General features: G+C 45.9%; 1 long non-coding RNA gene across 1 annotated transcript; it reads left to right on the top strand.

The window, feature by feature from the left end:
- Window positions 1-271: 271 nt before the first annotated feature.
- On the top strand, window positions 272-43,609 carry LOC115099476. The gene is made up of 6 exons (XR_003858788.1): window positions 272-394; window positions 472-605; window positions 17,996-18,116; window positions 32,698-32,818; window positions 40,421-40,498; window positions 43,255-43,609. It is a non-coding gene; the product is annotated as an uncharacterized LOC115099476 (long non-coding RNA).
- Window positions 43,610-60,652: the final 17,043 nt, after the last annotated feature.

Raw genomic sequence — 60,652 nt, 5'->3', positions numbered from 1 at the left:
CCTTCTTAAATAAATAAAAATGATTTGGAAATTTATAAAACGATTTCTCTTATTAAGTATCACATCGGAACCTTACGTAGGGGCCTACTTTTCTTAGCTGGCATGGGCCTAACTCCTGCTCTCTCCGACCCTGGGTAGAAACTTCAGGAGAAGGCCGTCTGGGATGCACAAATTACTTTTGCTTTCCATCTAAAGTGTGTTTTGCTGTGGGTTTGACTGTGCTGTGTGTACTTGTGTTTCCCCGGAAAGGACCGGGGGGGGGGGGGGGGGGGGGGGGGGAGGAAACGCAAGCCTTGTACACCTTGTTATCAAAGCTGAGTTATATTTCCTGTACTCTTTCGAAGATAGCGGTGGAAGGCTGCCTTCCCCATCCAGCCCAAAACGCAGCACAGAAGTAAGTACTTGTGAAAACGGATGTGTTTGCTAGTTAGAAAAAAAAAAAAAAGACTAAGTTGTAATTCTTTGATGCAGCTCGACAGGGAAGGAGACACAGTGAGTCTGCTCGTTGGGAACTGGAACCATGAAGCTCAGTCTAAGGGGCACCGTCAGCAAGGTGACGCTGGCCATTCTCATTGTCGGATGGGTTGCTGTGCTCGGGGACTCCTGTAAGTAACATTTCTCCTCTTTCAAGGGGGCTTCTGTGTAAACGTAATCACAGGTCATGGACCTGCAGAGATTTACTATCACCGATGGAAACAGGGACCCTGCTCAGGGCTTTCTACTGAGGTGCTTAACAACACCCCTTAAAGCTATCGGAGATACTGAGAGACCTATATTGTCAGGTTTTGTTTTGGTTTTTCATGAGAATTTATATGTATTTATTTTATAAGAACAAAAATGGGTGGAAATTAGTCAGAAAAAAAATGGCGCATTTTTTCAGGGTAAATATCAGAGTTTCTTTAGATTAGCCAGAAACTGGGCCAATAAAAATAATAACACATTAAGCATTTCAGCAAAAGGGAAGTGAGGTTTAATGGAAGGAGGTTAGGATCCCAAAGCAGGGGTTCCCAGACATTTTAAAAGAAAAGCCGCACAACATTTCAAAATCATTGACAGGATTAGATGAAAACTGTGATATCCCTCTCCCCCCCCCCCCCCAACACACAGACAATATTTTGTTTCCCCAAGAATTTGCCCTCCGCTTAGTGCTGTCTTCTATTTTCAGTCCTTCCCCAATCCCAGCATCTTCCTTCTTCTCCGTTCTCCCCATAATCTCCCCTCTCTCTTTCTCCATTGTCTCCATTCTCTCGCTCTCTACATCTCCCTTCTCCTTCCTATCTTCCCTCAGTGTCTCTGCATTTAATTCTTGGTGTTCATTTGCAAGGTGTCGAGATTATTTTGTGTGCAAAATATACACATGCATATGTTTATAAAATGGGTAGAGAAAGCATGCGGCTTCTTGCATGGAAATATATGCATGTGCTGAAACATATGCACGTACGTTCGGAGCAGAAATACATGGTATTTTATAAACAGTGCAGATCCCGCCACGCAGTTTATAAAATGCTAGCATTAATTTGCACATATCCACTTACATGCACAAATGCTGTACACAGATAGGTATGAAAGTTGGGCTCTGTAGGTTTAAACTTGAATAAATAAAAGGCACTCAGTCAATAAAAAGGTCACTTGAGGTACTCAGTGCCAGGCTATAAGCCAATAGATAAACTCGCTGTCATCAATCACAGCCTCCTGAATAAACATTTCCACTACATGAATATCAGCCACGTTGAAATTATATACTCCATCATGGACGCCACGATCTTCCAATCAAGGACCTTCTGGAAGTTCCTTCTGCAAGGCTTGTCCATCTCAATGAGACCAGGAGCATTCTGTCTCTAAAGTTGGACCCCTGTTGAGGAACTCCCTTCCACTTGAAATAAGATCAATTTCTGAGCAAAAATTCTTTAAGAAGGCATTAAAAACTTTCCTCTTTCAAAAGGCATCTGCCTAGGCTAACTGACACCCAAGCTATTGACTTCGGACTTGGTAATTGTCTCCCTTTGCTATTTTGCCTTAAGATTGTTCAGTCGTTATTGTTGTAAGAACATTTGTCATTGTACATATCTGTTTTAATTTAAAAGTTCTTATGTACCCCTCCCTGAACTATGGAAGGGCAGTTAACAAATGTTTTCTATAAAAAAATTAAAAATGAAATATAAAGGAGACAGTCATGAGTTTGGCCTTCAAAGGTTTGGCACAAAAGCCAGGCTTTCACCTGTTTCCTGCAATCGAGATGAGTTTGTTGGAGGTCTTCTGGAAGAGATTTCCAGAGAGCAGATGCTGCTCCTGAGAAGACTTGTTGACCAATGTCTGTTCTTTTGATTTCTTTTGTTGACGGTGTAATTATGGAGATTTTAAAGGAGCACCATTGAGGTCTGGAAGGTGTGTGGAAAAATAATTTGTATATCAGATAGCTAGGTCCTTGAAGATCATAGTCAGGGTTTTGAATTTGGCCCTGTAGGATATTGGTAGCTAGTGCAGTATTTGTAGGATGGATATGATGTGGTCCTGCTACTGGCATGCATCTAGCATTTGGGCTGCAGCATTCTGGATTAGCTGCAGTTGGTGCAGATCCTTTGCTGTGAGGCCGTTTTAAAAAGCATTATAATAATCCAGCCATGAAGTTATCATGGCATGGACTATTGAGACATGGTTTCTGAGTGGGATTTTGAGGTCTGGGACCTGCCTGCTCATATTTTGTATGTACAGAATCTCTGTTTTTTATTTGGGGTTAGATGGAGTTTGTTGCTGAGTTTCAGAGTGTGAGTGCCATCCTCCCACAGCACCTTTCTGGCCTGGTAAAGCCTGCTGGACACATTTCATTCAATAAGGCTCCCCCTGACTCATCCAGGCTTTTTTCACTTATAATGTCATGGCTCATTCAGGATTCCTTATTAACTGATTTGGCATTCTCCAGGCTTGTGTATCATCAAAGCCAGCTTAAGGAATGGCAGGGTTGGCGCTGTCAAGCAGGTTATTTCCTTCCTTATCTTTTGCTTTCTCTGTCATCTAGCGAAGCCATGTTTTTTCAAACAGGCATACTTTTCTATTTAAATGATATTTATTTATTTATGGTTATTCAGTTCCGTGGTCTGTTGTGGACGAAGAATGTGTATTTGTTGGCTTTTATGTTATTTTATGCGTGTTAATATGCATGTAAGTGATTTATATATTGTAATAAATCTAAATCTCCCTTTTACCACTGGAATCCTAGATGTCTGTTGGTCCTGTAGGTCAAGGCGCATTTTTTTTTACATTGAGGTAGATGCTATGCCACAGGAGCTCTTAAAGGTTTCGGGGAAATTAGGGTCCAGAGAAGTAATTTATACTTAGACTGATTGGTAGGGTTTGCTAGGATTTTTGTTATCTGCTGAGTTCTCCATTGAGCAATGTTTGAAGTATCAGGTACAAAGGCGCATATAAAGGAGGATGCCCTTTGGCACGGTCCCTCAGCCCTGGGCCTGCCTGGTACAAGCTTGTGGCAGCGTTGGCCACTGATGAGGCAGGTCCCCATCAGAGGGAAGTGACAGATGGAGTGCTGGTGGCAGGGGTTTTAGGAGAGTGGGCTATCGAAGAGTCCTTTCCTCTCTGCTGTCTTCAGCTTGCTCTGACAGGTGCCCCTAGGGGCAGGGCCATATGCACAGTTTGTAGGATGCTGGAAAAGCCAGAATCTCTGTATGCTTCATGCAATGCTGTAATCCACACAAGTTATTGGTACGTTGATGAGTGAAGATAATTACAGAACCTTTATTCAGGTTTTAGTTTTGTCTTTTCTTGTTTGTTCTGAAAAATACATGCACATATATTGGACTCATGGTAGCAGAAACCAAAAGGGGTTGATAAGGATGAGCATAAAACTTGTGAGCAGTAGCATCAAATTTACGTACCACAGGATTGAATCAGAAATGACAAGGCACTCAGGTTCTCAAGAAATTTCCTTGGGAAATTAAATATCAATAGAGAGACAGGTTTGTAAGTATGTGTTCCTCCTTGGACAATTGCATCCACCTGTAAACTTGTTCCCATATTGATATTTACATTTCCTAAGGAAACTCCTTAAAAGCCTGAATGTCCAGCCATTTCTGATTCTAGAATGATATAAATGTGAGATATCCACTTTACATGTTTTAAAATGATTGAATTATGAATGCATATGAAAGATGCATGAATAGACAGTAGCCAGGGGTGATGTCCTGATGATTGCTTCTACAGCTTACAAGTTTCAAATCTGTGCTAATTCAACCCCTTTTGGAGGGTAATTTTCCTAGGGACATCTGAGGGCAAAGGAGTGTTTCACCCATAGAAATAGCCCTTTAGAAAACTATGCAGCCGATAGACACATAAAATTGTAAGCATATACACTGTACGCGTGTTCTTTTACATGCACATAGGAGAGGCATTCCAGGGGGTAGAGTCTTATGCACATGTAAATTCTCTCCTGAAAACTATGTGTACCAAATAGCAGATTTAATTGTGTGCATGTAGTTTTGCCAAGAGAATTTGCAAAAAAATAGACTTACGTGCATAAGTCCACTTTGAAAATGAGTGCAACTTGTGTGCATAGGTACTGGCTAACTTACGCGCAGCGTTATAAAATTGCCCCTTTGTGTCTTGTTTGTTTTGAAAGAGACTCATGTATGCAGCGCCTAATGATGATTTTCTTAGGCTTCGCTTTGCATCTGTTAGACACAGTGAAAGCAGCAAGTTTACCTCACTGCTGCAGCCCCTGAATCTGCAGCGCGGTGGAGGCTGAGGAAAGAAGGAACTATAAAGCATTTCCCCTTGCATTGCTTAAAAACCAATTGGAACACCTGTGACAGCTTGAAATGGGCTCTGAGAAGATGAATGGAGCTGTGGTGCAGTGGGGAGAATGTTAAATTTAGAATAAGATGGTCATGAGCTTCAACCTTTTACAGGGAAAAAGAATTCAAGAAAGCAAAGGATCCATACCGAAGTAGGGTCTATGGTATTGCAATGGGTGGGGAACATGGTGGATGGGATGGGCCAGGAGGTCTCTTGTATCCCATGTTTCAATTTCCTTTCGCTTTTCAGCTCCTTTTACACAGAGGCTAAAATCATCAATCAGCTGCAGGTTTTCCCTTTATCAGTCTGTTTTTTACAACATGGAAAAGGAATTATCATTATTTAACACAGGTATCAAGCTAAGGGCTAGATTCATCAAACGCGATAGGAAGAAGGGCATGTTTTATGGTAATAGCATAGGTATTACCACAGAGTGTAATGACGTTTTTTGCACTAATACCACAATTGTTGCAATTCCTACCTACAACCACAGGGGGGGGGGGGAGGAGGGAGGGAGGGAGGGAGGGAGAGAGAGAGAGAGAGACTAGCTATTAAGCCCTTCTAGTAGGTAGGTATTTATACCTCTATGGGAGGCCCACCTAGTAACTCGAGGTGAGGTTTAAGTAGTAGTGCAGGGGTTAGGGGCCACTTTTACATGCAGAGTGAGACGTACAAACAGAACAGTGCTCTCATGAAGATTTGATGTCTTTCGGAGTGAGGAAACTCACACAACGATGAGATTTGTACAATGTTCTCTCAACGTAGCTTGATGGACTCTCTACCTGGGTAACATCAGGCTAGGCTGAGAGAAAAAAGTGGCCCCCTAACCCCTACACTACTACCTAAATCTCACCTCGAGTTACTAGGTGGGCCTCCTAACTACTAGAAGGGCCTTATAGCTAGTCTGTCTCTCTCCCCCCCCCCAAAATGCTATTGGTGAAAGGATTGCAAAGTGTGATCCCCTAAATTCAGTATGGAGAATGCTCAATGATGGATCGTGTATGACGTGGATATTTGTCAAAGCAGACTTCCTCAAAACACAATCACATTTCAGTAAATATTAAGAAAATGATGTTGTTGAGAAAGCATTGACTCATCAGTTTCCTTAGATTCTCAGTCGAGGTTGCTGATGTCACTGCCCTTCTTGTCTTTTATCAGAAGTGGTTGCTAAGAGACAAAAATTCTTTCTAGTGAAAACTCTTGAAACACAATTTTTTGCTGCATCATGGAGGAGAGTGTGAGGAAGACAAGAAGAAGAAATGATGACAAGGAGGAGGAGGAAGCTGGGAAGAGGAGGGAAAGATGGAGGCATGAAGTAGAGAGATGAGAAGGCTATGGGGTCAGTCAGAAAGGCAGAGCAGGTGAATGGTGAATTAGCGACATTGATTACTATAGGAGATTGAGATTTCGAGCACATTGTGCAGGGTGCACCTAGTTTTAGTTCTGTTCCAAGGCAGCTGGCTTTCCATGGTGACTGCAAAATGGAAAGTTCAAGCTCTATGATAGAGTCTAATCAATGCAATTGTCAGCAGATTGAAGGGAAGTGTTTTGCACTCTCTGGATTTGTAGCTAATGGGCAGAAAAGATTCAAACTTATCTTAACAGAAAGCTCCAGCAGTCCCGTCAGTTTTGTCAAGATCTTTGTATAAAATTGTTGGATATTTGTTGACACAAACTGGAGTTTTCACAAAATGTGTCCCAGAAGAAAGCATTAAAATAGAGGAAACAGGAAGTGTGAATATGGAGCCTGGAAGACAGGCCCCAGTGAACTCTTGTACTTGTAACACAGACAATGGTTTGATAAAGTGACTTAGCAGAGTATGAAGATACAGATATGGGATTGATGGATGCAGTGATGTATTTCAGCACTGAGATATGGCTTTCAGCATGGGTTCAGAAAGATGAGTTATTAACTCAAAAATCCAACCCATATGCCAGGAGTGGTAGTGGAGAGGCTGGTGTGTTACAGCTCTGAGATACAGAAAGAGTATTCGTAAGGAACCTGGTGTAGTTCAGTACTGAGGTACAGAAACAGTATTAGTGAGGACGATGCCTAGTACAGCACTGATATACAGAAAGGGTATTATTGAGGAGGATGGCTTAGTACAGCACTGAAGTATAGAAGGGGTATTAGTGGGGAAGCTAGAGTATAGCACTGAGGTATAGGAAGGGTATTACTAGGGAGGCTGGAGTATAGCACTAAGGTATAGAAGAGGTATTAGCAGGGAGGCTGGAGTATAGCACTAAGGTATAGAAGAGGTATTAGCAGGGAGGCTGCAGTATAGCACAAAGGTATACAAGAGGTATTAGTAGGGAGGCTGAAATATAGCACAAAGGTATAGAAGGAGTATTAGTAGGGAGGCTGAAGTATAGAAGGGGTATTAGTAGGGAAGCTGGAATATAGCACTGAAATATAGAAGGGGTATTAGTGGGGAGGTTGGAGTACAGCACTGAAGTATAGAAGGGGTATTAGTGGGGAGGTTGGAGTACAGCACTGAGGTATAGAAGGGGTAGTAGTAAGGAGGCCAGAGTATGGCACTGCAGTATAGAAGGGGTATTAGTGGGGAGGCTGGAGTACAGCACTGAGGTTCAGAAGGATATTAGTGGGGAGACTGGGTTAGTACAGCACTAAGGTGAAGCAAGGTTATTAGTTGATGGGCTGGTATAGTACAATAGTAAGGTACAGAAGGGGCATTAGGACAGTAAAGCATAGAACTGAGACATAGCCGGGGTAGGCTGGGGTACAGCAAAAGGCATAAAAAAAGCAAAGCATAAAAAAAAGAATGGACAAAAGGTGTGATGGAAAAACAGGGATATCAAACAGACAAAATTAAAAATGAAAACTTATATAAACAAAATGTATTACACACTTTAAAATACTATAAATACAACATAAATAAATATAATTAATATTGTATACATTTGTATAAAAACATAAAATACCAGGGGGCAAATACTGAAATTTAGTAAAATTCAAACGGCCAAGTTCTGGCAAATTGCCTGCATCAGGGGAATAAAAAACATTAAGAGAACATTAACAGATAAACAATACACAAGATAAACAACATAAAGGTCCATAAAGTTATTTGAAAATGTGTTTCAAAAGGCAATTGCTTATCAAAGACCTTGTTCCACTAGGGTAACAGATCTTCCAGGTGTCATAATATTGCTGAAGACAATTAGGAGTCCCAACGTCATTCCAAGGGAGAAAATACGGACCCGTTTCTAAAACACTTCTCAAGGATTTCAACAGGAAGTAGCAACCAATCAGAAAATAAAAAATAAATATGGAAAATAAATAATAAATGTATGTTAAGCTGGGAGTCAGATTCACAGAGTAAACAATAACAATGTTAAATAAAAGCCATTTCAGTTGCCTTGTCAATAATCATAGGTCAAAAGTCTCAGGGCTGGATTTTCAAAGCCCTATGCGCGCCGGGCCTATTTTATAAAGGCCTGGCGACATGCTTAAAGCCCCGGGACGCGTCTATGTCCCGGGGCTTTACAAAAGGAGCGGCCCAGGGGCGAGGCGGTCCGGGGGTGGCTGCGGGGCCAGAGACCTCCAGCACAGCGGTCATTTGCCGCTGTGTCGCAGGATTGCCTGCTGGTAGGCTGCCGGCAGGCACAAAAGTTAAAATAAAAAATTGGGGGGTATTTAGGGTAGGGCTGGGGGGGGGGGGGGATAGGTTAGAAAAGGGGTGGGAAGGTCAGATTAGGGGGAAGGGAATGGGTGAAGCCTGTGCACCCCCTCGTGCGTGCCGACTCCTGATTTTATAACATGCGTGCACTTGCACGCATGTTATAAAATCGGGCGTACATCTGTGCCTGCTGGGTAGCGCGCGCACATGTATGCCCTCGCGTGTTTTTGAAAATCTACCCCTCAATGTTTATGCTTTGTTTTTGAAATGAAAATAAAAACGTATCTGCGTGAGCCCTAGTTCAATGCCCTCGTCTGGGTCTGTGTTTTGAAACAGGAATTTGCATCAGGGGGAAACCACGGTTATCTCATTTACAAGTAGTGCTCACTTCTTCCATCACAGGTTCTTTTTATCACATTAGCAGCGATATACTCTGGTGGATTTTAGAATCCCTACCCGGGCCAAAGCTGGGAGATACGCACATGAGTTGGCCCGGCGCGCACCACGCGGATTTTAAAAACCGCATGAGTTCGCACATATTTCCTGATATGCGCAGAAATTAAAAAGTTCAAAAAAGGGACAGGGCGTGGGCGGAGTCTGGGCAGGGCAGGGGTGGGGCATGGGTGAGCCGAGTCTGTTACATGAAGTGCGCGCACAAGTATTTACACACACATGCGTGCACCAGGGTCCCCTACCACGTAACTTTACTTCTGTTTTGGTTGGTGTGTAAGTAATAAAATAAAAACTAGGCGAGTCGGCAGGGTTTTAAGGGGTGGGACTAATAATGTTAAATGCAGGCAAGTTAGCTAAGGTGAAGTCCTCTCTTACACTGGGATGAACTGGGAATGAACTGGGGAAACAGTTAATTGTGTTGGCACGCATATCTACTAAAATTCCCCCACTTACATGAGTGAGGTGGCTTTTGCACGCAGATGCGTGTGTCAGTATAAAGTCATATGCACATATATGCGCACATAGCCAATTTTATAACAGGCGCATATATACATGCACATATGCACGTGTGTTATAAAATCCCCACGCCCATGTACATGAGCTGGCAAACGCGCGCGCATGTACGTACTCGTGCAGGTCTTAAAATTCACTTCACTTTTAAAAAGAGACCACCAGTTAAAATATCTTCAAACTATTGGCAAGTTTTTAGAAAGAAAGGAGGAAAAAACAGCTTTTAGTACTCCTGTCATTTCTAGCTCACAAATCTTAACTTGGTATGGCAGCTTATCACTTTGACATCAAGCTTACTTTAAACCAAAAGGGAAGGCTGGTTGACCACATGCTTACAAAGGCTCTTGCTAGATAAGCAAGCTACTTCTTGACAAGGAAAACACTGGTGTGCGCAGTATTAGATATTCAGCAAGCGTGAAGGCAGTTGCATTTATAGTTCATGAGCATTAGCACATTTTACAGCTATATACTGTGTTTGAACTATCTTCTTTTATAGGGCATATGAAAGATTATGTGTTAAAATCCCATCTACCTTCCTCACCTTTTATAGATAGGTCAATTCCTTGGGGCACTCTCCTTGTGGGCAATTGCTCTTTTTGCACATGAACTTTTCAAAAAATTCATGACAAGATCCTATCACTGGCAAAACTATTGGCAGAATGAAACACATGATCAAGTCGCATGTGATCGAGCACTCTGGCTGTTTTTCTACCAGAAAAACACCAGCACCTATAGTGCAGCATTTGTATGGCTTTTTGCCATTCATTTCAAGATTTACAATGGGGCATTATCGAACAGATAAAACCATCTCTTTTGAAGATATGCAAGTATGGTAAAGGCATGACATCAGCACACCCCAAAGATGATTTGGTTAGCTGATTGCTTAAGCTGCTCATCCAGCAAGAGCCTTTGTAGCATGCTGTCAATCAGTCTTCCCTTCCGATCAAGTAAGCTTGGTGTCAAAGCGATAAGCTGCCGTACCAAGTTAAGGGGTACATTTTCAAAAACAGTGCGCGTGTGAACAAAAGTTCACTGGATGTTATAAGATACGCACGTAGCCACGCGTATCTTATAAAATCCAGGGTCGGCACGCGCAGGGGGTGCACATTTGTGCAACCTGTGCGCGCCGAGCCCAGCGCGCGCTGCCTGTTCCCCTCCGAGGGCCGCTCCGAAATCGGAGCGGCCTCGGAGGGAACTTTCCTTCTGCCTCCCCTCACCTTCCCCTACCTAACCCACCCCCCCCCCGGCCCTATCTAACCCCCCCTACCTTTGTTGGCAGATTTACGCCTACCCGAGGCAGGGTGTAAATCTGCTGGAGCGCCATCACCCGACCTGGGGGCTGGTCACGGAGGCCTTGGCCACGCCCCGGGCCGGTGCCATGCCCCCAGACCTGCCCCAAACTGCCCCCTGACCCCGGACACACCCCTCCCACCCCTTGTACGAAGCCCTGTGACTTACGCGTGTCCCGGGCCTATGCGCGCGCCGGCGCACGAGTGCCCTGCGTGCGTAAATCCGGCCGGATTTACGCGCGCAGGGCTTTTAAAATCCGGCCCTAAGGTTTGTGGGCAAGAAATGATGGAAGTGCTAAAAGCTATTTTTCTTCCTTTCTTTCTAAAAAATGACAATTGATTAAAGATATTTTAACTGGTGGTCTCATTTTAAACACTATATCTCTGCTAATGTGATGAAAAGAACCTGTGATGAAAGAAGTGAGCAGATTCCTGTTTCAAAACATGGACCCATGTCAGGGTATTGAAACAGAAGGAGTCACTCAGATAAGTTTTTATTTTCATTTGAAAAAGAAAACAAATAGAAATTGCAATGAGACTTAATTATGATTACTGACAAGGCATTGAAAGCCATCTGACGGGGAGTTCCAATATGATGGTCAACATAAACAAATAATTTTTTTGCTAATGGCATTTAGTTAATAAATAATAAATAAATAAAAGAAAATGACATAAAAAATAAGATTTATACAGGAAAAAAATATAAATAAAAAAGAAATAAAAATACCCTAAAAATAGAATATACAAATTATAAAATACATTTAAAAACATATAACACATATAAAAATATACATTTAAAAAATGAATCTAGAAAAATATGATAAAATATGTGCACAAAATAAAATAAGTTAGTTGGTTAACTCCGATATTCAAAGTTATTTGGATATTTAGCCAGCTATAGTCCACAAGTGGATGAGATGCCGGCATCTGTTTGGAATATCATATAAGTAATCTCAATTTGCTTTGCACCTAAAGCAGTTTATGCTAACAAAATATTAACTGATCTGAGTTGGTGGTGGTGGTGGTTATGACTTTAGAAAGATATTTTATTTGCATTATAAAACCTCTTAAAAAACAGACACTTTGGGGCAGATTTTAAAAGCCTTATGTGAGCAGGGGGGTTACGTGCACCAAGTTTATTTTGCATAGGCCCGGCGATGCATGCAAGCCCCGGGACGTGCATATGTCCTGGGGCTTGAAAAAAGGGGCGGGGCATGGCCAGAGACCTCCATAGGGCCTCTCGGCCGGGCGTGGCAACTACGCCTGCCTGGAGGAAGGCGCAACTTAAAAAATAAAGGTCACAGGGGGTTTAGAAATCGCTGGGGGGCAGGTTAGGTAGGAGAAGGGAAGGTGGGGGGGGGGGGGGGGGGGGTCGGAGGGAACAGGGAAAGCCATCGGGGCTCCCCTAGGGCTCGGCGTGCGCGCCGAGCCTGGATTTTATAACATGTGCGCGGCTGTATATTGAGACATCAAAAACCCCAATAGGCAGAATTTTACATTGCACTGTGAAGAAAGAGGAGAGGAGAGAATGGCAACAGGCAGAATAATAGCAGGGGGCATCTCCTTGCTGCCATACCTCGCTGCTACACCACTCATGGTGCACAGATGCCTGACCAGGATTAAAAATTAATCATCATAAAATTGTTCTGATGCCAACCTAATACGTTCATATAAACATCTGAATGATAGCTGAATAGTACACACTTTGTGCATCCTGACTTGGGCACAGATGTATGTATTGTTCAGCTGTAGGTGTCCACCCCAGAGAGTTTGGCCTTTGAGTGTTCCTTTCCTGCCTTCCCAAAATAGTCTTGCATGCAAGGTTGGTGCTGCGCATCCCAACTTTGAGCACAATCTTTTATGCAAGGCCATTTTGGAAAGGCTTGCCAAGTAAAATCAAACAGTAGGGCTGTCTGGGGTTGACACCTATAGCCTATCAGCATGCATGCACGTCTTGGCACTGTGCATCCCAACATGGACACTGTTTGGCAGTAGGTGCCCACCCCAGAAGGCTTATCCTTTGATTTCACTTGGCAATGGCAGCATGCCTTCACTAAATGGCCTTGCATGCCAGATTGTACCCAGGTCGGGATGTACAGTTCCAGCCTTGCATGCAAGGTCATTTTGGTCACAGTTTCCCACCAATAAAGGGCACTGTATCAGTTTCCAGCAACTGCCTCACTTTATACAGCACTTTTTTCTGCTTTAGTGCAAATTTTCACCTTAATTCACACTTTTAGCAAGCCTGTGCGTGCTATATTTACTCACGGTCTATTTGCATCCATTAGCCTACTACACCCTGCGTTAACACACTTTTTTAGTGTGTGGAGTAAATAAAAAACATGTGCCTAAAAATTAGCATGGTTTTAACTCCGGTTTTATTTTCTCAGCCTCATGGATCGTGTGATAAAAAACCTGATTTTTTGCAGTTTTATCTAATTAGCTAAAGTGGTCCCTGATCTCAGTTAACCTACCTTTGAAATCAGTGGTGTAGCTACAGGTGGGCCATGGTGCACCCACTTTTCATTCAGGCCCACCCATATTTTTGTTTTTTAGCACCAGGGGCCAATAGTGCTAAGGACTCAATGCACGCAATGCTGTAGCTCCTTCAATAGCCAGAGCTGTGCCTCTCCTCCCATGCGGTTCTATTTTTTTTTTAATTTGAACCAAGCCGGAGCTCTGAAGATACATGTAGAGCATTGAATGGTCAAACTTAGATTCAAACTTAGATTGCAAAGTAACCTGAAACTATTTAAAACTAATCTAAAAACCTGGCTTTTCAAACAAGCTTTTTACAAAGACAAAGAGGAAAACAAGTAAAAGCTAAGGGCCGGATTTTATAAATTTGCGCAAGCGCGAACAAAGTACGCTGGATTTTATAAGATACGCACATAGCCGTGCGTATCTTATAACATCCAGAGTCGGCGCACACAAGGGGGTGCACATTTGTGCAACCTGCGCGCGCCGAGCCCGGCACGCGTTGCCTGTTCCCTCCCCCACCTTCCCCTCCTAACCCCACCCCCCGGCCCTATCTAAACCTCCCCCCTACCTCTATCACGAAAATTTTACGCGCGCTGGGCCGGCTGCCGCGATCCATGTTCCGGTCCGGGTGCTGGTCCAGGGGCCGCTATCACGCCCCGGACCGGAACCATGTCCCGAAACGCCGCGTCACTCCTGACACGCCCCCGAAACGCTGCGTCCACTCCCGACACGCTCCCCCACATGCCCCTCCATGCAAGCCCCGGGGACTTACATGAGTCCCGGGGCTTGCGCACGCCCCCGAGCCTATGCAAAATAGGCTCAGCGCGCGCAGGGGTGGTTTGGGGTACATTTTCGGGGGGTACGCGTGTACCCCTTTGAAAATCTACCCCTAAGTAAGCACTAAGTAATCAGTTTCTTTTTTAAAACATCACAAAATACATATTAACACTAGACCTGAATCGTTTATTTACCAGTTTTTCAACCATCATTTAAGCTTTATTCATCACATAGCTATATTATTAAAATTATGTTACCGTTCCATACTGGCACATGAATAACTTGTAATCTATACCAATTAACCCTTGAATATCATTTTATGCCTTTATGTAAACTGTTGTGATGGTGAAATAACTTAACAGTATAGAAAAGTTTTAAACAAATAAATAAGTAACATAAATAATAAAATATCACTGAACCTCATGGGAGGGGAAGAGTAGTGCCGGGTGCTAGAGTAGCTGTGGAATTATGTACTCCGAGTCCTGGCGTAGGATTACAGAAGGAGGAAGTGAGGAGGGATACCAAGTGTAAGTTCCAGAAGGTAGAGGGACAAATGGGGACCAGAGAAATATGAGGTCTTGGGGAGAGGGGGGGCCGGACGTGGCTGTTTAGAGATGTGGGGGGTGGAGGAGGATTGGAATATTCAGGAGGTTGGGGTCTCAGGAATTTGGGGAGGGAGAGAAGTGGAGCCTCCAGGGGATACTGGGGATCAGGGGAAGGGAAATGGGGACTCAAGTATTGGCTGGCTGAGGCAGAGTGGTTACCTGGGAATTGGGTGGGAGAAGGAGGGAGAGTGGGAACTCTAATATTGGATAAGGTCTGAGGGGAAGAGTGGTGGGGACTCTAGGATTGGGGGGAGAGCAGGGGACTTGGAGACTGAGTAGTGTTTGGGGAAACAGTGGTGATTTGGCAATAGCCTGGGGGGTATGTGTAGAGGGGTGCTAGGTGGGCTGGGAGGGTATGAGTTGGAGGTTTGAGATGTATTAAGAAAGGTGTAAGAGAAGGGGATGAGACGTATTGTGAATGATGGGGAGGAGTGAGAAGCAGTGGAGAGATATGGCCCTGTGAAGATGGTGAGAGACAGAAATGGGGCTGGGGAGGAGGTAAAAGAGTTATAATCCGGGTAGGGGACTAGGAGTGGGTGAAAGACAGGGAAAATAGGCTGGGGAAGGAGTGAGAGATGGGGGGAATGAAACGGCTGGGTAAATGGTGAGAGTGGAGAGAAAGAACTAGGAAGAAGTGAAGAGAATGATGAAAAGCTGGAGAAGTGAAAGGAAGAGACTAAGGAGAAATCTAACTGAATGGATAGAAAGGCAGAGCAGAAAAAAAGACTTGAAAGAAAAGATAAGTATGTGAAAGATTTGGGAATGATCTGAAAAAGACAGGAGATAAAAAAAGGAAGAGAAACCCTGGAAAAAGAGTTTGAAGAATGATGAGAAGAAAGGAACTCAGAGGCTGGGACTAGCAGAATTAGAGAATAAAATTCCCAGACAACAAAAAGCATTTTATTTTCAATTTAGCAATAGGAAAATATCAGTTTTAAGAATCTGCATTTCAAATATTTTTATATTTTTACAGTACAGGAGGAAATGCATTTCTGTTTCTATTTCTCCAGTGTTGCACTGCCTAGAGAGTCTGGCTTCTTGCATTTTCCAATTTTAAATTTTGTCCTCATATTTCTTTTACTAATTTGTGGTATCTTATTGTGTCTGGGTCTAAGGTGAGGGATTCCGTTAGCAGGTAGTTCCTGCGTATGGATCCAGCTTGTTCTGGTTTCCCAATAGGAGGTATATTGGTGTTCTAGGACCCCCTTGCAGTATTTGTGGTGCTGCCTTTTCATAGGTAATTTTAATTTAATTTCATAGCATTAAATTCCCCTTTATAACTTAGGGTTAAGCAACTGCTCCTTGCTGTATGGGTTTCTGGGAGTTAGGGCTGTTATGGTATAGATTTGCTTTATAGGTCCTGAATGACTTTTTTTTTGCAGAGTTTCGTGTTGAGTGCTTAACAGTGGAGGGAGTTTGTGTTCCTGTTACTGAAGCAACTCCAAAATTTGAATATTTATTTAAAGTTTTATTATATAATTATAATGACCAATTATATGTATTTATAGGATCATTGCTGGGAGGGGAATTATGATTGGTTGCATTGTTATCAAAATTTGGTAAGTGCCTATAAGTCCAAGCCCCAAGTCTTTTAGGTATCTAGCAAAACCTTTGGGATAACTTGGCAGCATGTTTGGTTGAGAGAGAGAGAGAGGCAAAATGGGAGGTCGTTTGGTAGAAAGACTGCTGGGACAAAATGGGATTGTGATGGCTTGCGAGGAAAACTGAAAGACTACTGAGGACAGGGTTGGTGTCAGAGAGAGATTGCTGTGGATAGTGGGTGGGATGAGAGAGAGGGGACAAGGAGAGGGGCTGAGAGAGAAAAAGAAGAAACAAGAAACAGGGTGGGGGAAGGGCTATGAGTCTCCCCATCCTATATCTCATCCTGCCACAATAGTGTCTCTCAGTTCCCTTCTCTCTTGCTCTCATCATGGGCGGGAAGGACACTGAAAGAAAAAAGAGAGACTACTGGGGGGCATGGGGGGGGGAGCAGGGGATTGCTGATAAAAGTATAACTAGTGCAGCTCACACCTGAATGCCCACCCATGTTATCCTCAGGCCTTGCCTAAACATCATTTCTGTTGTGGGTGTAGACCCTTGGACCGAGGTGGAGTTGGCACAACATGCAGGGAGAAGCCCTGCAGGTCTCCACCATCGCTGGCAGAGCTGGCGGTGGCAGAGGCCCAATTGGAGCTTTGCTTATATCAGCCCACGTTCCCCTTAGGTTGAGCCCTCGGGTGCTGGGGCCGGCAGGACTTAGGTGCAGGCCTCTGCAGACGAGGTGAAGATTTGAAAAGGAAGACAGCTCCCAGGCCAGGGTCTGGGGCAGGTCAAATACAGGCAGAGTCAGAAGTGGGCAGTGGGGCGACAGAGGTCAAGCAGAATCAGGTCCAGGCAGTGTTCAGAGGCAGGCGGAGATCAGTCAGAGTCAGGTAACAAGCCAAGGTCAAACCAGAGGTCCAACCAAAGGAAAGAAGGAGAGGAAGCAGTCAGGAAGGCGAGGAGCAGCACAGGTGGGCAAAGAAGACACTGAAGACATGGAGCAGAAGACTGACTACAGGGAGGCGAAGAACTGAAGACAACACAGGATCCAAGAACACATGAAGAAGAAACCAGAACTCAGTAACAACAGTCTGGAATGCAGGAAGCCGCTGGGGCAATGCCGTCTACAGAGGTAGTTGACCTTTTGCCGAGGCAAGAAGCAGTTGAGAAGTGGTCTTTTATAGGCCCATGCCAGTGATGACATCCTTAAGCGCCACTGGTATTTTCCCACCGCAGGCCCTTTAAGAGGAGGCCAGTCGGGCATAAGTGCACCTTGGGAGGCCCGGGGAGGCAGCAGTGTCGGAGAGAGGCAGTGTGCGGCAGTCTGCCATGCGTCTGGCAGAGGAGCTGTGTGGTTGACAGTGAGAGTAGCCGGAGCTGAGGAAAGACTGAGGTCGGTTGTGTGTTCCTTCTGGGATCTATCCTGGCATCAGGAAGCCACATGCCGGGCTCGGAGGTGCAGGTAAGGGTGGCGGTTCGCAGGCCTGTCCTGTGGACCAACAAACGCAACAATTTCTGGCTATGTCACTGTTTGAGATAAGTTCCTGGAGGAGAAACTCCATAAATGTTTCCTAACCAAGTAGACTTGTGGAATAGTCACTATCACTGCACATTAGCATGGAATCTGTTTACTGTTTGGAAGGTTGCCGAGTACTTGTGACCTGGATTGGTCACTGTTGGAAACAGGATGCTGGGCTTGATGAACCCTTGGGGTCCCCAACATTTGTGTGTCTTGTCTGTATGTCTTGACTAGATTTTAAGTTCAACTGAGCAGGGACGGTCTCTTAGATATTCTGTACCGCTCTACATATTTCTTGAAGTGCTATATAAATGAACTTTAATAGTAGTAGTGCTGGTTTTGTAACCCTGTGAATGTGCTTTTTCTGTTTTACAGATCTGCGTCCCAGTAAAGTGTCCACCCAGTGCTGCAAGTCTGTCTCCAAAACGCCTATCTCTTTGAACATCATCAAATTTAAGATACAGAATGCCTTGAAGCCCTGTGTGCGCGCTGTTATGTAAGATTCCAAGTCTTTATAATTAAAGGGTATCCCCTCTCTGATTTGTAAGAAGCAGGTCACATGATATTTTCTATAAATGTATTACTGAGAACTCATATAGGCCCCATAGGTTAAAGTACACACATTTTTTTCACCAAAATGCGTTTTTTTAAAGCTACTCTTTTAAATACATGAGCCTTTTAACGTGAGCAACACTTTTAAAACGTTTGTAATATCCTACCTTACCTACAGGAAAACAGCAAAGGCCTAATAATTCAGCCAGGTCTTCCTTTAGCTCCAACTCCAAACTGTGACAAAGCTACGTTAGTTAGTCAGTGAAGAAAACTCCTCTTATCCCTTGACTACCGGAACTTAATCTTGAGACCTTAGCTTTACTGTTACCTCTTACTTAAAAGTCCCTCCCTCCCATGGCACTATGTTCCTGCCGCACTCTGCAATCACACTATTCTTTCATTTACCCTAACATCCATTCCATCCCATTCCTCTAATACTCTTGATTACTTATGATTAGAGTTATAGGGAGGATTAAATATCTTGACATGCCCTCCTTTGTGATTCCCTATCAATCACAATCTGATTGTAATTTGCCTTGAGATGCCTTGAGATGTTCTTGGTACAGGTGGAATGTAAAATGTTTCTAAATAATTAAAGGTATAAGGTGAGCTTAGAAGTGGTGAGCAAATTAATGGAAATGCTGCTGAAACAGAGGATAGTATAGTTTCTGGAATCCAATAGATTGCAAGATCTGAGGCAGCATGTTATTTTTTACCAGAGGAAGGTCTTCTCAGATGAATCAGATTAATTTCTTTGATTGGGTGACCAGAGATTGGATCAGGGGAGAGTGCTAGATGTAGTGTACTTGGATTTCAGTAAGGCCTTTGACCCAGTTCCGCATGGGCGATATAAGTAAATCGAGTGCCCTTGGTTTTGGCCCTAGAGTGACTGAGTTAGAAACTGGCTGATTGGGAGGTGACGAAGGATAAAAGGAGTTCACACCGAGCAGAGGGCATTACTAGCAGTGTGCCTCAGGGACTGGTCCTGGAACTGGTTCTTTTCAACATTTTTTGTGAGCCATGCTGTGGAAGGATTGTCAGGGAAAGGTTTCTCCTCTTTATTTGATTTATATTCCACGTTTCAGGCACCACAAAGCAGATTACATTTTTGCTGATGATACCAAAATCTGCAACAGGTTAGACAGGCAGGAAGGCATGGAAATAATATGAAGATGGATCTAGCGAAGCTTTAGGAATGGTCTGGAGCAAGTGTGGCCAACTCTCTTTACTAACTTATTACTTATCCTTAGCTAAAGTACCAAGAAAGCCCCTCCTTCAGGCATTCCCTGGCACCACTGTTACATACACCAGGCAGGATAAAACTGTCTGACTTTCCCTACAGCTGACACTTATCTAAAGGCAGAATTACTTCAAAATTCAGAGTGCTAACAAGAATTGACTGCAGTGGGGAGAATGTTAAATTTAGAATAAGATGGTCATGAGCTTCAACCTTTTACAGGGAAAAAGAATTCAAGAAAGCAAAGGATCCATACCGAAGTAGGGTCTATGGTATTGCAATGGGTGGGGAACATGGTGGATGGGATGGGCCAGGAGGTCTCTTGTATCCCATGTTTCAATTTCCTTTCGCTTTTCAGCTCCTTTTACACAGAGGCTAAAATCATCAATCAGCTGCAGGTTTTCCCTTTATCAGTCTGTTTTTTACAACATGGAAAAGGAATTATCATTATTTAACACAGGTATCAAGCTAAGGGCTAGATTCATCAAACGCGATAGGAAGAAGGGCATGTTTTATGGTAATAGCATAGGTATTACCACAGAGTGTAATGACGTTTTTTGCACTAATACCACAATTGTTGCAATTCCTACCTACAACCACAGGGGGGGGGGGGAGGAGGGAGGGAGGGAGGGAGGGAGAGAGAGAGAGAGAGACTAGCTATTAAGCCCTTCTAGTAGGTAGGTATTTATACCTCTATGGGAGGCCCACCTAGTAACTCGAGGTGAGGTTTAAGTAGTAGTGCAGGGGTTAGGGGCCACTTTTACATGCAGAGTGAGACGTACAAACAGAACAGTGCTCTCATGAAGATTTGATGTCTTTCGGAGTGAGGAAACTCACACAACGATGAGATTTGTACAATGTTCTCTCAACGTAGCTTGATGGACTCTCTACCTGGGTAACATCAGGCTAGGCTGAGAGAAAAAAGTGGCCCCCTAACCCCTACACTACTACCTAAATCTCACCTCGAGTTACTAGGTGGGCCTCCTAACTACTAGAAGGGCCTTATAGCTAGTCTGTCTCTCTCCCCCCCCCCAAAATGCTATTGGTGAAAGGATTGCAAAGTGTGATCCCCTAAATTCAGTATGGAGAATGCTCAATGATGGATCGTGTATGACGTGGATATTTGTCAAAGCAGACTTCCTCAAAACACAATCACATTTCAGTAAATATTAAGAAAATGATGTTGTTGAGAAAGCATTGACTCATCAGTTTCCTTAGATTCTCAGTCGAGGTTGCTGATGTCACTGCCCTTCTTGTCTTTTATCAGAAGTGGTTGCTAAGAGACAAAAATTCTTTCTAGTGAAAACTCTTGAAACACAATTTTTTGCTGCATCATGGAGGAGAGTGTGAGGAAGACAAGAAGAAGAAATGATGACAAGGAGGAGGAGGAAGCTGGGAAGAGGAGGGAAAGATGGAGGCATGAAGTAGAGAGATGAGAAGGCTATGGGGTCAGTCAGAAAGGCAGAGCAGGTGAATGGTGAATTAGCGACATTGATTACTATAGGAGATTGAGATTTCGAGCACATTGTGCAGGGTGCACCTAGTTTTAGTTCTGTTCCAAGGCAGCTGGCTTTCCATGGTGACTGCAAAATGGAAAGTTCAAGCTCTATGATAGAGTCTAATCAATGCAATTGTCAGCAGATTGAAGGGAAGTGTTTTGCACTCTCTGGATTTGTAGCTAATGGGCAGAAAAGATTCAAACTTATCTTAACAGAAAGCTCCAGCAGTCCCGTCAGTTTTGTCAAGATCTTTGTATAAAATTGTTGGATATTTGTTGACACAAACTGGAGTTTTCACAAAATGTGTCCCAGAAGAAAGCATTAAAATAGAGGAAACAGGAAGTGTGAATATGGAGCCTGGAAGACAGGCCCCAGTGAACTCTTGTACTTGTAACACAGACAATGGTTTGATAAAGTGACTTAGCAGAGTATGAAGATACAGATATGGGATTGATGGATGCAGTGATGTATTTCAGCACTGAGATATGGCTTTCAGCATGGGTTCAGAAAGATGAGTTATTAACTCAAAAATCCAACCCATATGCCAGGAGTGGTAGTGGAGAGGCTGGTGTGTTACAGCTCTGAGATACAGAAAGAGTATTCGTAAGGAACCTGGTGTAGTTCAGTACTGAGGTACAGAAACAGTATTAGTGAGGACGATGCCTAGTACAGCACTGATATACAGAAAGGGTATTATTGAGGAGGATGGCTTAGTACAGCACTGAAGTATAGAAGGGGTATTAGTGGGGAAGCTAGAGTATAGCACTGAGGTATAGGAAGGGTATTACTAGGGAGGCTGGAGTATAGCACTAAGGTATAGAAGAGGTATTAGCAGGGAGGCTGGAGTATAGCACTAAGGTATAGAAGAGGTATTAGCAGGGAGGCTGCAGTATAGCACAAAGGTATACAAGAGGTATTAGTAGGGAGGCTGAAATATAGCACAAAGGTATAGAAGGAGTATTAGTAGGGAGGCTGAAGTATAGAAGGGGGTATTAGTAGGGAAGCTGGAATATAGCACTGAAATATAGAAGGGGTATTAGTGGGGAGGTTGGAGTACAGCACTGAAGTATAGAAGGGGTATTAGTGGGGAGGTTGGAGTACAGCACTGAGGTATAGAAGGGGTAGTAGTAAGGAGGCCAGAGTATGGCACTGCAGTATAGAAGGGGTATTAGTGGGGAGGCTGGAGTACAGCACTGAGGTTCAGAAGGATATTAGTGGGGAGACTGGGTTAGTACAGCACTAAGGTGAAGCAAGGTTATTAGTTGATGGGCTGGTATAGTACAATAGTAAGGTACAGAAGGGGCATTAGGACAGTAAAGCATAGAACTGAGACATAGCCGGGGTAGGCTGGGGTACAGCAAAAGGCATAAAAAAAGCAAAGCATAAAAAAAAGAATGGACAAAAGGTGTGATGGAAAAACAGGGATATCAAACAGACAAAATTAAAAATGAAAACTTATATAAACAAAATGTATTACACACTTTAAAATACTATAAATACAACATAAATAAATATAATTAATATTGTATACATTTGTATAAAAACATAAAATACCAGGGGGCAAATACTGAAATTTAGTAAAATTCAAACGGCCAAGTTCTGGCAAATTGCCTGCATCAGGGGAATAAAAAACATTAAGAGAACATTAACAGATAAACAATACACAAGATAAACAACATAAAGGTCCATAAAGTTATTTGAAAATGTGTTTCAAAAGGCAATTGCTTATCAAAGACCTTGTTCCACTAGGGTAACAGATCTTCCAGGTGTCATAATATTGCTGAAGACAATTAGGAGTCCCAACGTCATTCCAAGGGAGAAAATACGGACCCGTTTCTAAAACACTTCTCAAGGATTTCAACAGGAAGTAGCAACCAATCAGAAAATAAAAAATAAATATGGAAAATAAATAATAAATGTATGTTAAGCTGGGAGTCAGATTCACAGAGTAAACAATAACAATGTTAAATAAAAGCCATTTCAGTTGCCTTGTCAATAATCATAGGTCAAAAGTCTCAGGGCTGGATTTTCAAAGCCCTATGCGCGCCGGGCCTATTTTATAAAGGCCTGGCGACATGCTTAAAGCCCCGGGACGCGTCTATGTCCCGGGGCTTTACAAAAGGAGCGGCCCAGGGGCGAGGCGGTCCGGGGGTGGCTGCGGGGCCAGAGACCTCCAGCACAGCGGTCATTTGCCGCTGTGTCGCAGGATTGCCTGCTGGTAGGCTGACGGCAGGCACAAAAGTTAAAATAAAAAATTGGGGGGTATTTAGGGTAGGGCTGGGGGGGGGGGGATAGGTTAGAAAAGGGGTGGGAAGGTCAGATTAGGGGGAAGGGAATGGGTGAAGCCTGTGCACCCCCTCGTGCGTGCCGACTCCTGATTTTATAACATGCGTGCACTTGCACGCATGTTATAAAATCGGGCGTACATCTGTGCCTGCTGGGTAGCGCGCGCACATGTATGCCCTCGCGTGTTTTTGAAAATCTACCCCTCAATGTTTATGCTTTGTTTTTGAAATGAAAATAAAAACGTATCTGCGTGAGCCCTAGTTCAATGCCCTCGTCTGGGTCTGTGTTTTGAAACAGGAATTTGCATCAGGGGGAAACCACGGTTATCTCATTTACAAGTAGTGCTCACTTCTTCCATCACAGGTTCTTTTTATCACATTAGCAGCGATATACTCTGGTGGATTTTAGAATCCCTACCCGGGCCAAAGCTGGGAGATACGCACATGAGTTGGCCCGGCGCGCACCACGCGGATTTTAAAAACCGCATGAGTTCGCACATATTTCCTGATATGCGCAGAAATTAAAAAGTTCAAAAAAGGGACAGGGCGTGGGCGGAGTCTGGGCAGGGCAGGGGTGGGGCATGGGTGAGCCGAGTCTGTTACATGAAGTGCGCGCACAAGTATTTACACACACATGCGTGCACCAGGGTCCCCTACCACGTAACTTTACTTCTGTTTTGGTTGGTGTGTAAGTAATAAAATAAAAACTAGGCGAGTCGGCAGGGTTTTAAGGGGGTGGGACTAATAATGTTAAATGCAGGCAAGTTAGCTAAGGTGAAGTCCTCTCTTACACTGGGATGAACTGGGAATGAACTGGGGAAACAGTTAATTGTGTTGGCACGCATATCTACTAAAATTCCCCCACTTACATGAGTGAGGTGGCTTTTGCACGCAGATGCGTGTGTCAGTATAAAGTCATATGCACATATATGCGCACATAGCCAATTTTATAACAGGCGCATATATACATGCACATATGCACGTGTGTTATAAAATCCCCACGCCCATGTACATGAGCTGGCAAACGCGCGCGCATGTACGTACTCGTGCAGGTCTTAAAATTCACTTCACTTTTAAAAAGAGACCACCAGTTAAAATATCTTCAAACTATTGGCAAGTTTTTAGAAAGAAAGGAGGGAAAAAACAGCTTTTAGTACTCCTGTCATTTCTAGCTCACAAATCTTAACTTGGTATGGCAGCTTATCACTTTGACATCAAGCTTACTTTAAACCAAAAGGGAAGGCTGGTTGACCACATGCTTACAAAGGCTCTTGCTAGATAAGCAAGCTACTTCTTGACAAGGAAAACACTGGTGTGCGCAGTATTAGATATTCAGCAAGCGTGAAGGCAGTTGCATTTATAGTTCATGAGCATTAGCACATTTTACAGCTATATACTGTGTTTGAACTATCTTCTTTTATAGGGCATATGAAAGATTATGTGTTAAAATCCCATCTACCTTCCTCACCTTTTATAGATAGGTCAATTCCTTTGGGGCACTCTCCTTGTGGGCAATTGCTCTTTTTGCACATGAACTTTTCAAAAAATTCATGACAAGATCCTATCACTGGCAAAACTATTGGCAGAATGAAACACATGATCAAGTCGCATGTGATCGAGCACTCTGGCTGTTTTTCTACCAGAAAAACACCAGCACCTATAGTGCAGCATTTGTATGGCTTTTTGCCATTCATTTCAAGATTTACAATGGGGCATTATCGAACAGATAAAACCATCTCTTTTGAAGATATGCAAGTATGGTAAAGGCATGACATCAGCACACCCCAAAGATGATTTGGTTAGCTGATTGCTTAAGCTGCTCATCCAGCAAGAGCCTTTGTAAGCATGCTGTCAATCAGTCTTCCCTTCCGGATCAAGTAAGCTTGGTGTCAAAGCGATAAGCTGCCGTACCAAGTTAAGGGGTACATTTTCAAAAACAGTGCGCGTGTGAACAAAAGTTCACTGGATGTTATAAGATACGCACGTAGCCACGCGTATCTTATAAAATCCAGGGTCGGCACGCGCAAGGGGGTGCACATTTGTGCAACCTGTGCGCGCCGAGCCCAGCGCGCGCTGCCTGTTCCCTCCGAGGCCGCTCCGAAATCGGAGCGGCCTCGGAGGGAACTTTCCTTCTGCCTCCCCTCACCTTCCCCTACCTAACCCACCCCCCCCCCGGCCCTATCTAAACCCCCCCTACCTTTGTTGGCAGATTTACGCCTACCCGAGGCAGGTGTAAATCTGCTGGAGCGCCATCACCCGACCTGGGGGCTGGTCCGGAGGCCTTGGCCACGCCCCGGGCCGGTGCCATGCCCCCAGACCTGCCCCAAACTGCCCCCTGACCCCGGACACACCCCCTCCCACCCCTTGTACGAAGCCCTGGGACTTACGCGTGTCCCGGGCCTATGCGCGCGCCGGCGCACGAGTGCCCTGCGTGCGTAAATCCGGCCGGATTTACGCGCGCAGGGCTTTTAAAATCCGGCCCTAAGGTTTGTGGGCAAGAAATGATGGAAGTGCTAAAAGCTATTTTTCTTCCTTTCTTTCTAAAAAATGACAATTGATTAAAGATATTTTAACTGGTGGTCTCATTTTAACACTATATCTCTGCTAATGTGATGAAAAGAACCTGTGATGAAAGAAGTGAGCAGATTCCTGTTTCAAAACATGGACCCATGTCAGGGTATTGAAACAGAAGGAGTCACTCAGATAAGTTTTTATTTTCATTTGAAAAAGAAAACAAATAGAAATTGCAATGAGACTTAAATTATGATTACTGACAAGGCAATTGAAAGCCATCTGACTGGGAGTTCCAATATGATGGTCAACATAAACAAATAATTTTTTTGCTAATGGCATTTAGTTAATAAATAATAAATAAATAAAAGAAAATGACATAAAAAATAAAGATTTATACAGGAAAAAAATATAAATAAAAAAGAAATAAAAAATAACCTAAAAATAGAATATACAAATTATAAAAATACATTTAAAAACATATAACACATATAAAAATATACATTTAAAAAATGAATCTAGAAAAATATGATAAAATATGTGCACAAAATAAAATAAGTTAGTTGGTTAACTCCGATATTCAAAGTTATTTGGATAATTTAGCCAGCTATAGTCCACAAGTGGATGAGATGCCGGCATCTGTTTGGAATATCATATAAGTAATCTCAATTTGCTTTGCACCTAAAGCAGTTTATGCTAACAAAATATTAACTGATCTGAGTTGGTGGTGGTGGTGGTTATGACTTTAGAAAGATATTTTATTTGCATTATAAAACCTCTTAAAAAACAGACACTTTGGGGCAGATTTTAAAAGCCTTATGTGAGCAGGGGGGTTACGTGCACCAAGTTTATTTTGCATAGGCCCGGCGATGCATGCAAGCCCCGGGACGTGCATATGTCCTGGGGCTTGAAAAAAGGGGCGGGGCATGGCCAGAGACCTCCATAGGGCCTCTCGGCCGGGCGTGCAACTACGCCTGCCTGGAGGAAGGCGCAACTTAAAAAATAAAGGTCACAGGGGGTTTAGAAAGCGCTGGGGGGCAGGTTAGGTAGGAGAAGGGAAGGTGGGGGGGGGGGGGGGGCGGAGGGAACAGGGAAAGCCATCGGGGCTCCCCTAGGGCTCGGCGTGCGCGCCGAGCCTGGATTTTATAACATGTGCGCGGCTGTATATTGAGACATCAAAAACCCCAATAGGCAGAATTTTACATTGCACTGTGAAGAAAGAGGAGAGGAGAGAATGGCAACAGGCAGAATAATAGCAGGGGCATCTCCTTGCTGCCATACCTCGCTGCTACACCACTCATGGTGCACAGATGCCTGACCAGGATTAAAAATTAATCATCATAAAATTGTTCTGATGCCAACCTAATACGTTCATATAAACATCTGAATGATAGCTGAATAGTACACACTTTGTGCATCCTGACTTGGGCACAGATGTATGTATTGTTCAGCTGTAGGTGTCCACCCCAGAGAGTTTGGCCTTTGAGTGTTCCTTTCCTGCCTTCCCAAAATAGTCTTGCATGCAAGGTTGGTGCTGCGCATCCCAACTTTGAGCACAATCTTTTATGCAAGGCCATTTTGGAAAGGCTTGCCAAGTAAAATCAAACAGTAGGCTGTCTGGGGTTGACACCTATAGCCTATCAGCATGCATGCACGTCTTGGCACTGTGCATCCCAACATGGACACTGTTTGGCAGTAGGTGCCCACCCCAGAAGGCTTATCCTTTGATTTCACTTGGCAATGGCAGCATGCCTTCACTAAATGGCCTTGCATGCCAGATTGTACCCAGGTCGGGATGTACAGTTCCAGCCTTGCATGCAAGGTCATTTTGGTCACAGTTTCCCACCAATAAAGGGCACTGTATCAGTTTCCAGCAACTGCCTCACTTTATACAGCACTTTTTCTGCTTTAGTGCAAATTTTCACCTTAATTCACACTTTTAGCAAGCCTGTGCGTGCTATATTTACTCACGGTCTATTTGCATGCCATTAGCCTACTACACCCTGCGTTAACACACTTTTTTAGTGTGTGAGTAAATAAAAACATGTGCTAAAAATTAGCATGGTTTTAACTCCGGTTTTATTTTCTCAGCCTCATGGATCGTGTGATAAAAACCTGATTTTTTGCAGTTTTATCTAATTAGCTAAAGTGGTCCCTGATCTCAGTTAACCTACCTTTGAAATCAGTGGTGTAGCTACAGGTGGGCCATGGTGCACCCACTTTTCATTCAGGCCCACCCATATTTTTGTTTTTTAGCACCAGGGGCCAATAGTGCTAAGACTCAATGCACGCAATGCTGTAGCTCCTTCAATAGCCAGAGCTGTGCCTCTCCTCCCATGCGGTTCTATTTTTTTTTAATTTGAACCAAGCGGAGCTCTGAAGATACATGTAGAGCATTGAATGGTTCAAACTTAGATTCAAACTTAGATTGCAAAGTAACCTGAAACTATTTAAAACTAATCTAAAAACCTGGCTTTTCAAACAAGCTTTTTACAAAGACAAAGAGGAAAACAAGTAAAAGCTAAGGGCCGGATTTTATAAATTTGCGCAAGCGCGAACAAAAGTACGCTGGATTTTATAAGATACGCACATAGCCGTGCGTATCTTATAACATCCAGAGTCGGCGCACACAAGGGGGTGCACATTTGTGCAACCTGCGCGCGCCGAGCCCGGCACGCGTTGCCTGTTCCCTCCCCCACCTTCCCCTCCCTAACCCACCCCCCGGCCCTATCTAAACCTCCCCCCTACCTCTATCACGAAAATTTTACGCGCGCTGGGCCGGCTGCCGCGATCCATGTTCCGGTCCGGGTGCTGGTCCAGGGGCCGCTATCACGCCCCCGGACCGGAACCATGTCCCGAAACGCCGCGTCACTCCTGACACGCCCCCGAAACGCTGCGTCACTCCCGACACGCTCCCCCACATGCCCCTCCATGCAAGCCCCGGGACTTACATGAGTCCCGGGGCTTGCGCACGCCCCCGAGCCTATGCAAAATAGGCTCAGCGCGCGCAGGGGTGGTTTGGGGTACATTTTCGGGGGGTACGCGTGTACCCCTTTGAAAATCTACCCCTAAGTAAGCACTAAGTAATCAGTTTCTTTTTTAAACATCACAAAATACATATTAACACTAGACCTGAATCGTTTTACCAGTTTTTCAACCATCATTTAAGCTTTATTCATCACATAGCTATATTATTAAAATTATGTTACCGTTCCATACTGGCACATGAATAACTTGTAATCTATACCAATTAACCTTGAATATCATTTTATGCCTTTATGTAAACTGTTGTGATGGTGAAATAACTTAACAGTATAGAAAAGTTTTTAAACAAATAAATAAGTAACATAAATAAATAAAATATCACTGAACCTCATGGGAGGGGAAGAGTAGTGCCGGGTGCTAGAGTAGCTGTGGAATTATGTACTCCGAGTCCTGGCGTAGGATTACAGAAGGAGGAAGTGAGGAGGGATACCAAGTGTAAGTTCCAGAAGGTAGAGGGACAAATGGGGACCAGAGAAATATGAGGTCTTGGGGAGAGGGGGGCCGGACGTGGCTGTTTAGAGATGTGGGGGTGGAGGAGGATTGGAATATTCAGGAGGTTGGGGTCTCAGGAATTTGGGGAGGGAGAGAAGTGGAGCCTCCAGGGGATACTGGGGATCAGGGGAAGGGAAATGGGGACTCAAGTATTGGCTGGCTGAGGCAGAGTGGTTACCTGGGAATTGGGTGGGAGAAGGAGGGAGAGTGGGAACTCTAATATTGGATAAGGTCTGAGGGGAAGAGTGGTGGGGGACTCTAGGATTGGGGGGAGAGCAGGGACTTGGAGACTGAGTAGTGTTTGGGGAAACAGTGGTGATTTGGCAATAGCCTGGGGGGTATGTGTAGAGGGGTGCTAGGTGGGCTGGGAGGGTATGAGTTGGAGGTTTGAGATGTATTTAAGAAAGGTGTAAGAGAAGGGGATGAGACGTATTGTGAATGATGGGGAGGAGTGAGAAGCAGTGGAGAGATATGGCCCTGTGAAGATGGTGAGAGACAGAAATGGGGCTGGGGAGGAGGTAAAAGAGTTAATCCGGGTAGGGGACTAGGAGTGGGTGAAAGACAGGGAAAATAGGCTGGGGAAGGAGTGAGAGATGGGGGGAATGAAACGGCTGGGTAAATGGTGAGAGTGGAGAGAAGAACTAGGAAGAAGTGAGAGAGAATGATGAAAAGCTGGAGAAGTGAAAAGGAAGAGACTAAGGAGAAATCTAACTGAATGGATAGAAAGGCAGAGCAGAAAAAAAGACTTGAAAGAAAAGATAAGTATGTGAAAGATTTGGGAATGATCTGAAAAAGACAGGAGATAAAAAAAGGAAGAGAAACCCTGGAAAAAGAGTTTGAAGAATGATGAGAAGAAAGGAACTCAGAGGCTGGGACTAGCAGAATTAGAGAAATAAAATTCCCAGACAACAAAAAGCATTTTATTTTCAATTTAGCAATAGGAAAATATCAGTTTTAAGAATCTGCATTTCAAATATTTTTATATTTTTACAGTACAGGAGGAAATGCATTTCTGTTTCTATTTCTCCAGTGTTGCACTGCCTAGAGAGTCTGGCTTCTTGCATTTTCCAATTTTAAATTTTGTCCTCATATTTCTTTTACTAATTTGTGGTATCTTATTGTGTCTGGGTCTAAGGTGAGGGATTCCGTTAGCAGGTAGTTCCTGCGTATGGATCCAGCTTGTTCTGGTTTCCCAATAGGAGGTATATTGGTGTTCTAGGACCCCCTTGCAGTATTTGTGGTGCTGCCTTTTCATAGGTAATTTTAATTTAATTTCATAGCATTAAATTCCCCTTTATAACTTAGGGTTAAGCAACTTGCTCCTTGCTGTATGGGTTCTGGGAGTTAGGGCTGTTATGGTATAGATTTGCTTTATAGGTCCTGAATGACTTTTTTTTTTGCAGAGTTTCGTGTTGAGTGCTTAACAGTGGAGGGAGTTTGTGTTCCTGTTACTGAAGCAACTCCAAAATTTGAATATTTATTTAAAGTTTTATTATATAAATTATAATGACCAATTATATGTATTTATAGGATCATTGCTGGGAGGGGAATTATGATTGGTTGCATTGTTATCAAAATTTGGTAAGTGCCTATAAGTCCAAGCCCCAAGTCTTTTAGGTATCTAGCAAAACCTTTGGGATAACTTGGCAGCATGTTTGGTTGAGAGAGAGAGAGAGGCAAAATGGGAGGTCGTTTGGTAGAAAGACTGCTGGGGACAAAATGGGATTGTGATGGCTTGCGAGGAAAACTGAAAGACTACTGAGGACAGGGTTGGTGTCAGAGAGAGATTGCTGTGGATAGTGGGTGGGATGAGAGAGAGGGGACAAGGAGAGGGGCTGAGAGAGAAAAAGAAGAAACAAGAAACAGGGTGGGGGAAGGGCTATGAGTCTCCCCATCCTATATCTCATCCTGCCACAATAGTGTCTCTCAGTTCCCTTCTCTCTTGCTCTCATCATGGGCGGGAAGGACACTGAAAGAAAAAGAGAGACTACTGGGGGGCATGGGGGGGGGAGCAGGGGATTGCTGATAAAAGTATAACTAGTGCAGCTCACACCTGAATGCCCACCCATGTTATCCTCAGGCCTTGCCTAAACATCATTTCTGTTGTGGGTGTAGACCCTTGGACCGAGGTGGAGTTGGCACAACATGCAGGGAGAAGCCCTGCAGGTCTCCACCATCGCTGGCAGAGCTGGCGGTGGCAGAGGCCCAATTGGAGCTTTGCTTATATCAGCCCACGTTCCCCTTAGGTTGAGCCCTCGGGTGCTGGGGCCGGCAGGACTTAGGTGCAGGCCTCTGCAGACGAGGTGAAGATTTGAAAAGGAAGACAGCTCCCAGGCCAGGGTCTGGGGCAGGTCAAATACAGGCAGAGTCAGAAGTGGGCAGTGGGCGACAGAGGTCAAGCAGAATCAGGTCCAGGCAGTGTTCAGAGGCAGGCGGAGATCAGTCAGAGTCAGGTAACAAGCCAAGGTCAAACCAGAGGTCCAACCAAAGGAAAGAAGGAGAGGAAGCAGTCAGGAAGGCGAGGAGCAGCACAGGTGGGCAAAGAAGACACTGAAGACATGGAGCAGAAGACTGACTACAGGGAGGCGAAGAACTGAAGACAACACAGGATCCAAGAACACATGAAGAAGAAACCAGAACTCAGTAACAACAGTCTGGAATGCAGGAAGCCGCTGGGGCAATGCCGTCTACAGAGGTAGTTGACCTTTTGCCGAGGCAAGAAGCAGTTGAGAAGTGGTCTTTTATAGGCCCATGCCAGTGATGACATCCTTAAGCGCCACTGGTATTTTCCCACCGCAGGCCCTTTAAGAGGAGGCCAGTCGGGCATAAGTGCACCTTGGGAGGCCCGGGGAGGCAGCAGTGTCGGAGAGAGGCAGTGTGCGGCAGTCTGCCATGCGTCTGGCAGAGGAGCTGTGTGGTTGACAGTGAGAGTAGCCGGAGCTGAGGAAAGACTGAGGTCGGTTGTGTGTTCCTTCTGGGATCTATCCTGGCATCAGGAAGCCACATGCCGGGCTCGGAGGTGCAGGTAAGGGTGGCGGTTCGCAGGCCTGTCCTGTGGACCAACAAACGCAACAATTTCTGGCTATGTCACTGTTTGAGATAAGTTCCTGGAGGAGAACTCCATAAATGTTTCCTAACCAAGTAGACTTGTGGAATAGTCACTATCACTGCACATTAGCATGGAATCTGTTTACTGTTTGGAAGGTTGCCGAGTACTTGTGACCTGGATTGGTCACTGTTGGAAACAGGATGCTGGGCTTGATGAACCCTTGGGGTCCCCAACATTTGTGTGTCTTGTCTGTATGTCTTGACTAGATTTTAAGTTCAACTGAGCAGGGACGGTCTCTTAGATATTCTGTACCGCTCTACATATTTCTTGAAGTGCTATATAAATGAACTTTAATAGTAGTAGTGCTGGTTTTGTAACCCTGTGAATGTGCTTTTTCTGTTTTACAGATCTGCGTCCCAGTAAAGTGTCCACCCAGTGCTGCAAGTCTGTCTCCAAAACGCCTATCTCTTTGAACATCATCAAATTTAAGATACAGAATGCCTTGAAGCCCTGTGTGCGCGCTGTTATGTAAGATTCCAAGTCTTTATAATTAAAGGGTATCCCCTCTCTGATTTGTAAGAAGCAGGTCACATGATATTTTCTATAAATGTATTACTGAGAACTCATATAGGCCCCATAGGTTAAAGTACACACATTTTTTCACCAAAATGCGTTTTTTTAAAGCTACTCTTTTAAATACATGAGCCTTTTAACGTGAGCAACACTTTTAAAACGTTTGTAATATCCTACCTTACCTACAGGAAAACAGCAAAGGCCTAATAATTCAGCCAGGTCTTCCTTTAGCTCCAACTCCAAACTGTGACAAAGCTACGTTAGTTAGTCAGTGAAGAAAACTCCTCTTATCCCTTGACTACCGGAACTTAATCTTGAGACCTTAGCTTTACTGTTACCTCTTACTTAAAAGTCCCTCCCTCCCATGGCACTATGTTCCTGCCGCACTCTGCAATCACACTATTCTTTCATTTACCCTAACATCCATTCCATCCCATTCCTCTAATACTCTTGATTACTTATGATTAGAGTTATAGGGAGGATTAAATATCTTGACATGCCCTCCTTTGTGATTCCCTATCAATCACAATCTGATTGTAATTTGCCTTGAGATGTTCTTGGTACAGGTGGAATGTAAAATGTTTCTAAATAATTAAAGGTATAAGGTGAGCTTAGAAGTGGTGAGCAAATTAATGGAAATGCTGCTGAAACAGAGGATAGTATAGTTTCTGGAATCCAATAGATTGCAAGATCTGAGGCAGCATGTTATTTTTTACCAGAGGAAGGTCTTCTCAGATGAATCAGATTAATTTCTTTGATTGGGTGACCAGAGATTGGATCAGGGGAGAGTGCTAGATGTAGTGTACTTGGATTTCAGTAAGGCCTTTGACCCAGTTCCGCATGGGCGATATAAGTAAATCGAGTGCCCTTGGTTTTGGCCCTAGAGTGACTGAGTTAGAAACTGGCTGATTGGGAGGTGACGAAGGATAAAAGGAGTTCACACCGAGCAGAGGGCATTACTAGCAGTGTGCCTCAGGGACTGGTCCTGGAACTGGTTCTTTTCAACATTTTTTGTGAGCCATGCTGTGGAAGGATTGTCAGGGAAAGGTTTCTCCTCTTTATTTGATTTATATTCCACGTTTCAGGCACCACAAAGCAGATTACATTTTTGCTGATGATACCAAAATCTGCAACAGGTTAGACAGGCAGGAAGGCATGGAAATAATATGAAGATGGATCTAGCGAAGCTTTAGGAATGGTCTGGAGCAAGTGTGGCCAACTCTCTTTACTAACTTATTACTTATCCTTAGCTAAAGTACCAAGAAAGCCCCTCCTTCAGGCATTCCCTGGCACCACTGTTACATACACCAGGCAGGATAAAACTGTCTGACTTTCCCTACAGCTGACACTTATCTAAAGGCAGAATTACTTCAAAATTCAGAGTGCTAACAAGAATTGACTGCAGAATAAACATTTTTTTTTTTTACAGGGAAAGATTGATTTCTGTATCTCACTGCAAGATACATCTTTAAACCAATCTTTTTCTGCCCTGTTTGAGGTATCAGTTAATTTAGAGTTTTAGCTAACTTTTTGTGCCTCTGTAGGTTTGTTAACATTTCTGTCTTTCACTGGAGAAGGATATTCAAAGAAAGACTAACAAAATAGCTTTTCTTTTGTAAGAACATCCGCATATGTTTGTTCTGTTTTCTGTTCTTATTGTAATTCTGAATTAGACAAGAGAGGTGAATTGGGAGAGTTAATCATCAACTGCATCCTCTCTGAAGCTATTTCTTTTTTTCTTCAAAGGGACAGAAGGAGTTTTACAACTGCTGTATGTTTGTTCTACTGTCTTTGAAGAATTAGGCATTGTTCCTAGCTGCAAGGATGTTATCATTTTTTTGCAGTTTATTTACTATTGTCTGTATTTTACTGCCCGAGGTCCGTTTAGGATTGCCCTCGCAAATGCTGTGTCCTCCCTGGCCTGGATGTCCAGACGGTAGAATCTGGAGAAGGTATGGAGGGAGGACCACGTCGCCGCTTTACATATCTTTGCAGGCGACAGCATCCTAGTTTCTGCCCAAGAGGCTGCTTGCGCTCTGGTAGAGTGAGCCTTGACCCGTAGAGGCGGTGGTTTCCCTGCATCTACGTAGGCTGCCTTGATAACTTCTTTGATCCAGCGGGCGATGGTTACCTATGAGGCCGCTTCCCCTTGCTTCTTCCCGTTGTGTAGGACGAACAGGTGGTCCGTCTTTCGTACTGCTTCTGACATTTCCAGGTATCTGGACAACAGCCTGCCGATGTGGAGATGGCGCAGTATTCGACCTTCTTCCGACTTCTTCAAACCTTCCGTGGTTGGCAAGGATATGGTTTGGTTGAGGTGAAAGTGTGAGACTACTTTGGGTAAGAAGGAAGGAACCGTGCGAAGATGGATAGCCTCTGGAGTGATTCTGAGAAACGGATCACGGCAGGACAGTGCTTGTAGCTCTGAGATGCGGCATGCTGAACACACAGCCAGCAAGAACACCATCTTCAAGGTTAACACACGGAGAGACAGGCCTCGAAGGGGTCTGAAGGCGGATCCCGCTAGAAATTCCAACACTAGGGTTGAGGTTCCACAGGGGCACTGGCCACTTCAGTGACGGATGAATGTGTTTGACTCCTTTCAGGAAACGTGAGACGTCTGGGTGTTTGGCAATGGTGTTGCCGTCACTCCTGGGACCGTAACAAGTCAGCACTGCCACCTGAACCTTGATGGAGCTGAGGGACAGACCCTTCTGAAGTCCATCTTGCAGGAAATCCAAAATGATAGGGATTTTAGTGGCATGTGGATTGGTGCTGTGAGTGTCGCACCAGGCTTCAAAAACTCTCCAGACTCATATATGTGAGTGATGTGGAGAACTTGCGTGCTCGGAGAAGTGTATCTATTACCGGCTCCGAGTATCCCCTTTTCTTCAGTCTAGCCCTCTCAATGGCCAGACCGTAAGAGAGAATTGAGCTGGATCCTCGTGTAGGATGGGACCTTGCCGCAGCAGGTCCCTGTGTGGAGGCAGGGGTAGAGGATTCCCTGCCAGTAGTCTTCTCATGTCTGCATACCAGGGTCTTCTTGGCCAATCCGGGGCCACTAGAAGAACTAGGCCTCTGTGCCGCCGAATCTTGTGTATAATGGCGCCCAGCAGGGGCCATGGAGGAAAGGCATATAGCAGGATCCCCTGAGGCCATGGCTGTACCAGGGCGTCGATCCCCTGGGATAGCGGATCCCGCCTGCGGCTGAAATATCTGGGTACTTGAGCATTGGACCTGTCTGCTAATAGGTCCATGCCCGGCGTCCCCCACTGATCCACAATCATCTGGAAAGCTGTGGGCAACAGCTGCCATTCCCCTGGATTTAGGCTTTCTCTGCTGAGGAAGTCTGCCGTGGTGTTGTCTTTCCCGGCAATGTGAATGGCGGAGATGTCCTGGAGATTCGCTTCCGCCCAAGTCATCAGGGGGGCTATTTCTAGGGATACCTGTTGGCTTCTGGTTCCGCCCTGTCGGTTGATGTATGCCACCGTGGTGGCGTTGTCGGACATCACTCTGACTGCTCTGTTGCGAAGTCTGTGGGCAAATCGCAGGCACGCTAGCCTGACTGCCCGTGCCTCTAGTCGGTTGATGTTCCACCTCGACTCTTCTCTGTTCCACCGCCCTTGGGCGGTGAGTTCTTCGCAGTGTGCTCCCCATCCGTTCAGGCTGGCATCTGTAGTAAGCAGGGTCCAGGTTGGGGAGGACATTCTTGACCCCCGACTCATGTGGCCGGGCTGCAACCACCACCGTATCTGATTCCGCACTCTGGCTGGTAGAGGTAGGTGTGTGGTATAGTTCTGTGATCGTGGGCTCCACCGAGATAGGAGGGCGCGTTGTAATGGTCTCATATGAGCCCGCGCCCATGGTATCACCTCCAGAGTGGATGCCATAAGGCCGAGGACCTGTAGGTAATCCCAAGCTGTGGGCCGGGTGGCGCTCAGCAGGGCCTGCAGACGATTCCGGAGCTTTAATCTTCTCTTGGAGGTCAGGCTGACCTTGTCTTCCTGGGTGTCGAATCGGACCCCTAGGTATTCCAGCGACTGAGAAGGCTGGAATACCTAGGGGTACGCCTAGGTATTCCAGCCTTCTCAGTACCTAGGGGTACGCCTAGGTACCTAGGGGTACGCCTAGGTATTCCAGCCTCACAAGAATGCCCTTAAAGGGCATTCTTGTGAGGCGTTCAAGTTTACATTATCCATCCTAGGCTTTCCAGAAGAGCAATAACTCTGTTGGTTGCCTGGTGGCTCTCCTCCGGTGACTTTGCCTTGATCAGCCAATCGTCCAGGTAGGGATGGACGAGGATTCCTTCCTTCCTGAGTGCCGCCACCACTACTACTATGACCTTGGTAAAGATCCGCGGCACGGTGGCTAACCCGAAGGGTAAAGCTCGGAACTGGAAGTGCTGATTCAGGACTTTGAAGCATAAATAGCGCTGGTGATCCCGATGGATTGGGATATGCAAATAGGCTTCCGACAGATCTAGGGAGGTGAGAAACTCCCCTGGCTGTACCGCATTCTTGACAGACCGCAGAGTTTCCATGCGAAAGCTGGGAACCCGTAGGTGTCGGTTGACTGACTTGAGGTCCAGGACGGGCCTGAAAGTGCCCTCCTTCTTGGGTACTATGAAATAAATGGAATAATGCCCAGAATTTATCTCCCCTGCAGGCACTGGGATTATGGCTTTTAGGGCCAGGAGCCTCTGCAAGGTAACTTCTAGTGCCGCCTTCTTGAGAGGTGAACAAGGAGATTCCACAAACTTGGCCGGCGGAAACCGAAGAAAATCCAGGTAATACCCTTCTCGGATGATGGCGAGGATCCACTGGTCTGAAGTAATCTCGACCCACCTGCGGTAGAAGAGGGTTAGCCTGCCCCCTATGGCTGCTACCCCCGGATGGGTCGGTTGATTGTCATTGTGGATTGCGGCCGGGACCAGAACCCGAGCCGGTTCTCCTCTTGCTGTGCTTAGCCCGAAAGGGCTGGTTCCTGGCCTGAGAACGAGGTGCTTGGTAGCGAGCCCTGTAAGGGTTGAAGCGCTGAGAGTTTCTACCTCTGGATGGTCTAGAAAAAGAACGCTGGCTCCTCCTTGACCTGTCTTCTGGTAGACGAGGTAATGGAGAGGCACCCCATTTATTAGCCAATTTCTCGAGATCGTTGCCGAACAGTAGGGATCCCTTAAAGGGCATTCTTGTGAGGCGCGTCTTGGAGGAAGAGTCGGCCGCCCAATTACGTAGCCAGAGCTGTCTCCTGGCTGCCACTGAGGATGACACCCCCTTGGCTGCCGTATGGACGAGGTCGGAGGCTGCGTCAGTGAGGAATGCGAGAGCTGATTCCATGTCTTCTCCCAGGGTGTTGTTCCTAGCTTGTGATAAACAGGAACGCGTCACCATGGTGCAGCAGGTCGCGATTCGTAGGGACATGGCTGCTACCTCAAAGGCTTGTTTCAGAATGGTGTCCATGCGCCGGTCATGTGCATCCTTGAGGGCCGCTCCCCCCTCAACCAGAATGGTGGTGCGCTTCACAATTGCGTTAACTATGGCGTCTACCTTGGGGCACACCAGCAGCTCCTTGGACACCGGGTCCAGAGGGTACATGCCTGACAAGGCCCGACCTCCTTTAAATGCGGCCTCCGGCGCAGCCCATTCCAGATCGATTAGCTGCTGTGCTGCTTGTAGGAGGGGAAAATGGTGAGCCGTTTGGCGCAGGCCCTCTAACAGGGGGTTCATTTTAGGGTCCCCTGGGGTGTCCTGGCCCGGAATAGCCAGTTCTGATAGGCATTGTGAAACCAGGCCTGGAAGATCCTCTTTCCGAAAGAAGCGTCTCATGGTCCGATAGGGTTCTATCTCCGAGGGAAGTTCTCCCTCCTCGGGGGGTTCCTCATCTTCCTCGGAGCAATCCGAATCCCCATAAGTGGGGCTTCCGGGTGGCGAGTGGCCGTGCCTAGGTCTCGAGGGTCCAGGGGCCGGATCATCCGGAACAGAAAAGGCCATTCGAGGAGCAGATTGCATCTGGACAAAGGCGTGGATCCCCTTGAATAATTCCACCCAGGAGAGTGAGGCTGGATCTGGCCTTAGGGGCACCAGGTCTCTCGGGTTCCCTGGCTGCTCACCGCGGCCTGCTAAGTCCGGAGTGTTCCCTGAGGAACCACTGGGCTGGGACCGGTCCTGTCCTGGAACTCCCATGGCCTCCTCACATTGGGCACATAGTGAGTCTGCTTCCTCGCTCTGTGTGGCTCTGAGGTTGCATGCTGAGCAGAGGCTTAGAGCTCTTATGCCTGATTCTGGAGGTGCCGGCTCTGCGGGCGTATGAGCTCTCTTATGCTCCATATGCTTTGCAATATGTATTACCTACCAATATGCGCTTGTCTTATGAGTGTGCGCTTATCAACCTGCGCTTAGCTGCATGCGCCTATGAACAGGCGTCTTATGGACGTGCGCCTAAGAACGTGCGCCTCCCAACAGGCGTCTTATGAACGTGCGCCTACAAACGGGCGTCTTATGAACGTGCGCCTACCACTGGCATCTTATGAACGTGCGCCTACCCACGGCGTTTTATGAACGTGCGCCTATGAACGGCGTCTTATGAACGTGCGCCTACCAATGGTGTCTTATGAACGTGCGCCTACCAATGGGCGTCTTATGAACGTGCGCCTATGAATGTGCGCCTATGAACGTGCACCTAACCTAGCGGCGTGCGCTTAGCCAGCCTGCACCTATTAGCGACGGGTGCCTATCTCAGTGTGCGTACATCAACGTGCGTCTAGGTGGCGAAGGCGAGTAGGCAGGTAAATGGCGACCTCCTTGGCGGGCTGCCACATAGGCAGGCCCCGCAAATCCTCACTTCCTCGGAGACCACAGTAAAGATGTATGCCTTACCTTGTCTTCGGCGCTTCCCGGCTGCGACCCGGGTGGTCTCCGGCTGCGGAGAGGGTAAGTATCTTCACTGCCGCGCTCGAGGAAGTGCACCCGCTGCCTCTAGGCCGCGCCCGAACTCGTCTCGCTCGGGGGTTAAGTCCTCGCCGGGACCGAGGCTGCCTCTATGCCACACCCGAGCCCTTCTCACTCGGGGGCTAGGTCCCTGCTGCGAGTCGGCCACCGGACCGAGGCTCCTACCTCCGAGGGACCACGGAAGTCAGCTCGGGAAACTCAACTGGGGGAGGGACTGAATGGTATCACCGCAGGAGTGCGGGGCTCGTCTTCAGTAGGTTTCTTCTAGGAAACCTACTGAAGAATTTGGAAACCTAGAAGAATTCTTCTAGGAAACCTACTGAAGAATTTGGAAACACGCTCAGCTAGCGTGAGGTAGCTCCAAACTGCTTTGGAGACGGAAATTACTGAATTGCTGCACTTCCTGCGGGGGTATATGTATCCGTGCTGACGTCAGATCCGTCTCCAACTGCTAGCACGAGCACACTATACCCACTTGTTTTGAGTCCATCTGCTACACGCTAGGAAATGTGACATTACAAAGTATTTTTAGCAGCCAATCACATGCAGTTATCATCAGTCAGCATTCAGAGCCTTTTAATCAATATTTTATCTACATGTCCCATTTCCACAGCTTTTATACAGCAGAAACTGGACCCATCTGCTCTGACCCCAAAGCCCGCTGGGTGCGAGAGAAGATAAAGGAACTGAAGTAAGTCTGTCCTACAACGTAGGATTATAGAAAAAAAACATATCTGGTCATGAACTATCAGGCCGATACAGTAAAATGCGCAGGAGAGCTGGTGTGCCGAAGCGAGCACCCACTCTCCCGATGCGCGCCCAGGTCACTCTACTGGGTGCGTGATTTTGTATTCAAATGAGGGCCCGCGGTAATAAGGAGGCGCTAGGGACACTAGCGCGTCCCTAGCGCCTCCTTATTGGCAGAAGCGGTGGCTGTCAGCGGGTTTGACAGCCGGTGCTTAATTTTACTGGCGTCGGTTGTCAAACCCACTGACAGCCACGGGTTCGGAAAATGGACGCCGACAAAATTGAGTATCCGTCTTCCAACCCGTGAGCTGCAGGCTGATTGTTTTTCTATTTTTGGGGCCTCCGACTTAATATAGCTATGATGACAACTGGAGAAATTACTTACCTGATAATTTTGTTTTCCTTAGTGTAGACAGATAGACTCCCACTCCCATGATCCCTCACTTCCTTCACCCCCCACCCCCCTCCCAGGAAGAGAATCCTCATTGGCATGGGATGCTGCATTATTGCTTTCAAAACACCCCTTTCCCCCAGCACTGCTGTGATGCCACCACTCACTTACCTCCATGCTCCTAAAGAATCGTAGCCTTACAGGGCCTCAGGTCTTTGCCTCCTCCACAGCTGTTGGCGCCTGATGATGTCATTCAGGTGCCAGCAGCCAAGGAGGAGGAAGAGGGCCCAAGACGCTGCAAAGCCAGGATCCTATGACATTAGGAGCACAGAGGGTAAGTGACTAGCACTGGGGACTGGGACAGGGATAGCAGCAGCAGCAGCAGCAACAGTAGCAGCATTGGCTGCCACTGGGAGAGGTGGGATAGTGCTAGGCTAATGTGGCTTCACTTGTTCTTTTTCCTGGCAAAGATTTTGCAGGTCATGGCCCCTTCCCATGCCTATGCCTCCTCCATAGACTCAAAATTAGTGTGAAAATTGGTTTCAACTGATTTTCACCTTTGGAAAAATCCTGAAATTTAAGGGTGAAAATCAGATTAACCCAAAAATGAAGGTTCTTACTTATATTGTATTCGCCACTGTATTGGCGGCCAATGGAGTGATTGTAATACAGTGAAGATATTTTTGCAAATGTTAGTAAGCCTGAATGCAGCAGCATTTTGAATTATTTGTACTGGTCTGATTGTTTTCTGTGGGAGGCCTACATATAGAAAATTGCAGTAGTTAAGAGCAGCAAGAACCAATGACTAGAAGACTGTTCTGAGATCAATAGGGTCAAAGAGTGGTTTAAGATGATGATGGAGTCTGGCAAATTAAACCTGCACTACTATTTTAACTTGAGGATGCATAGACAAGGATGGGTGAAAGATGACATTTAGATTATGTACGTTCTGAATATATGCAATACATAACTGTAAAAAAAATGTCGATGGAATTTGATATATTGGTGAATGGCCTAGAATTATTAGTTTTTATGATTCAGAGTATTTATAGAATTTCAGGTTGTGATATAATGTTCAAATTCATCCCGTCATGTTTATATTGTTTTGTCATTGTTTGTTAAGAACAGGGTTATAAACAGTAAAAGCAAAGTGGAGATTTTCAATTTTTGTTACAAAGAAGCTGGCAAATGACTCACAAAGATCTGATAAGGAATCTGAAGTGGATTGTTATTAGGTTTGGATGGTGCACAATGAGTTGCTTAACAGTATATAATAATTCTTGATCATTATTATCAGAGGCCATAATATAATTGCAGTAATATATTTTTTTTGCTGAATTAACTGCAGTCTAAATTGAGATAATCGATGGCGATAGGCTTCAAGGTTTTAAACTGTATTAGCTCTCCACCATCGGAACTCTAATCTATGAAGGACTTGCTTCCTTAATGAATGGATGTAGTAAGGGGCTTTTGATTTTTCATCTTAATTTTAGGGGAGCTAGCTCATCAGTCAAACCTTCAATGGTATTTATGCCAAACATTAACCATATTTTCTTTTTAGTGTATCATTTGGAAATCCATCATCAATAATGGTGCAAACTTATTCTTAAAACATTCAGGGTTGATAATGCCTCATTTGTATATTGATGGCTGTTCAATCAAAGATTCTGGAGATACCACAACCAAACCAACTGTAATATTGATAAGAAAATGATCAGACTATGGTACATGATTGATTGATATGTTTGCTAAATTAAGAGAAAACACTGATGAATTGAGAAAAAAACAAATCAAAGGTTTGCCCTGCGTTGTGTGTGGAGCAGTTGATGAACCGTTCCTACCCTCAAGTAGATATAACCTCCAAAAATGTCCTCACAAGTTGATTTATGATTGCGGTACTTGGTCCACATGGAAGCTGAAATCTCCAAGTAACTGTTTTTGCAAAGCACCCCTATGTTGACTAGGAAATGGTGATTCGGTAAGCTCAACGCCTGGGTTATGGGTGGAGTTTATGAATGTGATTTTTTTTTTGCCCAACTCTTCTTCAGAGCTGTTAAGAGGGGCTATCGCTGCAGTGGCAACAATTTTTCCCTTCACCTTCCTCACATCAAACCTGCTGTGAGTTGTGCCCAACCTGCTGTGAGTTGAAGATGGCCACAGTTCTAGTCTTGTCTTGCTGTGGTAGTAGTGGATTTTCACCAAATGAATCCCTAACTGAGAAGGGATAGATTTCAAACTATATTTTGAAAGGGGTGCGGCTTTAGGGGCACTGATGACATTTCTAAGCACCGTCTTTTCCTTTCCCATAGGAGGAATGCGCGCTCGGCCCAGGCCGAGGGAAAGCGATCATGAAGGGGATGGGAAGATGCGATGAAAGCTTCGACAGGCTGAATCCAAAGACTGCATGCTAAAAGCTTCCACTGCTTAAAAGAAATAATTTACAGAGAAAAAAAAAAGCATCCTCTTCATGACTTTCATGTCACCTTTGTTAACCTCAAAAACTCCTGGGCCATCTCTGTGCTTCTTTCTTTATATGATTCACCGTCATTTTTAACAGTAAAGCTACTTTTTTCTGCAGGTGTAAAGGGGAAGCAAATTTAACACAGCTCGTTTGCCTCTGCAGCATTCACACTTTCAGCAATAAACAATACAACTCGATTGATATTTTGGGCACACTTGGTTTGGTTTTTTTTAAGACTCTGATTCAATCAAGTATAAACTGACTTTCTGTTTTATCATTGCATGAAAATCTGCTAAATATATAAAAAAAGAGAATGCAGATTTTTTTTGATATTTCAGGGAGGGAAAGTGAAAATGTGATTTTCCCATTTCTTAAATATCTTGTAGTTCCAGGGTTTGAATTTACTGGATGAGTCCTTCTGACCAAATTAAAGCCCCTAAGAGGAAAAAGTAGGAGGCAGCTAGATCAGGCTCCCCACCCCCAATCTTCGTTTCCATGTCTACATGCAGATTAAGTGACAGACACTGTGATGGAACAAACAGGCATGCTTCATGATAGCTACAAAGGGTAAAACTACCTTATAATATAACCTTTCGGGAAATACTCACAAATTTGCATTTTTACCACAAAGGGACCTATACAATAACATTTATCATGCCCCTTTAACAATCTTTTGTACAATCTAAAAACAGCTTGCTAAGCATTTAGACCTTAATGTACATATTAAAATGCAACCTCAGTACATTAATGGGTAAGCAAGAAAATTGTTGCTTGTCTGTATATAAATGAGGGAGCATCATATGCAAATTAGGTCTTATTGGCCCCATGGACGATAGTAGTAGTTGGCATGCACAGGACAGGTATTTTCTTTTTTTTTTCTTTGCATGCTACTTCTGTAGTCATGTTAGGCTGGCAAAAATTAAATCTGCAAATGGTAAAACTTAATGCATACCACGTTGAGTGATGTTTTACTGTGCACATTCAACTTTTGCCAACATCCACATTTTAAAAAAAAGAATGCAAAAAATCAGTGTGAGTTTTATTGCATCGATCAGTGGTTCCCAACCTTTTTTCCACCAGGACACACCTGACAGATGGTTCTCACATGCGTGACACACTGAACATGTGACCGTATCACGAGGCTAAATGTAAATATACATTCTGCATCCACAGGAAGCCCCTCGACCCCCAGGGCAGAACTAGGTCATTACCCATATAACTCTCCCATACAAAAAAAAAAAAAAAAGATATTCTGGTTCTGATGACATCTCAGTAAAAGCAAAACAAATTCCCTTTACTACCAGGCACAATACCCCTCCTTATGAAAAGACAGTAATTTACCACTAATGCATATCCTATTGAGAAAGCACAACAAATAAGATTGATACAAATGCCTACATGCTAGTAAAATACCTCACCTCGGTCACACACCCTTCACCAAGTACAGAAAAACCACAAATTATAAATATGGAGACAGAAACTGGAATGGAAAACAAAAAAAGCCACTCTGCGTGCAGTGCGAACCTGGAGAAATGGAAAGAGAAATATAGCACCTAACAGACTCTCAGGATTTGCAATAATGCACACAAACTAACCAGCACAAAGTTACACCTGCATTGTGGAACACGCTAAAACAGTAATAACCCTATCTAAGAAATACAACTATTAAACCAGGCCCTAAACACTAATACACCTCCTATTAGGAAACCAGAGCAAGCCAAGCTGCTATAGAACCCAACTCAGAAATAATTGTAAAGCTATACTAATAAATGTTACAAAACAGCTGATGAACAGAATAATATCCAACAATTAAAAATTATTTAAAATTGTCCAAATATCAATAAAATATTTCAAAACAGCAGACATCGCATAATATCCAATAATTAAAATGGCAGTCAATCAAGAAAAATAAACTTAAAAAGCCACCTTTACTTACCCTCTCCAGCAACTCTCCTACTCCTTTCCCTTGAAAGCACATACCAGGAGCAGCAGTGGCTGCTGAAGTTCTGTCCTCACGGTCCTCTTCTTTAGGGCTCACAAGAAGTCACACATACATCCTAGTCACCTCCCTGCCCAGTCTCTCACACACACCCCAGTCATCTCCCTGCCCAGTCTCAGTCTCTCACACTCACCCGTCACCTTCTGCCCAATCTCTCTCTCTCTCACACACACCCGTCATCTACCTAACCAGTCTCTCTCTCACACACCCGTCACCTCCCTTCCCAGTCTGTCTCTCACACACACACACCTGTCACCTCCCTGCCGTCTGCCTCTCACACACACCCCAGTCACCTCCCTGCCCAGTCTCTCTCACACACATCCATGTCACCTCCCTGCCCAGTCTCTCTCTCACTCACCCCAGTCACCTCCCTGCTCAGTCTCTCTCACACACATCCATGTCACCTTCTGCCCAGTCTCTCTCTCTCACACACACACCCCCATCACCTCCCTGCCCAGTCTCTCTCTCACACACTTTGCTTAGAGCCCCAATGCTGTGTTCCCCTTTAATTTCGCAGTGGCAGATTTCCCAGTGCTGCTGCTGCCTTCTCAGCCGCACTGAAACAGCAAACATTTATTTTAGAAAAATATGCCACGGCACTCAGGCCTTTCTTCTGGCTGTCGGGATATCCCCTAGGCTCCCGCGGCCACCCATCTGCCTGCTTTTATGGCCGCTGGGAGCTCCAATTGCCCCATCTGTAATCAGTATGGCTGATGCCACTTTTACTTTAATTGCGGCTTTGCCGTGCTCACCGTTGCATCGGGGGGGGGGGGGGGGGGGAATATCCCCGGAACAACCGGCCTCTTCATGCTTGCGACTCACTGCCGCTTTGGGGAATCCGTACTCTATCGCGGTTCCCTGCCGCTTTGGAAGTGGGAAATCCTGGCGCGGCTGGCCTCTTTTCTTTGTGGCTCGCCGCTGTGTTTAATTTCAGCACTTCCAGCCTGTGGCGACCTTGCTTCGACAGGGTTGGGCTTCTTCGCCACCATGGGCCTGGATACTGCCACTCCTCCCCCCCCTCAAACCACCCCACCCCTGGGCTATGAGATGCCCCCCTTCTTCCTACTCCCACTGGCAGGAAGAAGGGAGGAGGTTTCCCATTGGCCTGCGGGGGCAGGAAAAAAGTAAAGGAAACTATAGCTGGGGCTGTGGGACACCAGGAGCCACGACACACAGCTTGAGAACCACTGGCATAGACACTAACGTGCTTATTCTGCCAAGGTAGTTTCCTTATATCTAAAAGTGTCTGTCTGACTTGATGATGATTAGATGTCACTGAACTGGCCACATCATTTCATTCCAAAATTCTTCTAATATACTGAATCTCATCAAAGCCACATACTATATACAAAGAGGGTAATGCAGTGTTTGCTGATTAGAAAGTGGCCTGCCTGATATGCGGGTAGACTTACACCTGTATTGTCCTGTTCACATGCACATTTAATCAGGCTGAGTCGGGGAAGAGGTCTGGACTTAGGCGTGTACTTTTCCATTTTCTAAACTACGTGCGGAGCTTCTCCCCAAAAGTTTCTGTGCAGGTAAATTTGGTGGGTTAACTTTCCTGAGCAGACTAATGCTTTAAATTCACTTTGAAAACTAGTGTAACTTACGTACGCTTTTGCCACTTAGATGGGCTGTTTGAATATTACCCCCTATCGCAGCAGTACTACTAACTAGATTCTTCATATTACCAATATGCCTGTTTCTTGGGTCTGTAGCATCCTCTTTTCTTCTTATTCCTAGATTACTTTTTCATCATAATATATTTCTTACATTCATTCTCCAGATTTGAAAATAAAGGTGTGCTACACATCCTCTTTTTAAATATTTCCTTATTCCGCCTTTTTGGCTGTCAGTGCTGTATTCATGTTTACATGCACAAGTATGAGGTCTGCATAGTATTGTGATGTCAACTGGAGAAATTTCGTTTTCCTTAGTGTAGACAGATAGACTCAGGACCAGTGGGTTTATGCTTCCCTGCCAGCAGATGGAGACGGAGCAAGCTGACATCAAGGTATATATAACCTTGCAGTGACCCCCCCAGCCTGCCCGTTTTCTTTTCAAAAGCAACTATGGACAGACAAGCAAAAAACTTGATTAAAAAACATGATTAAAAATAGGTAACTAGAACTGTACTCAACCAACCATTAACACTGAACTCACGTAAGATTCTAGGTTCCCAAGCTAGGGACTGGATGAACACTTATCAGTAATCCCATGGGACCCAGATCCCCACAGGAGGACTATTGACACATTCATGCGGCAGCTGAGGGCAGGAAGCTGAGTCCATCTGTTTACATTAAGGAAAACAAAATTATCAGGTAAGTAATTTCTCCATTTTCTAGCATGTAGACAGATGACTCAGGACCAGTGGGATGTACCAAAGCTAATCCCCAACAGGGTGGGAGGCTGCCTGCGGTGCAGTCAACACCACATATGCACAGGCTGCATCCTTTTGGGCCTGCACATCCAAATGATAAAACCTGGAAAAAGTGTGTAAGGAGGACCACATCGCAGCTCGGCAGATATCGATGGGAGACAACAAACTAACCTCCACCCATGACACTGCCTGAGCCCTAGTAGAATGAGACCTAACCTGAGTAGGTAATGGCTTTTCAGCATCCGCATATGCGGCCGGGACTACCTCCTAATCCAACGAGCTATGGTAGCCTGCAAAGTCGGAGTGCCCTGCTTACTCCCACCATGGAAAACAAACAGGCAATCCGTCTTTCGAAAAGGTTCAGAGCCCTTCAGATACCGCATAACAAGTCACTTGACATCCAAGAAGCGCAAGAGGCGATACTCCTCTGCATCCCTGACCTTATCCAGGGATGGCAAGGAGATAGGCTGATTCAAATGAAAGTTCGAGACTACCTTGGGCAAGAAGGATGAAACAGTACACAGCTCTATGCCCCTGGAGTCACCCGAAGGAACAGCTCCCAGCAAGACAAGGCCTTCAGTTCAGAAATCCGATGTGCTGAACATAAAGCCATCAGGAACATAGTCTTCAAGGTCAACAACTGTAGGGATAGGCTCCACAGTGGTCAGAACATAGGGCCCGCCAAAAATCCAGCACCAAGTTAAGACTCCACAATGGAACTGGTAACCTCAAGGGAGGCCTAAGATGCTTCACTCCCTTCAAAAAAACGGGCCACATCAGGATGAGATGACAAGGAAATACCATTCACTAGGTCTCTGAAACAGGCAAGAGCCGCAACCTGAACCTTCAAGGAATTAAGGGCCAATCCTTTATTCAACCCATCCTGCAAAAAATCCAGAATGAGAGGGATCTTAACTGAATGAGAAAGAACGCCCCACTCCTCACACTGGGCCTCAAAAACTCTCCAAATCCACACATAAGCCAAGGAAGTGGAGCACTTGCAAGAGCAGTGTAAGGTGGCAATCACCGCAGAGGAATAACCACAGTTTAATAGGCGAGCCCGTTCAAGAGCCAAACTATAAGACAGAACAGAGTTGGATCCTCATGAAGAATCAGTCTCTGCTGAAACAGATCCATGTGCGGTGGAAGATGAAGGAGGGCCTCCACCAGGAGTCTTTGCAAGTCTTCATACCACGAATGCCTGGGTCAGTCCAACGCCACCAGTAGTACTAGACCCTATGGCCTTCGATCTTGCGAATTATCCTGCCCAGCAAGGCCCAAGGAGGAATGGCATAAAGCAATCTGTCTTCCGGCTAGACCTGTATGGGAGCGTCAATTCCCAGGGATCACAGATCTCTCCTGTGATAGTAGAACTGAGGAACCTTCACATTTTGAGAAGTTGCCAGCAGGTCTAGGAACAGAAGGCCCCAGTGATCCACAATAAGCTGAAATACCTCGGCTGACAAAACCCACTCTCTTGGGTCCAGATTCTCCCTTCTGATTTGTCTTTTCCTGCAATGTGAGAGGCCAAGATCATCTGCAGATGACCTTCCGCCCATTCCATAAGCTGGTCTATTTCCTGTGACACTTGCTGGCTCTTGGTTCCTCCCTGGCAATTGATATAGGCTATGGTCATCATGTTGTCCGACATCATGCGAACTGCTTGATCCCGCAGCCTGTGACAGAACTGCACGTATGCCAGCCGTACCACCTGGACTTCCAAGCCTTGAAAATATTAAACCCAAGAAAAAGCAGCTGGGTCCAGACCAAGCACAGAAGGAACTGGAACTGGTCCCACAGAACTGCCCTCGCCAGTCAAGGGAAAACCAAGATCTGGTGTCCCACCAGTCAAGGCCATGACCAACCCATCATCAGAATGGAAAGAACCAGGCTTAGCAAAATCTTAGGAAGACAACTCTCCCTGAGCATCCAGCAGCGCTGACACAGGTTAGAAGCCAGGTCAGACTGAGAAGTCCTAATATGACAGACAATACAAATAGGAAGACGGTTAGGCTTCTTGCTTACTGGCGCCATCGCAGCGGTAAACGTGCATTGGAATGGCTTGCACTCAAAGTGGAATGCGCGCAACAAATAAGCGCTTAGAAGAAAGCACAAGGTGCATGCACAACCTCTGCGCCAAGTTAAGCACGGGAACAGTGAAAAACTTTTGTGCACGTAAAAGGTGTGCCCAAAAACAAATGCACAATGTGTGTGCAGAGCAGACAATCCACGCACACTGACGATCTGTTGAGGGCAGCAGAACATGCACAAGAGCATGCGATAACGGCCACCACGGCCTACCACGTGGCATGCAAGAAAAAAAACTAAGTACGGGCCCTTGCCCACAGGGGCTGCTCAACCCGCCAGGATGCCCAGTTCCCCACCCCCAACAGGGGCAGGAACAAACGTCAGTATGGCACGCTGAGCACGGAGACCGGAGGAAGTCCTGAAACCCCTCTAACTGTCTCTGATTCAAGGTAAAACTTTTTTTTTTAAACCTTACCTGGGCTCAGTGCTTACCGGTCGAGTACAGACGGTCTCCGGCTGCAGGGGAAGAGGGCATCTGCCATCACCGCGCTCAGCCTCCCCCGCTGCCTTTCAGCTGAACTAGCAGCTAAGTCCACTCTGGGAAACCCAGCTACCAGACCGAGGCATACCTCTGAGGGACCACGGAAATCACCACAGGAATTCTCAACTGGGGGAAGGACCTTTATATATCACCGCAGGAGAGCAGGGCCTTCTGTTCCTTAATTTAGAATTTCTCCTTCCAAAAAGTTCAAAGCAATGCCCATAGGGAGACTGAGAAAGCAAATGTTGCTTACCTTTAACAGGTGTTGTCACAGGACGCAGGATGTTAGTCCTCACATATGGGTGACATCACAGGATGGAGCCCAATCACAGAACACTTCTGTCAAAGTTTCCAGAACTTTGACTGGCCCCTACTGGGCATGCCCAGCATGGCACTAACCCTGCAGCCAGCAGGGGTCCCCCTTCAGTCTTATTAAAAAGCTACAAGTAGTGCCGAAAATAAAATAAGAAAACGTTACGAACCCAACACCGTGTGGCGGCGGGCAGGTTTCGTGAGGACTAACATCCTGCTGTCCTGTGAGAACATCTGTTACAGGTAAGCAACATTTGCTTTCTCACAGGACAAGCAGGATGGTAGTCCTCACATATGGGTGAGTACCAAGCTGAGGATGTCCGAGAATGCACCAAATGTACTCAGGCATGCAAGGCGCTAAGCCTGGGATGAAATTTGGCCGAGGGCATCCTGAACCCCACCGGGCAGGCGGAAGGGTGTTGGTACGTCACGTTGTAAATAGGTTGCACAAGACAGACTGGCGAAAGATGGAATCTTGTCTTCCGGCTTTGTCTAAGCAATAATGGGCCGTAAAGGTATGGAAAGAACTCCAGGTGGCAGCCCTGCAAACGTCAGGAAGCGGCACCGAGCGTAGGTGTGCTACTGAAGTCGCCATGGCCCTCACAGAGTGTGCTTTAACACGGTCTTGAAGTGGAATGCCTGCTTGCTGTTAGCAAAAGGATATGCAGTCTGCCAACCAGGAGGAGAGAGTCTGTTTACCCACAGGCTGCCCCAATTTGATAGGATGGAAAGAGACAAACAATTGAGTGCTTTTCCTGTGGGCAGCTGTACGGTCTAGTAGAACGCTAGAGCCCGTTTGCAGTCAAGGGTATGCAGAGCCTGCTCTCCTGGATTGGGATGGGGCCTGGGAAAAAAGGTAGGTAGTATAATGGATTGATTGAGATGAAACTCCGAAACTACCTTAGGTAAGAATTTAGGGTGAGTGCTGAGTACTGCCCGGTCCCGCAGAAGTTTAGTGTAAGGCAGATAGGTAAGTAGAGCCTGTAATTCACTAACTCTGCGAGCGGAAGTGATTGCCAAAAGGAAAATCACTTTCCATGTGAGATATCAAAGTTCACAGGATTGAAAAGGCTCGAATGGTGGTTTCATGAGCCGACCCAAAACTAGGTTGAGGTCCCAAGAAGGGGCTGGAGGACAAAGAGGAGGCTTGAGGTGAAGCAAGCCTTTCAAAAAATGTGTTACAAGGGGTTGTACTGATATAGGAACATCCCCGACACCTTTATGGAAGGCAGCTACCACACTGACATGCATCCTGATGGAGGAAGTTTTTAGACCTGACTCTGACAAGTGCCAGAGATAGTCCAGAAACTTCGAGATTGAACAGGTAAAGGGATCGAGGGATTGAGAAGAGCACCATGACGAGAACCTGGTCCATTTGTAAGAATCCAATTTCCTCGTGGAAGGCTTCCGTGAAGCAATCAGGACACGGGAAACTGGTTCAGAAAGGTTAAGTGGCTGAAGGATTAACCTTTCAACATCCATGCTGTCAGGGACAAGGCTTGAAGATTGGGGTGGCGTAGGCACCCATTGTTTTGAGTGATTAGAAGCGGGTCCTTTCCCAAGGGAATGTGCCTGCGAATGGAGAGATCCTGAAGTATTGGAAACCACACTTGGCGCGGCCAGTGGGGCGCTATCAGGATCATGGTTCCCTTGTCCTGACGTAACTTCACGAGAGTCTTCGAGAGAAGTGGAAGTGGAGGGAATGCATATAGGAGACCGGTTGCCCATGATAGGGAGAACGCGTCTCTTGGCTGATAGCGTTGGCTGCGAGTGAGAGAGCAGAAGTTGTCTACTTTGCGATTTTGAGGTGACACAAAGAGGTCTATTTGAGGATAACCCCATTGTTGAAAGATAGAGTTCACTACTGAGGGGTTGAGAGATCACTCGTGTGGTTGAAAGGTGCGACTCAACTTGTCTGCCAACACATTGTCCACTCCCGGCAAGTAGGTGGCCCTGAGGTACATCGAGTGGGAGAGGGCCTCCGCCCATATCTGCGCAGCTTCCTGACACAGAAGGTAGAAGCCTGTCCCTCCCTGTTTGTTGATGTACCACATGGCCACCTGGTTGTCTGTCTGGATCATGATGACTTGATTGTAGAGGCGATACTGAAATACCCTGAGAGCATATCTGATTGCTCGCAGCTCCAGGAAATTTATTTGGTGTTTGGCTTCCTCTGGAGACCAAGATTCTTGTGTCTGCAGATCGGCCACGTGGGCTCCTCAGCCGAGGTTGGAAGCATCGGTGGTGAGAGTTATTTGAGGGTCTGGAGCCTGGAAAGGCAAACCCTGGAGGAGATTGACCTGAGTTCTCCACCAGGCGAGAAACTGACGGAGTGAGTCTGTTACATGGACAATGGTCGACAGGGGCTGAATGGATTGAGTCCATTGTGACCTTAGAGTCCACTGCATGACTTTCATGGCCAAGCGGGCTATTGGGGTGACCTGAACCGAGGACGCCATGTGTCCCAGGAGGATGAGAAAGTGGTGTGCAGTCGTGGAGTGCTGAGACTGCAGCTGGTGTGCAAGAGACACGAGAGTGAGAGCTCGCTGTCGAGGCAGAAAAGCCTTTGCCTGCAAGGTGTCCAAGTCTGCCCCAATGAACGATAAGGTTTGAGATGGGACTAAGTAGGATTTGTTGTAGTTGACGAGAAATCCGAGTGAAATTAGAGTGTGTAAAGTAAGATATAGGGACAACAGAACAGCTTGCTGAGTGGGAGCCCTGATTAACCAATCATCTAGATAGGGGTAGACATGAACACCTTGAGTCCTGAGGAAGGCTGCAACTACGAGGCATTTTGTGAAGACTCGTGGTGCAGACGTGAGGCCAAATGGAAGCATTCGGTACTGATAGTGCTTGGGGCCTACTAGAAACCTCAGGTATTTGCGATGAGATGGAATTATCGCGATGAGTGTATGCGTCCTGGAGGTCTAGAGAGCAGAGCCAGTCTCCTCTTTGTAGAAGAGGAAGAAGAGAGCCCAAGGTTACCATTTTGAACTTCTCTCGCTGGAGGTACTTGTTGAGGGCACCTAGATCCAGAATTGGACGCACGCTTCCCGATTTTTGGGGGATTAGAAAGTACCGGGAATAGAACCCTAGGCCTGGCTGGGAATAGGGCACTGGTTCTATTGCCCTGGACTGGAGGAGGAGGGAGACCTCCTGTTCCAGAAGGATGAAGTGATCGGATGTTCTCCATGTCAGTAGAGGTGGGGAGTCCGGTGGAATGGAAAGAAAGTTCAGACGATAACCTTGAGCAATTATCGCTAGGACCCACTGGTCTGAGGTGATTGAGTGCCACCTGTTGTTGAAATGGCACAATCGACCTCCCACTGGTATGTGGGGCAATGGAAGTTGGCTGCTGCTCTCTATGCAGGAGTCAAAAACCGGAAGCAGGGCCCGGCTGAGGATCTGTTTGCGGTTTTTGTTTTCATGTCTGACGAGACTGGGCTTTTTGAAACAGTCTTGTAGAACGGGTTCTAGTTGGTGGCGGGTAGGACTTCTTCAGCCGGAAGAATGACTTCTTAGAGTCCTTTCTGAAGGGCTGTTTTGAAGAGTACTCAGAAGGCATCAGAGAGAGCTGTCTTAGGGTCTCATGATGGTCCTTGAGTTCTGCCCCCGTTCGTTGAATCTGCTCACCAAACAGATTATCTCCTACACAAGGCAGGTCGGATAATCTGTCTTGTACTTCAGGGCGAAGGTCGGAAGACTTGAGCCAGGCCCATCGTCTTGCCGAGATAGCAGCTGCAGATACCCTGGTAGCAGTGTCAAAGATATTGTGAGATGATCTGATCTCATGCTTGCCTGCCTCAAAACCCTTGTTTACTAGGGTTTGGAGTTGCTCTTGAAATTGCTGAGGCAGGGAGTCTGTTAAGTCTTGTATCTGCTTAAATAAGACCCTACTATATTGGGTCATATAGAGCTGATAAGAGGCAATTCTAGAGATGAGCATTGATCCCTGGAAGACATGGCGACCAATGGCATCTAGAAGTTTCTGTTCCTTGCCTGGGGGAAAGGAAGTGTGAGATTTTGATCTCCTTGCTCTTTTCTGGGCAGATTCGACAACCACAGATTGGTGACCCAATTGAGGTTTGTGAAAGCCTGGAGCTGACTGAACGAGATAGGTGGTGTCAGCTTTCCTGTGGACTGGAGCAACAGAGCCAGGATGTTCCCAGTTCTTTTTGAGAAGATTCAGAAGAACCTGGTGGATAGGGATGGAGGTTATTTCCTTGGGAGCATCCAGGAATTTTAACAGCTCCATCATTTGATGCCTGTCATCTTGTTCAATCTGAAATCGGAAGGGAACCAATTCAGACATCTCCTTCATAAAATTTATAAAGGAGAAGTCCTCCGGAGGAGAATGCTTTCTGCTTTCAGTAGGTGAAGGTGGTGAAGGCAAATAATCGGTGTCCTGTGAAGAATCATCAGTCCAGGTATCGTAGGGATCAGCACCTGCTCCTCTAAGGACTAGAGGAGGACGGGGCGGTGGGATCCCTGAAGTTCCTGGTCGAGGCTCCAAAGGACTCAAAGGAATATCTGGAGGCACCGATGAGGGCATCGAAGGCACCTGTGCAGGCATCGAGGGCATCGTTGGATGGCTCGGTGGTGCCGATGGATGCGTCGGCACCGATGGGTGGATCAGTGGCACCGGACGTATCGACATCGACGGCTGAGGCATCGGCAGAACTCCCGATGGAGGGATGCAGAATGGTGTTTCTCCTCCCAATGACAAAGCAAGCGGGGAGGGCACCGGAGCTTTCGGTGACCCGGGGTCCATCGGTGGAAAAGTGGCCATAAGCGCTAGAGATGTGAATCATGTCCTCGATCGTCTTAACGATCGATTTCGGCTGGGAGGGGGAGGGAATCGTATTGTTGCCGTTTGGGTGTTTAAAGTATCGTGAAAATCGTGAGCCGGCACACTAAAACCCCCTAAAACCCACCCCCGACCCTTTAAATTAAATCCCCCACCCTCCCGAACCCCCCCCCCAAATGCCTTAAATTACCTGGGGGTCCAGCGGCGGTCAGGAACGGCAGCGGTCCGGAACGGCCTCCTGCAATTGAATCGTGTTGTCTTCAGCCGGCGCCATTTTTCAAAATGGCGGCGCAAAATGGCGGCAGCCATAGACCAACACGATTCGACTGCAGGAGGTCGTTCCGGACCCCCGCTGGACTTTTGGCAAGTCTTGTGGGGCTCAGGAGGCCCCCCCAAGCTGGCCAAAAGTCCCTGGGGGTCCAGCGGGGGTCCGGAAAACGATCTCCTGCCGCGAATCGTTTTCCGTACGGAAAATGGCGCCGGCAGGAGATCGACTGCAGGAGGTCGTTCAGCAGGCGTTCCGGACAATGGCGAGGTCGTTCAGCGGGCGTTCCGGACCCCCGCTGAACGACCTCCTGCAGTCGATCTCCTGCCGGCGCCATTTTCCGTAGGGAAAACGATTCGCGGCAGGAGATCGTTTTCCGGACCCCCGCTGGACCCCCAGGGACTTTTGGCCAGCTTGGGGGGGGCCTCCTGACCCCCACAAGACTTGCCAAAAGTCCAGCGGGGGTCCGGAACGACCTCCTGCAGTCGAATCGTGTTGGTCTATGGCCGCCGCCATTTTGCGCCGCCATTTTGAAAAATGGCGCCGGCTGAAGACAACACGATTCAATTGCAGGAGGCCGTTCCAGACCGCTGCCGTTCCGGACCGCCGCTGGACCCCCAGGTAATTTAAGGCATTTGGGGGGGGGGTTCGGGAGAGTGGGGGATTTAATTTAAAGGGTCGGGGGTGGGTTTTAGGGGTTTTAGTGTGCCGGTTTTCCTGCCCTCCCCCCTTCCCCCGATTTACGATTTTTTGACGATAAATCAGGGGAATTGGTATTGTATCTTGGCCCTAACGATTTTTGACGATTTAAAATATATCTGACGATATTTTAAATCGTCAAAGAACGATTCACATCCTTAATAAGCGCTTCCATCCTCGAGAGCAGCGGTGCCAACGCTGCTGGAATCGGGTCAGTGGTCGATTCCGCAATCGGTACCGGTGTCGGAGGAACCTGGAGTCGATGCATCGCCTTGTCGATGGCCTCCTGAACCATCCGGTCCAGTTCTTCTCGGAGACCTGGAGCGAGCAGCCCTGCCTCTGGAACAGAAGAAGGAGGCAGAGGCATAGCCAGAGGGACCACCGTTAAAGGCAGAGTCGCGACTCCCCATTCTCTGTTGGGTGAGGGTTGCCTTGATGACCCGGTCGCCGAAAAGGTCGGTGCCTTTTCTGGATGGGGCTTCTTTGACAGCGGCTCGGACAATGGCGAGGTCGATGATTTCACTCCCTTGATGGTCTGAGACTTTCAATGCCGGTGGCGATGTTTATCTCTACGATCCCCTCGGTCCTGAGGGGGAATAGAGGGTGTCAAAGGCCGAGAAGTCATCGATGCCGGATGACCACCGGCCAGAGGTCGATGCTGGCACGAAGTTGACGGTGCCGGTTCTGACGACGTCGATGCAATAGACGGCGTCGGGAGTTTGAGCACGGAAGAGAAGTTCCATCATCTCCATTCTAGCCTTGCGACCTTTTGGTGTCATAAGGTCACATTTGGTGCAGGTTAGGACATCGTGCTCACATCCGAGACACATTACACAGACCTTGTGAGGGTCTGTGATGGACATGGTACGATTACAGTCCGGGCACCGGCGGAACCCCGATGCCATGGCCATGAAAGCTTTGAGCCGGGGTACGGTCGACAGCCAGTAGTCCGCGAGAGCCAAACATGATGGTAATCGACGGAAAACGGGTAAAAAAAAACTTACCGGAGTACCGCGGCTTGAAAAAGTTGAAGGAGGGACCCCTGTGGGGTAAGTTACATTTTAGTAATTCCGTGAGGAAAATTCCTGTCAGGAATCTCTGCAGAGCTCCTTAACCCGGTGGCTACTGCTGCGCCGAAAAAAGAAGACTGAAGGGGGACCCCTGCTGGCTGCAGGGTTAGTGCCATGCTGGGCATGCCCAGTAGGGGTCAGTCAAAGTTCTGGAAACTTTGACAGAAGTGTTCTGTGATTGGGCTCCATCCTGTGATGTCACCCATATGTGAGGACTACCATCCTGCTTGTCCTGTGAGAATACTGGCAGACTGCGGTCACTGCAGGGTTATATATACTGTGATGTCAGCTTGCTCTTTCTCCATCTGCTGACAAGGGAGCATAAACCTACTCGTCCCGACTCCATCTGTCTACACGCTAGGAAACTGCTCTTTGGCTGTTTGTGCTGAATTCAGGGGCAGCAGAAGACCTTTTTGGTTGGGGGAAGCCAAAAAAATGAACCTATGTGTTGCTTACGCCATGCGGGGCAAAATATTGTTAGCACCATGGCCTGCTCCATTCCACTGGCAATGGCTGCATTTTTTTTTTTTTTTTTTACATAAATCAGAGTGATGTCTGCAAGAGACTTTGAAAAAAGTTTGCTTTTCAGTGGCACAAGAGATTTCTGATGATGATCAGCATAAAAATGCCCCCAATCTACTTTTCATAATGGGAGCAGTGAAGAAGGAATAAAGTTCAACAGATTTAAAGGTGAGTTTTAAAAGCCAGACATGTGCCAAAATCGGGAGATGTACACACATGTGGGACAGGCGCAACCACCCAATGTTAAAAGCTACTTATGTGCACGCACAAGTCTTGATGTGCGAATATTTCACTTTGGAGAAAAAAAAAGGGTGGAGTCTGGGCATTCCGGGACGGGGCCAAGAGAATTGGGAGTAAGTATGTACACACTTGGGCGCACACCTTGGTCTAGTGTACTGTAACTTCTGCTCTTGAGGAGGTATAAGTTTAAATAACATTGTTTGTAGGCAGAGGTGTTATAAAGGGTCTGAGTTAACTGGGAGGGAGTGCAGACTAAAAAACTAGGAAGGTTTGGAGGACCTAGCTGTTGATTGGGCAAACTGGTGAACGAACTAGTTAAATTGGTCATAGTGTGGATGCGCGCCTGTTAGAAAATTCCCTCGCGCGCCTCAAACCTGGGTGCGAGACATGTAAAAGGCATGCACATACGCACGCCAGGGCTATTTTATAGCATACGCGCGTATGTGCATGCATGTTATGAAACTGCCGCATTTCTGGCTGTGCCCCCCACAAATACACATACATGTGCACCAGCACCCTTTTGACAGTTACCGTCCCCTACATATTTTATTCCTGAGGAGATTTATATAACTCCAAAGAAAAAAATGGAGGTGGGGGATGCCAAAAAATGTGAGCACTTTAGCCAAATTTGAATTGTGTATTCTTCCACTGCTGCTGCTGATTTATCATCACATGACCACATTTAAATCTAGCACAATATCACATTATAAGGACATTTTTTAAAACTCCTGCCCATGTAAACTGCCTTCTTGAGTGGCTAAAGGTACAAGCCAGCTTTCATAGCTGCATGAATCTATAGCAGCAGTAAAAAAAACTAACAAAAAAAGCATGCCCGAGGATATATTTAAGTCTGAGTCAAACAACTTGCACATATTTGACTCTCAAAATGAATATGCGCTATTTTAACTCTAGGCTGCTGAAAAATGTCACAGATGCAAAAGTACATGGACGCTTAGGGGCAAATTTTAGAAATGTTATGCACATAAGTAGCCTCTCTTCACATATTCTATATTTTACAAAAGTAAAAAATACGTGCATATAGTCACTTTAGCATGCACATTTATGTGTGTACAAAAAAAGGGTGTTTGGGAGGGCTCCCACGTGGGTCCAACACTTGCGCACATAAGTTGCTACTTTAAAACCCAGTTTTACTCGAGTAAATGCTTTATAAAAACAGGCTTCAACGCACTGCATATTTTTGCACAAAAGCCTACATATACATGCATATGTTTGCAGGGTAGAAATAAGCATACTTTGTAACACACGTGTATATCACATGTGCATTATAAAATACTTGCAAAGGTCTGCTTGAATCATATACTCGTGTATATGCCACTCTGTGCATTTGTTTGAAATTTATCCTCGTAGCGTGCATATATTGTAGGTAGATTTCAAAGGGAAACCATCTGTATAGTAGCTCCCCCGAGAAAACTGCCTCCAATGCAGAGAAGCTAAAAGTGCCCACATACATTACGCCAGCACTGCACTTTATTCAAAATTGGTGTCTTTGTGTGAAAAACCTGCAATATCAGCAGTGACTAAAGTCTGTCGAACCGGATTGCTCAGTTACCTTCAGCACTAACAGTATCTATCTCTGCTGGTCACAACCAACCAGTGGAAAATGTCATTTCCAGCTGTAATCCACCTGTAGCCCAACTGCATTAGAAAGGTACCACATTTCCACACAGAATACCAGCAGTTCCAGCTCGCCCTAATAGACAAAGCCTGTGATAATTCTGTCCCCTCTGAGCATAGTACAACATTCTGGGTTTTGTAGGCTGTAAGAATACAAGAAACATTTCAGGTGGCAAACGATTCTGGAGTCAGTCTGCCCTTGGTATCCCTTGCGTAAGGAGCTTTATGTTCTGGACAAATATGGCCTGGTCAGTCTTGGCTCATTTGGGCTTTGCCAGCATGTAGAATCCCTCTGTATAATGGGGACATATTGACAGAAAAGGGTAATATTAGGCCCTTTGGATCTCAGAGTACATTTAAGCTTTAAAATCTGAAAACAAAAATGTATTTGTTTTTGAAAGGATTAGTTTCAGGAATGTTGTACAGAAGCAGGCAAAACAGAAGTGGGGTATGTGAATTTTTGCCTCTAATTTGCATGGATAGTCAGAATCTATTTCGGCCCACTTTGAATGACAGATCTTTTTTCATTCTGGATGTACTCATGATTTGGTACTTGCTTAATGTTGATGCTTTTGGGATGAATTTTTTCACGTCTGCATTCACGTCACTCAGATGTAAGCTGAGCGTGAGAAAGGTAAGGAGCTCCTGGGAGATGCAGGTCATTCAGCTTTTGGAAGGAAAGGTGTTTAGTGCTTTCAATCTTCATATTTCTCAATTTTGTGAGCTTCTCTATTTTTTGGACACAGTA

The sequence above is a fragment of the Rhinatrema bivittatum genome, chromosome 9 (genome assembly GCF_901001135.1).
Source record: "Rhinatrema bivittatum chromosome 9, aRhiBiv1.1, whole genome shotgun sequence".
Taxonomy (NCBI): Eukaryota; Metazoa; Chordata; class Amphibia; order Gymnophiona; family Rhinatrematidae; genus Rhinatrema; species Rhinatrema bivittatum.
This window is presented reverse-complemented; position numbering and strand designations above follow the sequence as displayed.